Source organism: Thalia democratica, chromosome 1 (genome assembly GCF_965202585.1).
Source record: "Thalia democratica chromosome 1, ktThaDemo2.hap1.1, whole genome shotgun sequence".
In the NCBI taxonomy this organism is placed as follows: domain Eukaryota; kingdom Metazoa; phylum Chordata; class Thaliacea; order Salpida; family Salpidae; genus Thalia; species Thalia democratica.
The window spans coordinates 54,455,098-54,527,186 of record NC_139165.1 but is presented as its reverse complement, the minus strand read 5'-3'; the positions used below and the strand labels follow the sequence as shown (position 1 = coordinate 54,527,186).

The 72,089-nt window shown below is 26.4% G+C and overlaps 4 protein-coding genes across 6 annotated transcripts; 2 read left to right on the top strand and 2 right to left on the bottom strand.

The window, feature by feature from the left end:
• Window positions 1-3,818: 3,818 nt before the first annotated feature.
• On the bottom strand, window positions 3,819-9,523 carry LOC145837676 (acyltransferase PGAP2-like). Its single transcript, XM_082945132.1, has 2 exons — window positions 9,109-9,523; window positions 3,819-4,138 (listed from the first exon to the last, which is right to left on the bottom strand). Exons 1-2 carry the CDS (start codon window positions 9,521-9,523, stop codon window positions 3,819-3,821), a joined length of 735 nt encoding a protein of 244 aa, XP_082801258.1.
• An 18,904-nt stretch (window positions 9,524-28,427) lies between these two features.
• Window positions 28,428-31,206, top strand: LOC145843568 (zinc finger MYND domain-containing protein 19-like). The gene is made up of 5 exons (XM_082950951.1): window positions 28,428-28,514; window positions 29,102-29,268; window positions 29,600-29,725; window positions 29,834-30,035; window positions 30,141-31,206. Exons 1-5 carry the CDS (start codon window positions 28,464-28,466, stop codon window positions 30,291-30,293), a joined length of 699 nt encoding a protein of 232 aa, XP_082807077.1. The 5' UTR covers window positions 28,428-28,463; the 3' UTR covers window positions 30,294-31,206.
• A 4,373-nt stretch (window positions 31,207-35,579) lies between these two features.
• Window positions 35,580-46,960, top strand: LOC145829250 (RNA-binding motif, single-stranded-interacting protein 2-like). 2 transcript variants are annotated; one of them, XM_082937006.1, is made up of 13 exons: window positions 35,580-35,704; window positions 37,109-37,309; window positions 37,426-37,595; window positions 38,474-38,532; window positions 39,008-39,099; window positions 41,030-41,190; window positions 41,411-41,490; window positions 41,624-41,795; window positions 41,892-41,937; window positions 42,019-42,084; window positions 42,434-42,556; window positions 44,807-44,975; window positions 45,151-46,960. In XM_082937006.1, exons 1-12 carry the CDS (start codon window positions 35,678-35,680, stop codon window positions 44,960-44,962), a joined length of 1,353 nt encoding a protein of 450 aa, XP_082793132.1. In that variant the 5' UTR covers window positions 35,580-35,677; the 3' UTR covers window positions 44,963-44,975; window positions 45,151-46,960. The 2 variants fall into 2 exon arrangements, with proteins under 2 accessions (XP_082793132.1, XP_082793123.1); XM_082936997.1 differs by having other exon boundaries at window positions 39,008-39,114.
• An 8,637-nt stretch (window positions 46,961-55,597) lies between these two features.
• Window positions 55,598-61,779, bottom strand: LOC145829145 (TOM1-like protein 2). Of its 2 annotated transcripts, none has more exons than XM_082936875.1 (3): window positions 61,183-61,779; window positions 57,978-58,164; window positions 55,598-56,581 (listed from the first exon to the last, which is right to left on the bottom strand). In XM_082936875.1, exons 1-3 carry the CDS (start codon window positions 61,760-61,762, stop codon window positions 55,978-55,980), a joined length of 1,371 nt encoding a protein of 456 aa, XP_082793001.1. In that variant the 5' UTR covers window positions 61,763-61,779; the 3' UTR covers window positions 55,598-55,977. The 2 variants fall into 2 exon arrangements, with proteins under 2 accessions (XP_082793001.1, XP_082793009.1); XM_082936883.1 differs by having other exon boundaries at window positions 57,978-58,161.
• Window positions 61,780-72,089: the final 10,310 nt, after the last annotated feature.

The window sequence follows — 72,089 nt, the reverse complement described above, 5'->3', positions numbered from 1 at the left end:
AAGCTATCGCAACTAAAATATACAAAATATTAAAATTGTTAGATTACTTGTAAAAATATACAAAGTATTTCATTTCTTTTACCTATTGTTGTTAGATAGTGTATCCTTAATAATCTTAACAATATGTACAATCAATTTGATTTTAAACTTATTCAAAATATCATCTATAAAATTTTTTTGTAAATTTTAAAATAATTGTATCTTCTGTTTATAATATTGTAATTTTTGTGGTTTCTTTACTTTGTAAACATGTATTATAAATTTTGGTATACTTATTGACTAAATCAAACTTAGCATAAATTTTAAATGTACTTAAAATATAGATTAAAATTTTTGAATAAAAATTATTTATGAAAAGTATTTGTTTTGTAAATATTTTATTAAGTTTTTATATCAAAATTATGTACAAGAAACAAAAATTTTTTTTTTGTTTTTTTGTGTTTCTAGATTAAATAATGCATAAAGTTCTGACTTATTAGTATAAAGTAGGATTCAAAAACAAAATTATAGTGAAAATGAGACAGTCTGTAAAAAAAATTAAAAATAAAACATTAAGTCTCTTATAGTTTAGACAAGTTATTTTATCAATTAAATAAGTTACAACTTTATCTAAATATAAGAGATTTGATCTCTGCAACTTCATTACATCTTAAATATCATATGCCTTTACATTACATCAGGTAGAGTTTATGATGTCTTTCTTTGATCCTCTTTTTGTTTAGTTATTGTTATATGTTTTCTCGACAAAATTGTTGTTGCACAGTAGCTGGTTTACAAATTGTATTTATTAATTTAATATTTAATGTAAGTAAAAGACTTATTAGTACCTGGATTCTTACATAAAAAATAACTGAATAAATTAACGTCGGTTTTTTTTAGTATTGCTCGTATATAATATCTTTGTAGATTTACCTACGAAATTAGTGGAACACATAATTAAGCGAATTGCCTGAGAATTATAAAAAAATTATCAACAATAAAATAAAATTCGGCAAAGTAGTAGTCAGTTTAATATTTTAAACATATTAAAACAAATTATAAACATTAGAAATAAAAGAAACATAAAAACACATGTATAACTTTTTTCGTGTTTTTTGCAATAAGTTTAGAACTTAAGTAGTTAAATACAGTCACCTCTCACGAATCTACGCACGTTGTGTCCACAGCAAAAGTGCGTAACTAAACAAGAGGTAACAAGTATATCTACTATATTTGCTGTTTTTTATAATAGATTGGTTTGAATAATGAAAATTATCAATTTAAATGCACAGTTGTGTTCTACTAAAGCTGTAGCTGGTACAGAAGATCACTACGAAGAATTGAAGGCCGCATGCGAAAAATTTCAACGTTTGCTGTGCATAGCAAACGGTACAAAAGAATAATTCGAACAAAAAATCATCAAATGACAATTAATAATAAATAATATAAAAATCTAAAAATATTGTTTAGTTTAAAGATTTAAATATATTATTAACCAATGCATACAATAAATTTACAGTGATAATTTTTTCTAAATTACTGTTTTTGTTTTTTGAGAATCCTAAAATTCATAACTATACGAGAGTGCGTAACTATACGAGTGCGTAGACTCGCGAGAGGTGATTAATATTCAGTTTAATTCACATAGAGCTGCCCTTGATTGCAGCTCTAAAAACAAGCTTTTCAATAATTTTTTGTATAGGAAATTTGTATATGTTTAAAATGCAGCGGACACAGTTTAAGCTTGCAGCGCCATTTGACCGAATATTTGAAGATTGAATGTAAAATTTGAAAAAATAACAAATTTATCGTTAAGTTCAATGAAAAAAAGCAGAAAAAGTGAAATGAAGGGAATTTTTTTTTTTTTTTTGAATATGTGGGACTGCAGCTCCAGTGTGCCACCCCACGCGACACCCCTCAGGTGACTGTAACTCTTAACCTAATTCTTAAAGCACTTTTCCTAAAACTGAAGAAACAGAATGTTATTAAAAAATTAAAATATTGCTTGCTAAATATCAAAAATAGACTAACTCTCAGATTCGATAAACTTTGTAATAAAATAGTAAACCCAAAAAAAACAGAAAAGTAAAACTGATGCCTAATCAAAGGCTACGTGGAGTTAAAAGAGTGCAAAAAAATAACACATAGTGTCTAAGTGGGTGAAACACGATCCAAGTTTAGTTTAATGTTTGTACTTCAACTTATTTTTTATTACTTACTTAATATAACTTAAAAACAACTAAAAACTTATACAATCTTTTTATTGTATTGTAGGTACACTTTATTTAATTTTTATGCTGAACTTACAAACGTTGTTTTTTATTCTTACTAACTTACTGTTTTACGTAAAAAGTGGTAATAATCGGTAAATTTAATTAGTTTGTCACTAGTTATATCAGTTAGATAAGTTAGTAACGTATAAAAATGTTTCAATTTAAAAAACAGCTAAACTGATTTTTAATCTACAATAATCCTAAACTTATTAAGTAAATTGCTTTAAGAAAGGACTCGTATATAACTGCTTAGAACTATGGGGTAATCATCTCCAAAAATCTTGATAAAAGATCAGGATTAGGCTTTATAGTACTCTTTCTAAACACCTTACATAACATTAAAAAAAATGCTTATTGACTTAATATCTATAACTGATTTTTTAAACCTACTTTTTAAATTTCAATTTGTATGGTTTCTAAAACTTGTATATTTTCAGAAAAAAGTAGCTTTAAACATAAATGAAAATTTTGTTTTCGCTTTCTAAATTTTTTTATTGTCCTTATAAGTAGAATTTTTTTTTTAGCCATGCTATAGAAGCAAGGTAAATAAACTTTTTATCTTGAAAATAGTTCTCTGTTTCAAAATTACATGATGGTCTAAATTCATTGTATCTTGTTTTCAATAGTGACTGCTTTTAATTAAGATATATAACATCTGTAATTAGAATTGATAATGTTTTAATCGGGAGTGTTTAATATAGCTTACAAAAAACAGATATATATATTGTGTCAAACACATTCTTAATTACTATTTTTTTAAGTTTTTTTTTTGTTATAATAAAAATTTTTTTACAATAAACTTTGGTTTCAGTTTTTGTTTAAACTTATTACTTAAGTATTTAATTTAGAGCAGTGGCGACGCGTGGTATTTTTGTTATGTGGTAGAGAAAATTAACAAGTATTTAAAAAAATACTTTACAAGATTAATTTAATAAGATAAAACTACTACAACTACAACAAATTGTTTGTAACTAAAAGTTTTAAAAATTAATACTTTTATAATATTTTTTTTGTTGGAGCATCTTCTCCGCGCCTGGTTTAAATTGCACTTAAAAGTATTGTGCGTTAAAATATAAGTTCATGTCTTATTGTTCAAACTTTATGTCTTAAACTCTCTATTTACTTTATTTATAAGTCTACCTGTTTGTATTAAACTTGCTTTAAAAAGTTACTCCGTTACTTTATAAAAAACTTGTTTAAACTGTTTTTTTTATAATAAGAATCTTGTTTATCATTTGAAAAGTTAGTTTACCTACATTTTGAGAACAGTTGTCTGTGATATATTTTATTCTAGACAATAGTTAATAATTGTTTAGGTAAAATTTATCATAAAGTTTCTTCAATGAGTTGTACTTTTAACAAAAAAATTATGTATTTATGGTGTTTTATTCTACATAATAGTAAGTAAGAACTGTAAAATAAGATTTTTTTAGAATTACAGTTGTAAAAGGTATAACAAAAAATTAAATAAAGCTTAAACTTAAGAGCAATAAATCCTTTTTGACTGAAATAAAACAACTTTAAAATGAAATTTAATGACTTTTTGTAAACAACATAGTTTCATTCTTACTCTGTTTTTACACTTTCAGTTAACTCTAGCTGGTAACTTTTGAGTTCATCAACAGATAAAGCATGGAACCAAATATTTGTAACTATTACTATGTATTCACATAAGGAAAACATTGAGTACATATAGTTATCGCAATAAACTTTGTGACGATAGAAAAACAACAGTGCTGCAACTATAGAAATTATATTGATTTTTGCAATAATTTTCTTTAACTTTCTAATCTTCTTAACATTTTCATCTTGAACCTGTTCAGTGCTACACAACAAAAAGCTTGATACTATGTGTAAAGTCTGCCCAGTCAAAAACAATCCAAAACCTGCAAGTAGAAATGTTATATAATGTTAAAAACTCATATTTTTAACTTATAAACAGTTTTTTTTTTTACTAAGTCAACTATAAAAAGTTTAAATATGAAATAAAAGTAAAAACTTGAAGTAGTAATAAAAATTGTAAAGTAATAGGAAACTGATATGGATTCACAAATTAATCAAGTTGTTTTTAAAACTTTTTGTAAATTACTAGTTAAAAGTATTTATGACCTTCTATTAGCCTATTTTCCTTTTTATGGAGCTTTTATCTACTTTTGGTTCTGAAACTTTTCTCTAAAATAATTTCTGTAAGCTTTATTACTGTTTCTATGGCTATGATGTTCCAGCTTGTTAAATTACTCTACTTAAAACTTTTTAAAAGTAATAAAACAATGAAGATCTTTGTAGCCCAAAGCACAGCTCATAATTTTTTTTTTTAACTAGAATAAATATAGCATTTTAACTAATTTTAGTAAAAAAATGTGAAAAACATCAAGCTCAAAAATAATAATCAAAAAATAAAACAAAATTTACTTACGGTTTCATGTAAAGCATGCAAGAATAATAAAACTCAAAGGCAAAATTATAGCTTTAAAAATTAACATAAAATCACACCCTTCAACTGCACACTTTTAAAAATTTAGATATGGGATTGGGTCAGAAAAGCACGGGTGACACTTTAGCACAGAGTGACACTTTAGCACGGAGTGACACTTTAGCACGGTGTGACACTTTAGCACGGAGTGACACTTTAGCACAGAGTATCACTTTAGCACGGCGTCACTTTAGCACGGAGTGTCATTTTAGTACAAAATTTATTTTGAATTTTTTTTCTTTGCTTAAATCACATCAGGTGGGAACGGGTCAGAAAGTGTTACCTCAGAAAGTGTCACCTCAGAAGGAGGTGCTATAGTGTCACCCCGTGCTAAAGTGACACCTACCCTTAGATATACCGTTCAGCTGAAAAAAAAAGTTGGTTTCATGGAAAAAATGTGGAATGGCCAATTTCGTATATCAACTAAAAATTAAAATGTTAAAAGAAATAAAAAGTTTAATAAAACTAAGAAAAGTTAAAATTTTAACGAAACTTTCAACAAACTTACCATCAATGAAAAATTATTCAGAAGATAATATAAAAGTATCCAAATTATTTAACTAGTTATATATTTTAAGTAGGAACATGAAATCGGTTTTAAGTTTAAAAACCAATAAAAATTGCAAAACTATCAAAATTTTCATGCACACATCAAACTAAAACTATACAAAGTTTTAAGAAAAAATACTTTAATATACATCTGATAGACATAAAAAATTATAAACAAACTTTACGTTATTAAAACATTCTGTGTTTGTGATGTTTTAATTTAACGTTAAAAGTTTAGAAATATGGTTTTTTTTGATAATTTGTTAAAATTGTTTTTTCAAAACTGTGAGGATTTTTTTTGTTCAATAACATTTTTTTTTAACTGTTGTAAAATTCCTTTTTAGTTTTAAACTTAAGAACTTCGGTATATTTTAACTTAGAGCCTAACCTTAAATTTATATTTGTTTTTAAACATTAATTATTGAGTTTTATATCTGTAACTAAAGATATGTACGATTAAGACATTTTTTTTTAATATTAAAAAACTACCAGTCTCATACTTTACCCTATGCAAGGATAAACGATTTCTGGGCAAAAACGAGTGTGTTACATTATGTGTAATTCTAACTTTTATTAACCCAAAAAGTATTATTAAAAAAACTATCTTAAAAAGAAAGAATTTGGTAATAAGCTTAATATTTTAGCCTGTAGAAGACTCACAAGGCTAAAATCTCTACAATTAACCCCAAAAGTTTAGGAAAATCATGAATCTCAAGTCTCCAAGCAAGTGTTCACCGGTGCTACAACAACAATCCAACCATGTAATCACTGCCACCAGAGTGAACCCAAAATCAGTTGTTGATAAAGCACACTAAACTAGTATTGTAACAAATACAGTAACCTTTATAAACTATGTTATCAAAGATTGTTATACAACTAACAAAAATTTAGAAAAAAGCCTCTGATTCTTATGTAGATAAATAAGATTATAATTTAAACAAGTAAAACAATAATAAAAAAGTTTAAATTAGATTTTTAAAAATTAAAACAGTAAATACATATCTATACCAGGGGCGTAGCGTGGGGAGGGACACTGGCGCATGCGTGCCACCCAAAAAAAGAAAAATGTAAAAAAAAGAATGTAATATCTTTATCCTTCATAGTTTATTTTTTCTGCTTAATATGCCTTTTTTCAACTATGTTTATCTAGTATTCAAAAAGTTAAACGAAATTTTGAATACCAATTAGTGACAAGTTAGGAAAGTACATGTTATTACTCAATATACTGATTCGGTGCGTAATTGCAAATGCGCAACGATGTTGATGAAAAACTCCATAAGGGAAAATTTTATAAGTTCATTAACTTCATAAGAATTTAGACTCAAACAGTACGCAATTAATATAGCGCACCGCTGTAGTATAACCTTATGGCAGATTATTTTTCTACAAAAAAGTTTACAAAAATACGTCACGCTTAAAGAAAAATTAAACAATTTTACAAATTTTTTTTTATGCTACATTGTTAGTCTACTGCTAGTTTTCCGAACTTTATTTTTGTAAACATACAAGATAAGCGTGTCGGCCTATGAGAAATAAACTTTGTTTGTGATTTTTATTTTAAACAAATACAATCAAGTGAATTAAATTTAAAATGTATACTTTTAACTATTTTACAAAGTTGTAATAAACTGTAATAACAGTTATAAAGTTGGTCTATTTAACTTCTGTGTAACTTTATTAAAACTATGTTCAATGAGGTGTTGTTATAACTGTTGTATTGTATATAAAAGAGATTGATACTTTTTTGTAAATAAAACAGATACTTTCGTTTTATTGAATATATTAATTTTTAAACATATAAAGTTTACTATAAGTTATAAAAACAATTTTTATTTAGTAAGTTTACATTTTTGCAAGTATAAGTAATTCTAATGAAATTTATACTTTTAAATAATTGTTTAATTTTGTAATATATAAATATTTTTTAAAACAGTTAACGATCTTATTTTACTTAATAAATTTATTTCAATTATATTACTTATAAAAAGTTTTTTTATAGCCAGTTACAAAAGTTTTAATTTAGAGGTTTTTTGAGAAAAAAATTTGCGCACCCCCTGACCAAAGTACCACGCTACGCCACTGATCTATACATATTAATAAACCTACACCAGTTAGTTTTTCTTACCAACAAACCAAAAACAAGCTAAACATTAGTTATTACAAATGATGACAAAACCAATTAATGTAAACTAAAATTATCACATAGAAAAGTGTTAACTAATTAGAATTAGACTATTTACACAATTAAGCTATATCTAACATGCATCAAAAATCACAGTTTCAAAACGTTCTCAATTTACTGGATTTTTTTGTAAATGTATTTAAACTCTTCCTTTTTTAACTGTTTTTGAGATTTTCTGGAGTACTAGATCATAACTTAAGGTCCGAATACCCGAAGAAATTTAGGACAAGCCATGTTCAAATACTTTATGTTTGAATGTTTAGTGGTGTGTGTATAAACCTACTAACTAAAATAAAGCAAATATATTCAATCTTAACCGCTTTAAAAGTATTCAACAACAACTTACAAGACTGCAAATTAAGCAACTCATTAAACTTTAGAATACCAGTTTTTACACATAAGAAATTTTTTAGAGTCAGTACAGGTACGCGACAAACATATCTTACGATTCTTTTTTTGCATACTAACAGTTGGCTTCAAATGACTTGGACAAGACCTTAAAAAGTATGTAAGTGATGTGCGACTCGATAACCGAAAGGTTGTTCTTGCACCAAGTCTTAGGAAAAAATATTTTGAGCGTCTTTTTTTGTCTATATATAAAAATAGGCAGCACCACCCAAAGCAAGATATACAATACTGAATATGCGGATAAAACAAACTGTACTACACCATTTTTAAGTAATTTGTATCAAAATAATATCTGAATTTTGACACCATAAACAACTTCTCAAGAGCTTAGATTTAAGGCACTTTAAATGAGCCTTCTAATTCAGCTTGTCATCTAATACCACACCTAGATATTTAATTTTTACACTCTGCTAAATCACAAAACAATTTCCTTAACACTGTTTTTTACAGTTTTATTAAAAAAGTAAAAACTTGTCTTTGAATAATTAATAAATAATCTGTTTTTACTCAGTCATTCATCAACTTTCCTTAACTCCATATTTTAAATCACCTTTAAATAGACAGAATTACAATTTTTATAACTCAAAGTATCATCTGCAAATAAACTCAGTCTAATATATGTAGCTAATAATATGTCATTTGTATACAAGAAATAAAAACGAACGAGAACAAGAACCCTGAGGTATTCCAATATTCAAAGTTTTACGCTCAGAAACAACATTATTTATAGTAGTAGATTGGCTTATATCTTTTAAATAAGTTTTAAATTAGTATTAACAATGAGCAATTTATAATCTAACCTTTAAGTTTCAATAATAAAATTTTATTATTAACCATGTTAAAAGCCTTTGCCAGATCCAAAAACACTGAACAACTTTTTTTTTACCAGCCTCAACTATTTTCTCAAAAATTTGATTTACTGCTAACTCAGTTGTAATGTTATTTCTAAACCCATAAAGTTAACTACTAAATCTCTCACACACTAATAACTCAAAAACTTTGGAAAAGGGTGATAGAAGGTATATAGGTTTATAATTTTTCACAACAGTAAGCATAAGCTTTTTTTTTATTTTCTAAAAAATATTGTCGATAAATTTATTTTATTCTGATATATTTCTAGTTTTTGCTAAAAGATAAAAAAAGAACTGTTTAAAAAATATAAACCTATAAAGTTATGTTATTAAATTATGTATCAGAAAAAGTAAAAAAAAATATTTTACACTGTACAAATACAATTTTCTTACCTGCAGCATGCAAAGTCTGGCTATCTTTTGAGGTAATAATAGTCAGCCACAGCAAGCCACTAATTTCAACTACGTAAAAAAGAGTTGCAAAGTTGACGACAAAATTTTTTTTAGCAGTTAGCGCAGAATCAACAGGAGGAAGTTTACCGTGTTCACACCAGAAAGCAAACGATAGTAGGCACATAAGTGGAACGCTTATTGTGGTGTTTAAAAGCCATAAGTGAGAAGCTGGAGACATCCCAACAGATTTGCTGACTGAAACCAAAAAGTTTGCATTATTGCAATGTGTATTCGTAGCCTCATCCCAATTGAACAAAAGTGCCCAAGATACACTAAAAATAAGTGTAGTGGTAGTACAACAAACCAATATATTTCGCAAAACACTCATCCTGATTTTTAGGTAGCATTTGGCCATTGTTGAAAAAAATGTCTGAAAATAAAACCCACACATCAGAATATATTTATCATACTTATTTTAAAGTTATGGTTTTTCTTGATAAGCAACATTTAAGTTTTTTAAAATAAATAAAATGTGCTTTTTTAGTTTTCTCATTAATTGGGTCAAGTTGTAATTGTGGTTAAGAGTAATAATTATTTTACATACAGATAAAAAATAATAGATAGTTACTTATATATTGTATTACTCTATTTACATGATTTTAAATAATAATAAAGAAGATATTTCATTATAAAACTGATTTCTTGATATGAGCTTACAGAGAGTTATCAAAAATACTAACTTAATGATAAAAAAACACTTCACATTATTCTTTTAAACTTTGTAAATAAGTTGACTGATAAAAAATCTCGGTCTGAAAAAAATTAAGTACAATCAACTAATGCATCTTTTTAGTTATTTATAAGATACTGATAACTAAAACTCTTACAAGGAATTAGAATTTATTCCAATACATACTTGGATTATAATAACTACATAAAAACACTTCATAGTAACAATGTTTTCAGCATATTGGTCTATTTTTAAAATTTATTATGATGTTAGCGTTACGTTTACATAAATTAGACTGCTAGATATATTTAACATTAGTACAATAAAAAAAAAGTACAATAGTTATTTGTTTATTCAACTAAGACCTGTTTCTATGTGTTAAACAACTTGACACAGTTCAACGGAGTTCTGTACAAAGAATAAGTACTACAAGAAAAGAAGATAAAGCAGGTGAATATGTGTATTTACTAAAATATAAACTATAAATACTATAGATCAGCGAATTTTAACCTGGGATAAACTTACTCTGGGGTAAATTCCCTTGTTTTAGAGAGTTTGTTTTTTTTCGATCAAGTTAGTTCACAAATAAATATTTAAACAAGTGTTAAAGAGTAGGGATTTTAATGAAACTTGTAGTCTTACTATTTGTAGTCTTAATTTTAATAAAGCTTAGGCAGTACTAGCAAATAAGGACACGTTCAAAATCCACCCGACCAAAATCCACCCAGTCAAATTCGAGAACCGCTTACCGATCGAGGTGTAACGCCTCTGGCTATAAATTAAATTCAGCAAAAGAGTTTTCTCTAATTAGGGGTTTTTTGTATTAATTTGTTAACTTTCTAAATTGCCGCCTTAGATTTGAATTATTAGATTTGTAAAAGCTCAAGCTGAACTTCCTATGTGCTAAATTGTGAGTATTGTCATTAATCTCTTATTTTCTAGTTCTGTCTCTTAAATTGAAATTTCTAATAAAGTTAAATTGAAGTTAATTTTACTGTGGTTTGCATAAATTTGAATAACTAAACTCTGCTGTTGATAAAATTAAATTGAAGTTAATTGTACTTTTGGTTTGCATAAATTTGAATAAATAAACTCTGCTGTTGATAAAATTAAATTGAAGTTAATTGTACTTTTGATTTTGCATAAATTTAAATAACTAAACTTTGGTGTTAATAGATCATTATATTGAAATTATCTGTAATTTGGTTACATAAAATTGAATAAATAAGCTTTGTTGTGGATAATTAATTAAGAAGCAAGCTGCTTTTGGTGCTCTTAATAATCTCTGAAATTTACAAATCAAATTTAATTAATTTAAATATCTAAATATCTAAAATATCTAAATTTAATTAAACAACTAGTGAGCCACACCTAACTCTTGGTATAGCATAATGAGTAATAGATCCAAGCCCCCCAAAAAGGATAGTATGTTCTCTAAAGAGAACATACATCATACTTTAGACAAGGTCAACAACCCCGAAACTCGCTGTAGCCAACGCTACATTGACAGAGGGATTAACAAAAGGGGTGTTGACCCACACTCTTCGCGCCGTAGCCAACCTGGTCCATCAGACCAACCACAAGCAACGTGCGAAAGATATGGTGACCCGGACGTGATGGAGGAACAACCCCAGGCAGCAATGGGCATTTATCAACAACCTAGAGACCAGCCTAATCCAAGTGGTCTGCCAAGACAAAGCTACCCACCCCAACAAAATTCTACACCTAGCAACTATGGGCCTCCACCAAGGGTGACAGGACCACCTAGCAACAGCTCCATTCCTCCAGCAAGAACCTCTCCTTTGCCATTCCAACAACAATTCCAACCTAACAACTTAAACATGGACTATTCCCTCCAAAACAACAGGAGACCCCCTATTCAAGTGCCACCTCAAGAACTGAGTGCCGAGGAGATAGTACAGGGGATCAAAGATTTGAAGGAACAAATTCGACTGGCTAAACTTCAAGAGGAATTTCGAAGATTACAAGAAGAATTACATGAATTGAGAAGTCCAAATCCATCCACAAGGACAAATCACGACATCTCAACTCAGGGTAGACAGAATACATACATGGATCCTCAAATCCAGGTTACCCACCAGGTTTCACACACCTCAAAGGCTCAAGACCTACCAAGGAGCCAGGTGATATCTCCGCCTCATGCAAAAAACGAGCTCCCAAACTCTCCGCAGTGAGAGGGAGAGTGATTGGGGCTACACTATCTCACACCATAGCTGTCCAGTTTGTAAATAAAACCGCCCCTCGACAGCAACCCCCATCTCAACCGAGACCAACCAGAAATGCCTCAAACTGCACTATAAGTCATCCAGGAAATGAAGTGTCCACACCTTCAAACAAACCAAAGATGACTTTTCATATAATGCAAACAGCCTCACGTAGTGCAGCAGAAACACCTGATGAGAACCAAAGTTCTGAGCAACCGCAGCCAGCATCAACAGGGCCAGCGTCAACGGTCAGCGCCGCCAAAGCCAGCACCTCCACGACAAGCGCCAACGATCCGAGCTACCTTAGCCAGCACCACAACGGGCAGTCCCAACGGTCAGCGCAAACACAGCCAGCATCACCAGGGCCAGCGTCAACGGTCAGCGCCACCTTAGCCAGCACCTCCACGACAAGCGCCAACGATCCGAGCTACCTTAGCCAGCACCACAACGGGCAGTCCCAACGGTCAGCGCCACCTTAGCCAGCACCTCCACGACAAGCGCCAACGATCCGAGCTACCTTAGCCAGCACCACAACGGGCAGTCCCAACGGTCAGCGCAAAAACAGCCAGCATCACCAGGGCCAGCGTCAACGGTCAGCGCCACCTTAGCCAGCACCTCCACGACAAGCGCCAACGATCCGAGCTACCTTAGCCAGCACCACAACGGGCAGTCCCAACGGTCAGCGCAAACACAGCCAGCATCACTAGGACCAGCGTCAACGGTCAGCGCCACCGAAGCCAGCACCTCCACGACGAGCGCCAACGATCTGAGCCACCTTAGCCAGCACCACAATGGGCAGTCCCAACGGTCAGCGCAACCGCAGCCAGAACCACAACAAAAATCTCTCGACACTACCAATCACAATAAAGATAAAAGTGTAGAAAAATGGACTTTTCAACTGAATAAATTCCCTGCACCCAAACCGAAGAACCTCCCTCAGGGTCTACTATTTTTAGCGGATTCAAACACAAATGTTATCTTTTTGGTTGACAGCGGATCCGAAATTTCAATCCTGCCGAAGGAATTGACTAACGGTATAGACAAATATTTTCCTAAACAAAGTAGAACCATCCAAGGGTTTGGTAACAAAACAACCCACCCTATTGGTAGCGCGGATGTCGAACTTCAATTGGGGAATTTAGAACCCATCAACCACTCGTTCTGGTTTACTCAAGAATCACGCCACTTTGGCATTATTGGCATGGACCTGTTAAGAAAGAACGAACTAGCGATCCTGCCATCTACCTCTCAACTATGCAAGATGGGGTCAAACGAATCAGCTAGATTGTTCTCACCTGCTGAGTTGCCCACCCCTATAGTCGCTTCAGTCAACCACATCAATCTGGGTGGTAAGAATACGACTCCGTTAGAAGAAAAATGCAAAAGACTATTAATGGACTTCCCTGAAATTACCAGGAAGCCAACCTACCACGCAAAGCCAAAACACAACTACGAGCTCGAGATAATATTGGATAATTACAAGCCTGCCATGGTCAAAGCCAGGAGACCTGGTGTTTTTTTGTACAAGCATAGAAAGATATTTGGTACTTTTTAGATGAATACTACTTAAGGGCTTATTCAAATAAGCAACAGTTGATTTTCACTGATTATTTTGTACAACACCTAGAAGCTGCTTGCATTGTTTATATTACTGTTAAATGACTTAACTTTAAGAATTTTTTTAATTTTAAAATTAATGGGGTTTTTGATTTTATATTTATTTGTACAACCATTAAAAATTGGTATCTTATAGACATGTATTTTTTTTGTAATTATCTTAGCTAAAATAGGTACTGTGTGATGTTTTATATAAAAATCTAAAATGTTCTATATTGCATTGAGTTTTGGTTGTCTCCTGTTTAGCACTGGGAAAGCTTGCCAAGCAAATTGTAAAAATCATGGCTCAGTAACTTTCACTCATCTAGTTTGGTGGGGTAAGTCGAACTGCCACACCCCAGAGACCTCAGAATGAACCATTCTAATAAGAACAAGCTGCCACTACGTACAGCAGAATTGTAGTGACGATGTCGATTCGTCTGGAAATGCATACATGGCAGCACACCTTCGGATGCCATGGGGGCAATGCCAACCCGTCTGCTGATGATGTCAAGCAGACCCTCAAATCCGTTGGCGTTGATGACGATGGTGAACAACGCCAGGTCGCCAGCGATTAATTCGCGGAGAAGGACGTCAGTGGAGCCAAACTTCCCGCCAGAGTTCCGGGAGAACCGCTACAAGAAGAGCGGCCGCAGCTGGAGCAACCAGAGAAGAGGAGGAGAAGGCGAGTAAGAAGAGGCCGAGCCTCAACCTCCAGTGTAAGAGTAAGGAACCATCATCATGAACGGTAAACATTGACTTTTAAACAAACTTTTGACTCATGATTGTAATTAAGAATTTGTAAATTTATATTCAAAAAAAGTCTTTTCTTTACAATTTCTTTAGAATTTCTTTTTTATTTTGTTAAAAAAAGCATTTTTACCACACTTAAAAAGTGTCTTAAGCATTTACTACATTTAAATACTTATAGTTTTAATTTTACTTTAAAAATAGCTAGTAGAGTGTTTAAATCCAGATTTTGAATTAGCTCAAAAATGTTGTTATATGCAAGTACCTTTTAGCACATAAAGTTGATGATCATAAGTATCTCTTAAAATATTATTTCTGATTATTACATGTAAATTACAAAAAGAAAGTTATAAACTTATGTTGCATGCTTATATATCTCTAAGTTGAGTGCTCTAGTGTATAATGGTTTTAACCTTGACTATATTTAAAGTTTTTTTCAGTTTAACAAACGTTTAACACCTTAAAACTAATGTTTATCTAAAAAATTCAAGTTAAAATTCTAAAAATATTTAATAAGAGGGGAAAATGTAACGCCTCTGGCTATAAATTAAATTCAGCAAAAGAGTTTTCTCTAATTAGGGGTTTTTTGTATTAATTTGTTAACTTTCTAAATTGCCGCCTTAGATTTGAATTATTAGATTTGTAAAAGCTCAAGCTGAACTTCCTATGTGCTAAATTGTGAGTATTGTCATTAATCTCTTATTTTCTAGTTCTGTCTCTTAAATTGAAATTTCTAATAAAGTTAAATTGAAGTTAATTTTACTGTGGTTTGCATAAATTTGAATAACTAAACTCTGCTGTTGATAAAATTAAATTGAAGTTAATTGTACTTTTGGTTTGCATAAATTTGAATAAATAAACTCTGCTGTTGATAAAATTAAATTGAAGTTAATTGTACTTTTGATTTTGCATAAATTTAAATAACTAAACTTTGGTGTTAATAGATCATTATATTGAAATTATCTGTAATTTGGTTACATAAAATTGAATAAATAAGCTTTGTTGTGGATAATTAATTAAGAAGCAAGCTGCTTTTGGTGCTCTTAATAATCTCTGAAATTTACAAATCAAATTTAATTAATTTAAATATCTAAATATCTAAAATATCTAAATTTAATTAAACAACTAGTGAGCCACACCTAACTCTTGGTATAGCATAATGAGTAATAGATCCAAGCCCCCCAAAAAGGATAGTATGTTCTCTAAAGAGAACATACATCATACTTTAGACAAGGTCAACAACCCCGAAACTCGCTGTAGCCAGCGTAACATTGACAGAGGGATCAACAAAAGGGGTGTTGACCCACACTCTTCGCGCCGTAGCCAACCTGGTCCATCATACCAACCACAAGCAACGTGCGAAAGATAGAGGGTTAGGGGTAACAGTGATAGAAAAAATTAAATAAACAAAATGCAAAAAGTATATAAAATAAATTAATAAATAAAAAAATATTTAAAAAAATGGGTGGATTTTAATAGTTTACCTAGCAAATGTCAGTTCAAATGTTTCAAATTTTCTGAGTTTCTCAAAGAAATTTGAGATTTACTTTAATAGAGGTGAGCATATTTATCAGTGAGAGGGGAGTGTCATAGTCTGGGTGTATCAGTATTGCTGTAGTTAAAATTGTTAAAAAGATTAAAGACTGAGTGAGCTAGCCTTTTTTATGCAACGTAGAGGATGTTCTTGAAGCGATACAGGATGAATATATCAAATTAATAAACTCGTCGTTTGCAATATATGAGGTTCATTCTCGACTGGGCATTCAAGCTCTGAATATTTTGGTTCCATTTTCCTCAACTTACTTGTGCGGATGCGGCTTCTCTGCATTGATTACCATCAAACCTAAAGCACAAAACCGACTTGACGTTGAATCAGACATTAATTGGCCATTATCTACTACTTCCCCAGGACATTGATCAGTTGGTTACTAAAAAACAACGACAGCAGCCATATTAAATTTAACATAAGTTATTTGTTACTTTCGTTGAAGTTTGGTTCTTTCGTTTGTTAATATATAAACACTTCCTTGTATATAAGGGGTAAGTTGGTAATTACTTTCCATAAAAGGTAGTTTATGAAAAAAAGGTTAAGAACCGCTGCTGTAGATTAATAATCAATAGTAGATACAATAAATGATATAAAGTCCGACTGTTATAATTATGAAAAAAGAAAATTATAACAGTCGGATTATATAACATAAATTGTATCTAGTATTAATTATTAATCTATAGTATTTATGGCTCAATTTTAGTAAATTCACATACTTACCTACTTCGTCTTTTGTTCTTTCCTAGCAGTACTTATTATTTTTACAGAACTCCGTTGAACTGTTTAACTTGTTTAACATAGAAAAACATATGTTAGCTTAATAAAGAAAATGTAATGTGCAAGTTATTTTTTATGATATATTCTAGCGAACTTGCTTCACTAAGATCTGTATTAACAAACCATTAGCTTGTAACTTTAAATATTTGTACACATAGAAAAATTAAAGAAAGAATATAAGTTTTGAAAATTTGTTAGAAATAGTTACGTCATAAAAAATCAGACGCAAAACAACTCACTATATAGAATTAAATTTTGAATAAGTTATTCTTTACAGATTTTAAGATAGAAATAGTAGAGGAGAATCAATTAAAATGAAGATCTTTGTTTATTGTTTTTTTAAACATCAAAATGTATAGTATAGAATAAATACAATAAAATGTTTAACATTATAGAAAATTACTTAAAAATTTTATTTAAAAGTAAAAGATTACAAAAACCCACAACAAAAAAAACACGCTATCTGTACAGTTTTAAGTTATATACATCTCGTTGATTACAGACTTACCGCTTGAGAGTTCTAATAATCAGCGATAACTAAGAGATGTTAGGTCTCCTCGCTCTAGATAGAATTTTGAATTATAGACGTAGTTTTCAGCACAATTAGGATTGTTGAGGAGATGTTCGTAGTTAGATAATTATTTACCTTTGGGATTTTCGTCTCCCCTATAAATTAACTTTCTTTGGTTTTTTGTTTCATGCTACTTTTATCTGACATGGAAACGTTAAATGCACAAACTACGATGACAACTAAAATTTTATATTACGTTGCTTAATACATATGGAGGTGTAGCATCTTTAACTAGACTAAAATATCTTTTTCTAAACAGTTAGCCATGCAAATCTTAATGTATCTACTTGTAATGCATTTGAAAATCTTCAACTTTTGTTTGGTTGGACTAAAAGAATTCCAAAAAATGTAATTCGGATTGAAATATTCTTTTTCGTACACACAAGTAGAAAAGGTTTTGTCGTTATTTCTAATAGTGTTGAAGTGAACAAATAAATTTCTTCTTCGACGGTAAAAATTAAGCATTTATGCATCTTATTTAGCGCTTCAAAAAGCTTCTAATATTATTTTTAGATGTAAAAACAGCACAAAAATTATCAACATACCTATAATATGAAATGCCTTAATATAATTTTTCAAAGAAGTCTATTTTGATAGTAACTAACAAAAATGTTACTAAGAGTTATATCTAAAGGGCTACCAATCTCAACGTCATCAACTTGACGAAATATGAGATCATTAAAACTAAACTGCACATTCTTCGTAGCCATACATAAAATATAATTACATATAGATCTCGGAACAGCAAGCCGAATTAGGTCAGATTGTAGAAATGATCTAGGACAATTATTTAAGTTTTCATCAAGTGGTATGTTATTAAACAAGCTTTTCATGTTAAACTAAACCATGAAGTTGTTTAGTCGGGTAAGATTTAAGCTTTTAAATTAATCAACAAAAGTAAAATTTCGGGTACTGTGTGAATTGAGCATTATTCTAATAGTGGTTCTAAAATAAAAACTAAAAAGGTAGATAAATTCTATTGTGGTCATAGATAAAAAAAAAATTAAGTAAAATTTATTTCTTGCGTATATTTGAGAGACCATACAACTTTGAGCGCTGTGAACCAATAGGTCTATTAAGTTCGTATGCTTCTTTAAAATCAACTCCTCAGTTTTCTCTAAATACTATTCTCTATTTTACTGGTTTTTAAAGTTAACTAAAGTTTCAAGAATTTTAATTACAGTTTAAAATTACTATAGTTTTTTTTAATATAAACAGTTTTTAATTATGATGAGGTTTTTTTATCTGCTTACACAGTATCGTGGTTAACTTTTAATAGTTTTAGAGCTTCATTGTATTTTTTGTGCATTAATTTTTCTAAATGATTAATTTCAAGAGAAAAAAATATTCTGAAAAAGATCTTTTAGTTTAGACATAAATAGTTCAAGTTTAATTTTACTTAATGGCTAATTGTGCTGCAATTGAACAGAAAGAGCTAACAGAAAAGAATAACTAAAAAGATATTTTAAATGAACTCTCCTAAACAGTATGAACTTCAGAACTTTACACTTTATGTTTTGTATAAACTAATACACAAAAATAGTAAACGTTTGTTCAATAGCGTGTCAACAAAAGTTTAATTTTGTATATATTTAATAACTGTGTGTATTTATTTGTATATTACTGATAAAATACAACAATCATTCTAAAATAAAGGAAAAACTAAAAAGCTTTTTTGTAATTTACAATTTTAACGCTTTTTTTTTTAAGCAAACTTTTTACAGAATCTTATAGCTTAACTATTTAGCTTAAGTTTTTTTTTTTGAGTTAAGGTTCACTGGGTCGGTGCAAAAACTAATAAAAAAAAAGACATTTTGGCTTGTTTTTATTATTAATGACATGTCTCGAAAATACATAATACTACATTTTACTAATTTAATAATCTGTATTAAGTGAGCTTATTTAATTCGTGTTATTATTTTTTATACAAACTTAGTAATTTTTTGGATATTGCCTATTTTTATTTTTTCAGTGTTGATTTAAAATTAAGATACTTTTGCTGAGTAAAAAATGTTTTATCTAAAAATAATTAAATTAACTGAACAATTAATGTTTTGTTAACTTATTAAAATTTAAAAGTGCTTACTATAATATTTTTCTAGCATGCTACTATAACTAAAAAATATTTATAAACCATTTGTTGATCCTAATTTTTAATAGCTTTTTTTTTAAGATTAAAATATGCATTTTATATTTTTTAACATGTTCAACAAAAAATCTTAATTACTCAGTGAACTTAGACTCTTTTAGAATAAGACACGTTTTAACCCAGAAAAAAGACGTTAAATAAATACCAAAACCAAAAATAAAAAAGTGGACAGTATTTCAAAAAATATTAAGTGTAAATGAAATTTAGAACCCTATCAATAAAGTTAATAAAAACAAATAATTCAAAAATAAACTTCTATATGTATTTTCCAGTTTTTTAAATTAGATTTTAAGTAAACCTAAATGTGTTACTTGTTTATGTGTTCTAGTACTGACTTTATTAATCCTTACTTAAAAAAACACCTTCATTATTTAAGCAAAATAATTCAGCTATAAATTTCTGCATAGAATTTGCTTTGAGAACAAAAAAAAAAAATTGTTGTTAAGATAAGAAAAACATCTAATTTTTTCCGATATTTTAGAATGATTATCGAATAAAATAAAAATCAGAAAAATAAAGACTTTTAAATGGATGTTGTTGTAATTTAATATCACTTTAAATGCTTAAATCTTTTACTACTTACAAAAAATAGCTGTACAAAATTCATACAAGGATGAAAAAAAGATACCTTCAAACAATACAAATCTTAAACTTGGTAAGAGTGTTGTACAATTTTAGACTAGATTTTATAAAAACAACTATCAATTATGTGAAATTTTTTTACACTGTGGACTCAAAGTGAGCTAAACTGAAATGAATTAATAATTTAAAAATATCACTTGCAAATTTTTAAGTAAATAAAATTTTAATGTAGCCAAAGATTGTATTCGTTGTTTTTTTGAACTAAATAAACTCGATAAGAAGTTATAGCATGAAGTAGTTTTAATGTCTATTAAAATTAATCATCTCTAATACTTTGTTAAAAGTAACATTTTTGATTATTTTACTTTTCGAATAATTTAAACTGACCTTAAACGTTTAAAAAAAAACGGCCATTTTCAAAAAGTAAAACTTCATAAGTCGTTAACATATTTACCATAAAACTTTAAAACGTTGGTAAGTTTAAATTCATGTTTTTATTGTTTATTGAGCAATAAGAAAGCACTCAAAAAGTTTGGTCTATAGACCTGGTGTACGAAAAAATGTGTTATTTTCTATCGTTGTGTAAATGTGTTATTTAAAAATCTTTCGGATATTGAGTCGTATACCACTCTTTTATATCTAAAATTCTCTTTTATAATAATTTTAAAGAGTTTGCAATTTAGCTGAACTTTTTTACAAAGGCTAGTTTGTATGCAAGTTTTTTTTTAACCAATTTAGAATAAACAATTTGAAAAACACTTTGTTGCATTTATAATTTTATCTAATAATTATTAACCCGCTCAGTGCTGGATGTACAATACCTCCCATATCACCCACTCCCACCTGCACAATTCCCACCTAAATCAATTCCTGACTGATCAATTAAAAGTTAAAATAAAAACCGACCCAGGGTAAGGAATAAGGGTAACAGCAGTAATAGTAAAAAAAAAAGATGGGATTCGACTGGGTGGGAATTTGAAACATGCAAATAGTTTGAATATTTGCTGAATGAGCAAAAAAATAAGTTATTGTCGACTTTAGTTATTTAAACCTTTTTTTCGATTTATCTATTGTATGTTTGGGTAAGGTGGGTTAGGGGTAAATAACAAAAAAATATATAGTTGAATAATAATACTAGTGCAAAATACATATTTCATTCACTAACAGATTTCGGTAGGAAAACAAATTCTGACCTTGTCAAGTATAATAAAATAGTAAACCTTATTATACTTAACAAGGTCGAATTTTTTTACACGGAAACCTGGTAGTGAATAAAAGATTTAATTTTCATTAGTTTAGTTTATTGAACGAGAAAAACGCTTAACATATTTGGTTGTAGGACCTGACGGTTAATATTATCATTAAAATAAGCTCTTGACATTACAGTAAATTAAGCAATATTTTTTACTTAAGACAACCAACTATAAAAATATGTTTATAAAATCTGCTGACTCAGCAGATATTCAAACTAGTTTTAGGTTTTTAAAGCTACCACACTAAAACTAGTCCTGAGTCTAAGATATCACATTTTACTAAATAAAGTCAATTAGTAAGTTTAGTTTTAATAGAATAATCCAATTATTTTTTAACTTTTAAGTTATAGCTTGTGTATAAAAAATAGTGTCTATTAATTAAAAAAAAAATATTGTACTCAAATGCTTATTAGACTGATGGCATTATGCTGTCCATAAAATATGAACAGTCTTGATTCAACTTACATTATAATAAACCATGCAAAAATTAAGTACAATATCTATTAGGCATACTTTACTTTAAACATATATTTGTAACTACAAATAAGATATTAAAAGCTATCTAACATACTTTATCTAAAAAAACACTAAGTTTAAACATTTTATATTCAAATTTATCTCAAGAACAATCTTAGACCAACCCAGCTACAATTTAGTAGTTCATTATTTTTATTATTTATTTATCTTTTTCTGTTTTTTATATCTAAAATATAATAGTGTAGTTTCATCCTCATTGACATTGTGATAAACAAGTAAGTGCATTTAAAAAATTTGTTTTTGATAGAAGATAGAGATCCTGAACTAAGGTGTATAAACTTTATATTTTTTTAGTTATTTTAATTGTTTAATTTTATTTGTTAAAAAAATTTAGTTTTATGTCTAAGTAAAGTTTATTTCTGACTTGTAATACTTTTTTTTTATCAAATTTTTATAGTATTTGGTAAAATTTGTTATTTTAATTTTCTAAGTTAAGCTGTTCAGTAGTAGGAGTGAATTTATTTTTTGTAGTTTAAACAAATTCAATCAATTACTAGTGCTAGATTTTATTGACTAAAACTGAGTTGTTTACAAATTAATAAAACAGTTTTAAGCAAACACTACAAGCACATATACTAAAAATAAACAGTATTTAAAAATACATGTTTATACTAGTATTTTATTTGTAATGTTGTTACAAATTCTTCCCTCTTATTTTATTTTGAGTTATTTGTTGCATTTTTTGTGGTTGCTCTAGTAGAAAGGGCAACAAGACAAATGTGAATCTCAAAAAAAATCAAATTCTAGGGGAGGAGACGGTGTGAAGCCCATGGTAGACTATAGTTTCTATAGTCAAAATTGGCAGTAATGGGTTATAAAAGGGTGCTTACCATTTTTTAACTTAAATAGTTTTTTTTCAATGTATATAAAATTGATTTTTAAGTTTTTGTTTTTATATAAATATTTTTTCATTATTGTTTTAATGTTATCTCAAAGTATTAGTTACAAGCAAATGGCTCAATAACTCTATGGTCTTTCTCAACACCAATCCATTAACCCTAGTTGTGAGCATTCACATGTCTCTTTCGTTCTTAATAATGTCTATCTTTTTAATGTCTAAGTTGTTATCATTGTAATAGTTAAGAATTGAGTCATAAAACTACTAATCTTGTTACACAAACGAACAAACTTATAGTTTCCAAAATATGCAAACTTTTAAACCAAAAGTTAAGTTAAATATAATTTTGGATAACATTTAGGTAACAATGTTAATAGGCATCATTTACAAGTTACATTAATATTTTGATTTATGGTTTAAATTTTTTATACAAACAAAAATAATTATTATAATATTTTACATAGCAAATAGAACAACATCAAAACAGTTAATTTAAAAAAAAAGATAATAAAATGTGTATGGTCATTAGACCTAGTGTAAAGAAAGACTTTTTAGTCATCAAGCTACACACCACTCAATTACTTTAGGATTGTCACACACTCAGGACAGGATAAGACAGGCTTGTTTAAAATTTTTGAAAAACTTAAACCAATTTAGTATAGTTTGAACTATTTAAAAAAACTTGGCTGACACAAGTTTTTTTAATTTTTTTATGCAGAACTCAGGCTAGTTTGGATATTTTTCCTAAATCTTAAGTTAGTATTTTAAAATAAATTACTTTGTTATTTCTTATAAGCATGGTTTTTGTTAAGGCAATTTTTTATAAGTCATTTACATTCAGTATATAAGCTTGATTAAGAAAAAGTTTTTCAAAATTTAACTTATTTTTTACCATTAATAAAATACATATACCCTAGTTTTTTTTCAATTATACACGAGGCTGAAGTTTGATAGACATTTAAATATAAGATTTTTAACACATTCCAATTTTTTACTTACAGTCATTACCGGAATTTAAAACCGCTCGTACTTAATTTAAATCAATAAAACTCTAGAACCTTGTTCCATGTGCGTAGAACTACGTGATCAACTAAGTAATTCAACTTTTTACTATAATAAACAAAATAGTCACGGTACGCCGAAAAATATCAAATTTATTATTAAAAAAAAATTGAGTAGTTTAACATTGTATTGTTTGTTAATTTTTGAACAAATATTATCAATATAAACTCCAGGTAAGGATTTCCAAAATTAATTAATTTTGAATAGTTAGCAATTTTTTCATGTTTTAGCTTGAAATGCTAGGCTTGAGTAACTTTTAGTAACCAAGTTATAATTTTTTCAGGACTAACTAGTATTAATTCGGTGTAGAGTTATAATATATATAGAATTACAAATACTTAACTAAATTTAACATAAAATATCATACTTAAGAACCTTAGTAATTAATATATTGATTCAAAATTCTGAAATACCCGATCAATAAGCATCTAACCGGATCCAAATCTTTTTGAAATTAGCTTCCATTCGGATCTAGATCTTTGTCTATAAGTCTATAATTAGTATTTAGCCGGATACGGATCTAAAAAAAGGATCCAGCTAGCTGCAAAAGATCACTAACTTAAAATGATCCGGCCCGCTGAGGACTATATTTTTCTCGATCCGGCTCGTCAAATATTTACGTTGCCCACCCCTACTCTAATGTAACTACGAGCGGTTTTAAAGTGTGTTTACTAGGTTTTTCATTATTATTTCTGGTATTTTTCGGGGTACAGTAACTGTTTCATTTTTTATAGTAAAAAGTTGAATTACTTAGTTGATCACGTAGTTCTACGCACATGGAACAAGGTTCTGGAGTTTTATTGATTTAAATTAAGTACGAGCGGTTTTAAAGTGCGGTAATGACTGTAAGTAAAAAATTGGAATGTGTTAAAAATCTTATATTTAAATGTCTATCAAACTTCAGCCTCGTCAATTATACCATATATGTGCTAACTCAGACTAGTTTTTAGTCACTCAGGCTGGCATTTTTACTTCAAAGAGCAAGAACCATGTTTTACTATATAGGCTATATAAAAAATTTGGACCTGTTGGCATGAGGGTTCTAATAAAGGCTATGAAAACTCTCTGAGTTTAACATTGCAGAATCAAAACCCATTGCTGACATACAAACAAAAAAAAAAATTTTAAAAGTATAAATCTTAAATTAATAGCATCACTATATCTAAAATAAATAAAACAAAAGATAAGACAAAATTGAATAGCATTTAAGCATGTAAAAAATATTTAAAATTGATAGATATACTATAAAATTAAGTTTAGACATTTAAACTTGAAATTTTTCAGGATAAGTGAAAATTATTAAACAAATTATGTTACTTTTAATATAGTAAATTATAATTTTTTAGCAATCTGTGTACTTCTAAACCTAATTTAAAGAAATTTTATCAAAATATGCAACATAAATAGATACGAAACATCTAAATCTGGTATCATAATAATATTTCACTGATTAAGAAATTTTGTGTGGCTTGATGGAGTAGAGGTCTTAATGACAGCTTTGAAAGCTCTGAGTTTAAATTTGATTCTGAGTCAAAACCCATGGCCAGCACATAAACAAAATTAAATAAATTTTTATAAAATGTAAACTTACTACTTAGTCTGGACCAATGTCATCTAAACCCAGTTTTTGTAGTCAATAATGATTAGTCTCAAAGTATTTATAGAAGTTCTTAAAAAAATGCAAATTTATTATACCTTTGCCACTTGTTTATATTTAACTTTTTCCATTGTTTTTAGTAAAATTTCCCTCTCAACCTGTTACTTACTTTTTGTTTTTAATATTTAAGTCCATAGCTTACTATCCTGATAAACTGGTTTATTTACACATTTACTATAACGTCTTGGTAAGAATTTTTTTTTTTAAAGGTCTTATTAAATTATTATGTACTTAATCAAGATTTTCCAAATATTATCTTAAAGGCGTAGGGGGTGATCCAACTTTTTTTTCCTACAAAAATTTAGATTGGCCCCTATTTAAAAGCTTGAGGTATAAACTACAAGTTAGTTTTGATAGAATATAAAATTTTTAATTAATTTTTGAGATACCAATGTTTTGTAAAAATTTTCCAATACAAACGTATAGACTGCAATTTTCTTGGAAATTTAAATGTTTACTAAAGATCTATCTTATTTTTATTTTGATCTAGAGACCTCAAATTTTCAGGAAGTATTCCTTTTTTAGTTAATAAACTTTGAATGTTGCGATTTTATAGATATTATAAAATAAAGATTTTAGATACAAAAAACAAAAAAAAAGTTTTTTTTATATAAAATTAAAAACAAGCGTGAACTTGGCTTGAATAGCTTTTTTTGTAGTTGTTTTATAACCTTACTTTAAAACCAATTATTTTCAATGTCTTTAATGCTAATGTGGAACTTTTTTTTAGTTCTAAAGAACGTTCTTTTGCTTTGCTTTTCACAATAATTTCCATCAAATTTGGGTTTGACTTTTGTAGTGGAGCCCCTTTAAAATTTTTGAGTTTTTTATATTTTTTTACTTATTTTAGCTTATTCCAAAAATAAAAGTTAAATTTTTTTTTTTTTTAAACATACCTTAAAAACTTAGTTTAAAGATGTTATTAATTTTTTAATTTCTTTTTTTTTTATACCATAAGCCTAAATCAATTTTTCAGAAAAATTCTAATTTTGCACTATTTATGTTTTTTAGATATACAGCTCTTTATGCAAAAATAAAATATTTTTTTGATAATTTTATTTTTAACTGACTTGTATAGTTAAGTTTTATGATATTATTATGTTTTTCCCAATTAATTATTGGTTTTAAAGTATATGACCCATACAAGTTTTACCTAAAATCTTAGCACTTTTTTTAATCAATTTTGGAAAGTTTAGAAAAGGTTATATTATAAAAATGTTTTAAACTTTAGAAAAATGTTTTAAACTATTTGTGTGTGCAGCTTAATTTTTTAGCAAAGTTAAAACTAACTAAACATTAAAACCAAGTAAAATTAAGCCGCAAACACAAATAGTTTAATTTTTTTTTTAATAATAGTTTAAAGCAATTTTCTAATATAACCTTTTCAAAACTTCCCAAAATGCATAAATTAAGAAGTTCAGAGTATTTTTTCATACTCCATACTGTACAATAAACGCTATCTATAATTACTCTGTCATACTTATTATAAAAGTTTTCAAATTCTAAATTTCTGTTTAACATTGTAATAAACTTTAGCTTACTGAGCAGTATATGAGGTTTTATATCTCATTTACAAAACTGCTGAATAGTTTTATGTTTTTAAATAATTAATTAAATATATACATATATATAATTTATATTCTGTTTCTACAGATTTAACGTTTAAGGTATCTATTTCTAAAAGTGGAAATAGACTTTCAATTACTTTTTTTTTAGTTTCCTAGAAAACTGATAATGAAAATTTATTATACATAGGTTTGTATCAGAAACTTTTTACAAAAAGGACTATATTTCAACAATTTGTTAAACTTTTATTCAACTGATGATCTTGTTTGATTTGATTCAAGCAAGTGAAACATTGTTTTGTTAATAAAATTAAAATTTTTAATTGAAACTTTCATATTATATATAAACTTCCTTATACTTCATACTTCTTTAACTTATAAACTTCTTTTGTGTAATTTTTTTAATCCAAATCTCCCATGGCCTTAAATTATGTGTTTCAAAAAAAAAAGCGGATAAAATTGAAAATATATAAATTATGTTTGCTTTTTGCAGGGTTCCCACTTCCCTATAAATCCCTATAATTCACTATAAATTCTGAAAAATCCCTTTAAAAAATTGAAAAATATGTAAAAATCCCTATAAATTACGTTTTTTTGCTAGGCGATTAAAAGCCAAATCAGCAAAACTGTGTGGTGAAAAACACATAAAAGTTTATTATAATAATTTAATAATATTATTTAAATCAAAACCTTTGCAGTCTCAATACAAAAATGACTTTATGGCGCTACCTAGTTAATAAAAAAAAATTTTTTTTTTAATATTAATTTTAATAATTTTTTTTGAAATTTTTGTGGGAACCCTCTTTTTGTGCATAAAAATAAAAGATTGTTAATTCTAATGACAAATAAGAACTGTAGTTAGCAGGTCTAATTATTAGGTAAACAACATGACTGGGTTATTATTTTGAATTTATTGTTACTTTTTTTCAGTAAAAATTCTATTTGTTAAATATTTTTTGATAAAGTGCACTTAAGCTATCAAAGGTATTTAAAGTATATTGAGAAGACCTATTATAACAATAAAACTTAAATAAAAAACAACTTTGGAATCAACATTTTAACTCTAATCAAAATTTATTTTAAACATTATTTCTTGATTACTTTTTGTCTAAAATACTTAAATAAATAGTTATACTTCTGAAAAGTAAAAGTAATTTTATTTGTTGATTAACAAAACAACACATTTAAGTTTATCAGCCTAGTATAAAGGAGACTATATTTAATTATAAGTTTGACATTTTTTTTTGCTCCATATTTAGAATAACTTATCAGTTACAAAAAAAAGTTAAACAGAATGGCAGGTTATTAACAAGTATATATATTTTCGAAAGCCTTGCCTAAAAATACAACTACTAATCAAAAAAATATTTGATTTACTATAAGCTATAGTTTAGCTAAATGTTTTGTCTTTGTTCATTATTTTTTTCTATCGAGGCAATTTTAAAAACTTTTTATTGTGTAAAATATGTTACTTTTCTAGATAATTAGTTGATAGAATCTAACTTAAACTTCAAATGACACATATAAAACTTGGAATAATTAGACTTGGAATTTCTGCTGGGAAGGTATGTTTGAAATGAAATAAATACTATTATTTTCAGTAAATATTTTGCTAAGTAAGTTTGTAGAATATTTGTCACTAGTCTGCTTTTAAAAAATGAAAATTATATACTGTATTGTATGCTTAAGTTAATTTGCGAACCTTATTGTTTAATATTGTCTAACTACATCAACAGTTGTTAATCTAAAAAAGGTAATGCCCAGTTTTCAGCAAATTTTGTAATAATAAATAGTTAGTTATTACATTAGTGATTTTTGCTCACATGTGCACAACATAGTCCGTTCTTGAAGACCCTAGTCTTTATGTTGTATGCTATTAAAATTATACTGCTATTAAAATTATACTGCTATTAAAATTTTACTGCTATTAAAATTATACAAGAATTTCAATAGTCATTCTGCTCAATTTAGACAGTGTTTATAAAATTAGTTTTTAATTATAAGTATTTTTTAAAAGTTTTCCTGAATGTAGTTAAGTATCTTCATAATAAAATATATTTTCTTGCTTATACTAAACAAGAAAATAATATTTTGATTATATATTTAGGAATACTTCTTGATATTATAGTTACTTGGTATTTTTCATTTCTAGGTAAAGTACACTATAATAGATGAAAATGACATTAACATGGTGAAAAATTTATCTTTTGAGCCTCGTGTAGATATTGAACCAAATGGACAAGGGGCTAGAGTTCTTGCTTACGTTTATAATATATTAAAAGGAAAAAAAGCTGCAAAATGTTTACACAATGTCCTGTGGTTTGTTTTTTCTTTTTAATTTGATTTAAGTTATGTAGAAATATGAATTTAATCATAAAATTGTACTTGATATATACATTACATAAAACTTTAATTAAATTCTACAGATATCAATTTACAAACTACCTTTTTAGCTTAGTTTCGTAATTTTTATTTATCTTTAGTTTTAATTTGTTAGATTAGTTGTTACTAATGCATAATAAATCTTTTGATATATCTTCTTTTAATCTTTTACTACTGCAGCTATAGTAAATAGACCTTTGATATATTTTTAATTAATGTATCAAAACAATACAATACTAAGAAGTACTTGTAAAGAAATAATCTTTAGGGAAAAGTACAAAGGTAAAATACCAAAGGGCTACCAAGTTTATCACAAGAATGGGATAACTGTTGACAATCGATTAGAAAATTTAGGTCTTACCAAACATTTTAAGTACGAACGTACTGATACTAGGTAGTTTTAAGTGTTTTGTTTAAACTATGTGCTTATACTAATTTTCTTTTTTTCTATACGTTTTAAAGAAAACTGTCAAACTAGTGGCATATATAATTCTATTTTTAGTTCAAATTCTTCAAGTTTGTACATGACTGCAATGAATCAGCTTCCTCCTGATTTAGTTGAAGATCAGTATATTGAATCGGCATCAAAAACACCTACAGTTTTGGATAAAAATGGGCATTTATTGAAATATAATGTCGAGTGTACTCGTGGAAATGTTTTATATGAATGCAAATACGGACCATGCAGTAACTTAGAACAACACGTAAGTTAAATCTCATATCAAAATATGTGCCTTTTTATTGTGCTTAAGACAAAGTTTTATTAAATTGATTTATTTAAAAAGTGCATTAATTTTATTTAAATTTAGTCAGGTGAGTTTGCAGTTTGTGGGAGATGTAGGAATTCTAGATATTGTGGACATTCTTGTCAACAGAAAGACTGGCCGTTGCACAAAAAACATTGTATTGAGAAAAAAGATTGTGATAGTTGTGAAGATAATAATGATGAGCCACTCCGCTAATTATTTGTTTTCAACTTATTTTTTTTTAGACACGTTGCATGCAGTAAAGGTAGAAAAATGTATTTAAAAAAAAATTATAATTTGCTGTTCAGTATTTCATGCTGAACAAGCCTTGACAATTATAAACATTTTTATTTTAACTAAGTCTGAAATATTAATGTACATAAATTTTATGATGATAATTAGATTGAATTGAAATTTCTAATATTAGATTGTTCTTCTAACTAAATGTTTTAAATAGAGTTACTTGCAATTATTTTAAATGGCTTATTTTCAGGATGGTAACCTTAAGCTAGATTTTAAAACATTATGGGTTTATTAATTACAGATAAGTTAAGATTTAGAGTATTCAAATAAATTATAATTAATAATGTTGTACTTAAACCATTGCTATTTACTTTTGTAGAAAGATTTAAAAAAGTAAGTAAGAAATTTTCAAAAAGTTGTTTAAATGCAATTCTTTAACCTTAATGAACTACAAGGTTTGTGATATGATATTCTTGCATCTTTGATAGTTATAAACGAAATTGTTAATACTATAATAAGATATACTCGTAAAGTTGTTTTGGTAGAAAATTTGTGTATAGTCAATATATTTGTGTAGAGAATTTATAAATATTTTAGAAAATTTGTTTAACTTACTCAAATTTTATTTCTTTATTAGTTTCATACTTACCATTTAGTGCCACTGCTGTGTTTTTTTAATTTTCAAACTTTAGTTTAATATACTTAAATTGAGAATTGAAAATTAAATTAGCTGAACTTTCATTTGTTGAATTGACTTTTATTTAAAAAATGTATATATATGGATTATATATATAGACTTTTCGAATGTAGTTATGGTTTGAAATGAATATGAAACACAAGAGAATGTTCTGAAAATGACATTATAACTTTAATCTCATGATATGTCAATGCAATATTTCTTTTTAATGGTTTTTTCATATAAATTTTCTTTGTGTTTTTGTTGCCTTTTTTTATATAAACAGTTTAATTAATTTTCCTTTTATATATATATATATATGATTAAATGCTATACCTATATACTTTTTCCTATATAAACTTAATATAAATAGTATACTTTTAAAACTAACTATTTGTTTTGTATTTATTGTTTTCTATTTATTCTAGTATCTCATTTTAAGTTTACATTTTAAAATTCTTTCTGTTATCGTCATAATGAAGTAAGTTTGTAAATTGTACAGAATTTCTTTAAACTTTTCGATTACTCAATATTGATTCATTTTATTTGTTATTACTTTTTCTTTTATCAAGTTTTTAAATTTCAGAATGAATTTACGTTTTTTATCTTTATTTATTGATGAAGTTTTGTTTTCAACCCAATAAATTTACCTTCGTAATTGGTTGTATATTATTAACTGAATCATCACTTGTATTCTATAAAACGTGACATATATATATATATATATATTATTAAGAACAACTAATAGGTAAGTTTAGTCTTATTAGTTTTTTATATAACTTGCTAGACAACTTTCTGTATAGATTATTGTGTAGTGCATCATTTCTAAATTCACTTTTGTAATACTAAGTAGAATAAAACTTTGTTAAAAACTCTAAATTTTACTGACTTATACATATTTTTGTATAGACAGATATAATGATTTAAAAAACTTTTTATTACTTAATACTAGTTACACGGTCTTACTTAAGTTATTACTATGTGTTTTGGTTTTCTCCAAGTGTGTTCAGTATTTTTGATTGGTTCCATTTTATACTGTGCATAGAAAATTATGTTAATAATGAAATTTTCTAAATCTGTATTTACTATATATGATAATAATTACAGTATTGTTGATTCTGAGTTTTAGTATATGTAACATAATAAAGAAAAAAAAACTTGTTATGTACATTTTTTAGACTTAAAATAAAATCAACGGATCGACAACTTTTTTAAGTGATCAACTGAACTCACTTATTCAAAAGTTTCAAAACCATTGAATTAATGAATACATTATTAAAGTAAAAGTTATGTGTTATATTAAAGTTTTTATATATTTAAAATTAAGCATTTATTTGACATAAAAGCTTCATCTTGTCGCAATACCTAGTTGCTTACGGGTTAATACGTAGATAGTTATGGGTAAAGGGCAGAGTTACCAGCTTGCTAATCTTTTTATTCAAACTGAGTACTAAAGAATATTAAGCGTTTATTTGTTTCAAATTAATTCAGCTTAAGCGAGCTGCATAATTAAAAAATTGTTGTATAATAGTTATGAAAAAGCATTTAAAAGTAAAATTGTAATGAAATAATAATTTTATAAGTGAACTGTGATACTAACTGTGAACTAAAATAAATAAGCATATTTCAAAGTTTTTTTATTATAAACTTTTAAGTTAGTAATTGTGTTCAAGCTAGAAAGTATCGCAGGTTAGATATTTCTATTGGCGGACTGTACTTTGCTAACAACTACATCTGATGGTGTGTAGACTGTATAAAAGAAGCTTTCTCCGTTGGTTATGCGTTAAAAGCAAAAACTTTTAGAAAAAAATTAAATAAGATTAAATATTCAAAACTAATTCTATAACTTTCTAACATTCACCTACTTAAAGTTTGTAGTTTTGGCTCATTTGTTTAAGCGCTCTTAGTACATAAGATATCTCACAGTTATTCAAATATTTATAAAAGTATGTTGTAAAGTACAGTTTACTATAATTGGCGTCTTTAAGTGCATTTTAATTTAACAATTTTAAAATACCAGTACAACAGAAAATAAGATATCCAGTTTTTAACTTTTAGTGAAATGTTCTGTTATTATTGACAATGTGAAAGTGTTGCCTTACATTGTGAAGCTAACAAGTATAACGAAGTCTTTTATAACTAAGCAACTAAAAATGAAGTATTAACTAAGGTTAGTAATTAACTAGTCTTAATATTATTGTTTATTGAACAATAGAAAAATGCGCTCAAAAATTTTGGTCTAAGGACCAGGGTTAAAGGTACCTTTCGGTTATCGAGTCGTACACCACATATTCTACAGAAATATAATATAATAACAGAAAGACATATTCAATTATATGTAAATAATTTACTTAGTCAAACAGTCCCAGTTAGAATAATTTAGGTAAAAGTAAAATTTAAATAAATAATAAGTGTAATTTTATAACAAACTAGTACAGGCGTGAACAGTTATTTTACAGTTTGGTGAAAAAATTCAAATAAAACTACAGTTTGTCTAATGTTGTAAAAGAATGATTATGTCAAAGGTTTCGTAGTTAAAAATGAAACACTTGGAGTTGTAAAGTCATTCAATAATAGCATTTTTTTTAAACTTTTGATTGGTTAAATTAGAATGAAAAGTTTTCTTTTTTAAATGTGCTCCGTTCGTAATTATGTTTTTTTTTAAATAGATAATATATACTTTTTTACAAAACAACTTATATAATTACGTCATTTTTGAAGTGGTTCTTTAAAAAGTTAAAATTTAGTTTTATTTAATATTAAAAAGTTAACAAATAGATATGATTTTTTAGTAGACTATTTCAAAAGAAAAGCATAAACAATCGCTTAGTTATTACTTTTAATCCAGTTTTTTCAGGGTTTGTACAGGAAACCAGTCAAAACACGCCCCTGCTATGAATTAACAATTACTTAAGACCTGAAAAGTGAAATGTGAAACCTGAGTATAGTTGCTTTTGTATACATTTTGTAAATAAACTTTAGTATATACATATGTATTAAATTTTTCTATAACAATAACTTTATGCTCGTTCCAAGGAGAAGAATTACAATTTTATTGAACAACAAATTAAAAAAAGCATTTTTTCACTCAATTAATAAATTGCATTATTAGGGTCGTTAGTTATAATATATCTCAGTTAAATAGAATAAGGTATAAATTATAACTGAGGATCTCATTTGTTAATTGAGTGAAATATTGTTATATAAGTTTCTATCTTTATACGAAATAAGCATTGTTGCATATGTTTTAATTGCGTGAATAACTACATAAGTTGCACATCTAAACTTATTCATGTTAGACGAGAATAAAGGGTTAAAAAAAAGAGTATTTGATACTATAAAACAAAGCCTAAAAACCAATAATTTATAAATTTTGAACAATTCAAAGTTTGCAAAAAACTATAATATGATATAGATAAAAATATGTAGCAAATTTCAATAATAGAATCACTACTTATTAAAATTGCGAGCCAAAAAGTTTAACATAAAATTGATAAATTAAAACTATATAAATAGTATGTTTTAATTTTGTTAATATTTTTGCAAAGTTTTTGTTGTTTAATTTCGTTAACGTGCTGTTAATTTATTTTTCCGAAAAAAAAACACAATTTTTTTAAAAATTACTTCTAAACTAAACTTATATGGTTGTTTAAAAATGTAGTTGTTACTTTAACTTATATTTAATATGATGTAGATAGATGTTTAATTTGGTTTAATAATAACTTAGCAAAGTTAAAAAAAATTTTAAACTTTTTTTCAACACCTATTCAGCAATTATTAACTAAAGTTATTTCAGTACATCTATTGACACTTAAATTATTACAATAAAAAAAAAACTTTCTAATCAAAAAAAGGCATAAAACTGAGCTTTGAAAAATTTAGGTTTTTATTTGTTCTACTTTTTTATTTCATTTATTTATTATACTTTTAAGTTAACCTTGTTTTATTTGTTTAATGAGATTTTAAAATTTCTTATGTAAAACTCACCTCTCACTTGGTTGTAACTTGGATTTATGTAATTTCTTAAGCTGTAATTCATCTGTTTCACTTCGAATATTTATACATTAAAAAAATTTAAGATTTTTTTAAAACAAGCTAATGATAATAAAAAAACCTAAAATACAATATAATTAAACCAAAATACTAAAAAGTAAAACATTTATTTTTTTTAGTCGCCAAAAAACATCTTTCTTTCATAAAGCAATTATTTTTATATCATATTAACTATACTATGTAAGCAATTTAAAAAAAGTCATCATTTTAATAGCCGGGATTGTGTAAGTTAAGAACAAATATAAAATGTTCTATATTTACGTAATAAGACTACATGTCATAAAATAGATATCTTAAGATTTGCTAAACCTTAAATGATTTTTTTAAGGTTTAAGATATTAATATAAGTTTAAATAATATATTTCTAACAAGAATATTTTTTATTATTAAAGTAAACTTGTAATATAAAATTGTTAGAACTTTTGTAAAAAAATAGTAAACAGCCAAAAAAGTATACTATTAGCGCCACCTAGTAGATTTAATTCAACTAGATTTCACCTTGTTCAGCGAGAGAACTTCTTTTTTCTGCATACGTGTCCAATAAAGTACAGTATAACTTGTTTTAGTTTTATTTCATCAACTACTTGCAAGGAGAGATCATCAAAATAACTTTAAGTTTATAAGAAAAATGGGTCCATACACTGTTAAGAACAAGGTATGTTGTACTTAATTTAAGTATCGAGTTTATTTTTTACTATAAAACTACAAAGATTATTAAACAACTGTATTTAAATTAGCATTACTTAAAAAGTTTAAAAAATAGTTAATATACATTTGTATGCGTTGTTTAATACACAGTTTAACAAGTTAAAAATTAGTTTATTTATAGAAAAACAGCGGTGTTTTCTACAAATAGAAATTAAAGCACTGATAATAAAAAAATAATTGTTTTCTACAACTGTTCAACATAGAACTTAAAAATAGTACTTATAGTTAAATATTGAAATAATATTTACAATTTAGTTTTTTTTGATAAATAAAATTTACAATACTATTGACTAAAGCAAATAGTTAAAGCCATTTAAAATAAATTATTAGTTAGTTTTTAAACATTCTTTAATTCAATTTTAACTTGACTAAACTAGCTCTTAAATTTTACTTTCAGTAGTAAAGCTTTAAATCTGAACTTCTAACTTATAGCTTAAAAAGTCTTTTTTAGTAAAAAATATACTCAAAACTTTTAATTGAAACTTATTATACCGTAATTAACTTTGAGACATTTCTATTACTATCATAAACAGTCTTAATATACCTTATTAATAAGTTTTGATAAGTTGCTTATTTAGAAAAAAAAACATTTTATAATTTTTACATAAAACTATTCTTAAAAGTATTAAATGATATTCTTCTAAAACTGACTTTAACATATTTTTAAATTACTTTATTAAGTACAACGTTTGAATGAAAATATAGTTAAATTAAAAAAAACCTAAAGGTATTTTTAAGTAGTAAAAAACCTTATAAAACACATCCTTAATTATAATATCTAAAGTTATAGAATTTTAAAGATGCATGTAAAAATGTTATCACATAGAAATTCATATCATATTTACTAAAACACCAATAGTGTTATTAAAGATGGTTTTTATAAACCTTTTTAACTTATTAGTTTTATATTATTGAACCAAAAGTAATAAATTTAACAAATTATTGATTAATACTCAATAAAAAACATATATCAAAAGTATATAATATCTTGATTTTTAGTAAAACTTGTTTAATTGTAGCATATTATTATATATTTTAAAATTTCTATTAATGGCAAAAAGTAGTTCATAATAAAGAATAATAGACTTTAGGTTTTTTGAAAAACTTAATTCCTAGTTTTTATTTGATAAAATAAAACTATTTCACATTTTCTTAAGTGCTGCAAAGTGTTTTTGTTTGATATAAAAATCAAAATGTTAAAACTATCTGTTTGACTAATTCAATATTTACTTTAAACTATCTAGTTTTCATTAAAAATGATTTAAAGTATATCAAATACTTATAAGTATTGAAATTCTATTTTCATGCTTTGTCTAACTTATGTAAACTTTCAAAGTCAATTTTGATACAGACTGCATCTGAAACTAGCGAAAAAATGCAAAACGGTATCATTACAAACGGAACTCATCAGAATGGAGTGAGTGCATCTTTAAAAAATGAGGAGAACACTCAGCTAGTAAACGGAACTACTTCAAATGGGTTGAGTAATGACGTAGAGAACATTAAGAATACTGCAACTACAGAACAAAGCGAATCAATCAACGACAAAGAGGTATTTAAAATATATATTTTCATGTGTATTTATATTTTTAAGCTTAACCAAGCTTCTTAGTTAACTTTACATAAATATTCTATGTTTATCAATTGAATGTAAAAAAACTATTCTAGGTTAAACTAATCAACGAAAGTGTACAGCATCAACAGCAGCGCATCAACGGTGGTCAGCAGCGCAGGTTGAACAATCGTCAGAACCAGGAACTTCTGAGCAAAACCAACCTTTATATTCGTGGACTTGCGCAAGACTGCAATGACGATTTTCTTTTTCAACTATGCAAGGGGTAGATTTTAACGCTTTGTATATATCAAAGTTCTGTGGAATTTTTATTTTATTTTATGAGTTTTACAGTTTTCTAAAGCTAAAACTTGCTTCTTTTGTAAAAGAAGTATAATTAAAAAAAAAAAAATCTGTATCAAATATTTAATTATCTTAATAGTAAAAACTGAATTTAAATGTTAGATAAGTTTTTCTTAAAATTATATGACATTTAAATAGCTATGTTCTACATGGGTAGCGGTCCATAAAAAATTTAACGTACTTTTTCTTTTCTTCTATCATTAAAGGATCATTTTAAGTGTTACGTAGAGCAGAAACTAACAATTTCCTATGTTTTAAATGTCAAGCTAGAAATATCATTATATTAAAACTTTATACATAATCCGATAGAATATAATGAATATCTTTTCAAAGGTTTGTATATAATTTTAATAAAAACTTAAAAAGTTCACATTAAAAATACTTCCGTGTTCCAGGCTTTGTAAAATGTGAAATTAAAACTTTAGTTTTAATTTTAATACTGTTAAATGCTTTTACAAAAGTAGTTTAATGATACTTAGACAACTATGTTAAGTCAGCATCAAACTTTGAACAAAAATTAAGAATATACTTAAGTTACATTCAGTTTTAAAATTTATGTTTAGAACTTTAGAAAAAGGGTAAAATGATTTAAATTAGTTAATTATTTACTTACATGTATAATTATAGTGAATAACAAAATTAAAAAAAGGAGGCAAAAATAATTATTGCCAGTAAAGGAAATTTTGTGTAACTTATAAATATTAAAGTTTAAAAATATAAAAATACAGTTAATGAACGTAATTATTTATTACTACATGAGGCAGCTTATTTTCCTGTTTATCATAAAGTGTTAATTTTTAGATACGGAAAAATTACATCAACAAAAGCCATAATCGATCCTGCTACTTCACTCTGTAAAGGTTGTTTCAGTTTTTTTGAAAATATTCCTTGCGATTTCACAGTGCAACTGTTGACGTTTTTTGTAATTTTATTTGTAAAATATAATCACCTCATTCTCATTTACTTTTCTAAACAAGCACTCTGTTGAGGTTTTTTGTAAAAACTTTATTTGGCAAGCAAATGTTTACTTTTGATAGAGTTTTACAGAGAGTTTTGCGTTACTTTAACATAATATTAAAATAAATTTATTTATTTTCAAAAATAATTGCAATTATGTTTACTTTTTGTATAACTTTTCTTATAATACAAATTTATATTTAAGGGTTAATATGATTTTTAACACCTAAGTCACTTAAAATTTTTTTTGGAAAATCACTTTCGTTTTTGGTACAAAAAAAAAACTAAATAATTTTATACTATATAATAGTACTCGTTTGTTTTTTAGTTTCATAAGTATCTAATCTTTCACAAAATAATCTTTATAAAATTTTAAAGGTTACGGCTTTGTAGATTTTGAACAGCCCGATTCTGCTCAAAAAGCTGTTGAGATGTTGAAATCAGCTAACATCCAGGCCCAGATGGCGAAGGTAGGAAAGACCTATGTATGTTGTTCAAAATTTTACGATTTATAAGTGTAACATCAATACCGAAAAACATAATTCTAATACATTATACTTACATTAAAAAATGTACAAGTATTAGTTTATAAAAATAAAACGTCGGCTGATTAAAAAAGCCTAAGAAATGTTTTTTAAACTTGAGTGCATGAAAAATTTCTTACTACAGTTAGTCTAATTAGTAATGATAAACAAAAAAGTTCGAAGTCGAAAGTTTATACAGTTTTTGATATATTTTTTTGCTTGTTACTTTTTGATAGGACTCGATTTACAAACAATGACAATTTGTTTTTTTTTCAACTAGATTAGAATCTTAAAATTAGTTACCAAGACTTTTTATTTATTTTACGAACAAACTTACTTAAAAAAGTATAATTTTTCAATTTCAAAGTTTTGAATTTTCTGCTTAGCTTGTTTATTTTAAATCTTAAATTTAATTCTAACTGTTTTTTATTCTTAAGAATAAGCAGTTTATTTAATATTTCTTGTAAGATTAAGTATGGAGAAAAAAGGTGAAACTAAATAAAGGCGAACAAATTAAGGAAGTAGTAATTATTTATCAAAAATATTTGAAAAATTTTTAAGCAAAAATACAGTTTGTTTAACTGAAAGGATGTATTAATTTTTAAATTGTAGTTTTTCTTAATAAAGCTTTTAAAAATTAAATCAAACAGTTAGTATAAATGGAAAAGTAGACATAAAAAAATTAATTTTTTTGATCTTCTGTCTAATTTAAAAAAGTAGTTGTATATGATTTTCTATCATAAAAAAACAAATAAAATTGCTATTGCGTGTCCAGATTTGGCGTAAACAAGTTCAATAAGGGCAAATTGAAAAAAAAAGCATTGTAACTCAACAGCATTAAAGCTCCACGCGGCACATAAATAACAACGCGTAAAGTAGCGAACTGTAAAATTCTAAATAAAGTTAAAATGTTGTGGTCTTTTTTTACCTTTATATTTTGTTAAATTATCCAAGCTTTATTTGACAGCCCTTTGCTTATTTTTTGACGCTTAACAGGTAACATTTTATTAATATCATAAAAACAACTCACAAATTGTAAGTGGATTGAGCTAATGCAGCCTGTGTTGTTCTCAACACTGCAAAAGTTTGCTTTGTTTCACAGTCGTTCTCTATTTTTTAGATTTTATCGTATATAAAACAGCCAGCAACAATAACAGTTTTTAAAATTTGATTTTAAAGTTCCTTTTTTTCCTCTTTTTAAGTGCTTTTACAGTAGTGCATGTGTATAGAAATACAGTATGTATCGTTTAGTTTTTTTTCATAACAATGACAACAATTTAAATTGTAAAATATACACAAAAAGCAATAAAGTAAACAAGTTATAAAGCTTCCTATCATACCATTTTGTTTACTTTTTTTCTGCAGCAGAAATCGTGCTTTTTGTTCATGTAAAAAAGTACAGGATGTGTGATTTGCTACCTACATGCGTTTCCTTTATACTGTTATATTGCTAAAGATGCCGGATACAATAGCAGTGATTAAACATTTCAAGCTGCAAATTTGCATTTATTTTTCTTAAATGAATGAATTATAAAACTTTAAATTACATGCTAAGCTAATGCACAAAAACCTTTTTTAGTTTTAGCGCATATCTTTAAAAGATTTACAAAATGAACTTTTTTAATAAATGGCTGTAATTACAAAAATTAAAGAAAACTTTCAAGTATATTGATACTGAAAAGTTTGCACGTTAACCTTTACTTGTTTGGCTTAAAAATAAATGTATCAAATTATAGTTTTTTTATTATTAAATAACTATTAAGAATTTAAAACAGCACAATCAGCTTAAGTAAAAGTAAAGAGAATAAGGTCGAATTTAGGCATTCTAGTTATGTAACTACTTTACCGGTTGTAATAAGTAACAATTAACCAACAGCAACAAGAACAAGATCCAACGAATTTGTACTTCAGCAATTTGCCAAGGGACGCAACTGAGACCGAGCTTGAAAGTATTCTGAAGCCATATGGAGCAGTCGTTTCGACAAGAGTGCTACGTGAAAACTCTAGCGGTCTTTCTAGAGGAGTCGGTTTTGCAAGGTATTTTTTGTTTTTATAAAGTTAAGATTAAGTCAGATCAGTTTTTATTTTTGTATTTTTTATAATTTAGTAGATACTTTATAAATGGTCGTTCTTTATTAATAAGGTAATTTTCATTCCATTATAAATGATAAAAAGACTTTTTAAAACTCAAATAAAAGTGTTTATAATAATACACATGCTTTTAATCAGTACTTTTACAAAAACAATTTTAACACAGAATGGAATCAAAGGAAAAGTGTGAGCTCATCATAGCTCGTATTAATGGAAAGTTTATGAATGAACTATCTGGCTGTACTTGTAAGTGGCTTTTTCTCACTACTACAGAAGTATTTTATACATACTAGCAACCGTGTTACGCTTGACTTTCACTTAAAGTTGTTAAATTAAGCTTTAAAAAGCAGGAAAGTTTCTCTAATTAAAATTGTTGCAGTAAACAAATCACAATGCACGGAACCATTGATGATAAAGTTTGCTGATGGAAATGCAAACAAGAAAAAGAACCATCCGAGAATGATTGCCCGTGCATTTCCAAACGAACAGGGAATTTACCAATTTGAAGGTTATTCTTCTGGTGCTCGACACATGAGCTATCAACCACAAAGGTAAAGTTAAATCTTTAAAGTAATTAATAACCATTGAAGCTATTATTTATATGTTCTGAAGTCGAAAATGACATTTACTTTAAAAATAATTTTCAGAAACGGTCCTAATAGAGTGATGATGCCAATCACGAGCCCGCAGTTTGTTAGTTTTTTTTTTTTTTTTTCAATTTCTTTTCAAAAATATTTTAACGTTTTATCTTAATTTTCGCAAACATTGCCTCAGGTCAACGGGCCTCATTACATGATAATGAATCACCAGTACATGCTGCAACCTCAGCACGGCAGTCAGGTAATAAACTTGTCTAATTAAAACTAGTAATTTGACTTTAATGGTACTAATTATAGTTATTAAACAGTATTGACATAAACTTAATATAAAACTTAAGATAAAATTATTTATTTGTACAACATATTAATGTGTACTTTTTATATATTTTTAACATGATTTCGAAAAGTTTATTATTTTTTTTACTAACATAAGTGTATTAAACTATGTATATTAAGCTAACGTTAGCATTTATTATGACTTAAACTATTTACTGTTGAGTATTATCAACTAAGGAGGGTCTTGTTAATATTAAAAAAAAGTTATCTAAACAATTTTAATAACTTTATATTAATTTCAAATTTTCTCTTAGGGCTACCCGGCCCCACAGATGGATAATGGACACGTTGCTACAAATATTGTTCATCACGGACCGGCTGTTCCGGTTCAGCAGTTTGCACAGCTTCACATTGCTGGACCACCACCCCATGTTGCTGTAAGTTGTAAAACAATGTCTAATTTGTTGATACTAAAATTTATATACTTATTAATACTTTTTATTTTTAACAAAAAATAAGGGTATGCAACTTTTTGTGACGTTACTTATTTATAGCAAAATAATATATTATAAGCTTGTAGAATTTTATTTATAAAATGAACAAGTAATCTATAATGTTTTGTTATCTTGTTCAAATAAAAAGTAGACAAAAGGAAACAAATCTAAAAATGTCAAAGTAAGCCAAAAAAAGTCTGTTGTAACTAAATAATCAAATAAATTATAAACGTTTGCAGAGTTTAGTTTAAAGCATATCTCTACAAGCCTTTCTTAAACAAACTTTAATACTAATTTTAAGCAATCTTATTTTGCTCGTTCTAACTGCATTACTTAAACTAATAGCTTAATATTTCTACACAAAAAGATATTTGCACTTTGTTCTGGCTGCAACAAGGACTTTAATACGTAAAAAACAAAAGTATGCTCAAAAATGTAAGGTAAAAAGAGTTTCTATTGTTGCATGAAGCATTTCTTTTTGTGCACAAGAAACTTAATACAAAAAGTTTTTTGTTAGAGCTGTTTATTATATTTGATACTAAGTTCACAAAACACTATTCTAAAAATTTTTAAGAATTCTATTTTAATTATGATAGAAAAACTAACTAAAGGTAATGTGAATCAATTTGATACACGTGTGCAATTAGTCAAGTATGAACAGTTTAAAAATAGACACAAATGAGCTCAACTAGGATACACGAGAAACAAGCGTAAAAATGATAAAATCTCATCGTGTTACAACATTATTATTTAAGTTGTCGTACCACCACCAATTAATACGGCGGCAGCTATAGATTATACCTACAGTTAGTGAAAAACAAATAAAGCAGAGATCACATAAAACTTACAAGCCACGTTTCACTTGGCTCTGCTCAAAACTTGCCCAGGCAAAAAAGTGAAAAATAAGAGTGCCGTTTTCTCTCTTTGCCTTCTCTCTACAACGCTACTCTACTTTTTTAAAAGACTACATTATAACAGTCGCTGGCTATTTGCTGCGCAAAGTTAATTCAATTGTAATCGCATACAGCTGTTGCAAATTAATAATAATAACTTGTAAAGTTTTATTTTGAGCCTTAGCTGTATAGTGTTTGTACTAACTTGTATCGAAACAAAACTAAATTTTTGAAAAAAACAAAAACTTAAATATATGCTGACGCTTAATTTTATATTTTGGAAAAAGTAGTTTTTATATATAATTTAAAAGTGTAAAAAAAATGTTTATAAAAATTGTTAATAAACTATACCTAAAAGCATTTACAGGTTTTATAAACTAAAACACTAAAAATATTAATTAGAATGATTAAAAGTATACTATATTAAACTTAAGTTAATGTTTATGCTATTAAAAACAATTCGTAATTATAAACATATATAAATAAATGTGTTAAATCAAAACAATAAAGCTTTCAAATCAATTTTAAAAGTAATAAAGACCTATACACAACAAAAAATATAACTTTGTTATCATTTCAATTCTATAATATTTTTTTTGGCTTAATTATGCTTAATTGGATATTTTACTCGTTCCGTTATTTATATTCAAACCCTTTTAACTTACTTTAATTTAAAATATAAAAATATAAAATTAAAATTTTTCAAAAACTAAAAACTTGCTATTTTTTTATAAACCAAATGTTTTAAATCTTTAATAAATCAATTCTTAGCTTTTAAAAAGAAACCGTATTAACATTGGAAATCGAAAGTGAAATGTGAATAATTCAGGAAGATCATGTTGAGTTACAACTTACATCTTAAATTCATTTCTGATAAACACTGAGCCAAGTTTTACTGTTGCAAATCGAGTAAAGTCAGATAAGTGCTTAAGTTGTACTTTGCTAGCATCATTGCAGTGAGCAAAGTTCACGCAGCTTAATCAATCAAGCGTGCAACCAGATAATGCATTCAAAATACCCACCTAAAGTTATATTTATACATCGTTCTTCTTACAAACACTTTGGAGCGTGATTTCTTGAACTATTTTCTTTCATAATACAATTTAACACAATTAATTTCAAAGATTAAAGTAAGCTTCAACTTTAGACATGTATTCCTAAATTGTCGCCATTTTATTGTCATTAATTTCACACAAGTTAAATACACTAGGCACTCATTTTGTACAAATTTGCCTATTTTATTAGCTCTTAGATTAGATTTATCACAGTTACTATTTTAATAAATATAAATGTTATACAGTATCCGATTCCACCTCCACCTGCTGGTCACATGCAAGTTCCACCACCATTTCACATGCACCCACTTCAAATAACTCCAACCCAGGAGGACAAAAAAGGTGCTAATGTGCAACATACCAGCTCAACTCAGGCTCCGGTTGTCGCGGTTGCCCAATAGAAAACTTGTACAAGTAAGTTTTGTATTCTAATATAGAACATTTATAAACGACATAATATTAGACAAAAGCATATACTTAAAAACTTAAATTTTTAATAAATTTTGAAAAAAGTACCTGCATACTGTCAAGTAATTTTCATAACAACTACATTTTAGACAGCTTACAAATTACTACTATTTATTTTCAGATAGACGCAATTTTCTTTTAGTATCACATCGAGCAGGGTCTACCTGTTTTTTTAACGTTTTCGTTGCGTTCTACCGAAGACTCGACTACTTTTACATATGAAGACCCCATTTGCTAAATTGAACAAAAAGTCCTGTTTAAATTTAAAGATTAATTTTAAGTTTTTGTCTTTCAGTATTCTGTCTCTTTTTTGAAATCTATTGGATTCAAAAACCTGCTATTGTGGTGTTCAGTTGTGCTTATGAGTAAAAAAAGAACACGAGTCAAACTTATATTTTTAACCACTAATATGATGATTTTTCGCTCTTGATTTGAAACCTTAAACATTACCCTTATTTAATCCTTTTGGCCGATAACTACTTAATTCTTTTGAGGCCTTTTGTTTAATTTTTCTAAAGATATTTATGATAGATAGAGGCTAGTTAATTATATATACATAAAATTTAGACTTATTGTTATACATATTTATGATAAGTGTGTGATGTTGTAGACAAGTGTGCGTATATAGAAAAACAAGCTTACAGCAATAACATAACCGTATAAGCTAGCTATCATTAATTTATACAATACTATATATTTACGTAATATATTTAAGCATGTATGCATGAGTGTAATATTAATTAAACTTAAAGTATTCTGCATATTATAGTTAAACTTTTTAATACATTTATTTATCAAACTGTTTTAAACTTTCTGTATAGTTTCCTTCTTTTACTTAGAAAATTAGGTCCGAGTTTTCTTCATTTCGTGAAGCACTGATGACGTATCGAATGACGTCATTACGCAACTAATGTCTACGCAACACTGTCACTTTTTATCATTGTGTAAAACAAGTTTTTTTAGGCTTTAGCAAAATGTACTTTCTTTTCCGGCCAAAAAACTTTTTAGGAAATTATAAATGATACAAAATGGCCGAGTTTTTATTGAAACTCTTAACCCCCATACCATAGAACCCTGTCACCGCTCCAAAATTTTATTTTAATTTTTGCTTTTTTTGTTTGAATGGGTTTCTTATACACCCTGAAAATCTGTCCACTATCGATTACAGAAAGTTGTTATTTTTGTATGTTGTTAAACAATTTATGTTGTTTTGGTTTTTTATTTAAAGTTTCAAGAAAGTTTAAAATGTGTGCTAACTTTTTGTTGCTTTTATACCTACGAAAGTTTGGTTTAGTCATCTCTGTTGTAATTTAGTATATGCAAAGTTTTATTACAAATATGTTTTTTTGTAAGAGTAGACTTATCTTGGTTGAAAAACCAATCAAAAACAATAATGTGCAAAAATAACTTATTGTAAATTGAGTGGTAATTTAATTATCAACAGCATAAAACGCTTTTACAAAAAAACAGTATTTAAAAAATTCTAAATGCTTGACTTTTTTTTGTATATTTCATTTTGTGCATAGTTTAATAAAAAAGCAAAATTTTTATTATGTATAAAAATTTAGACGTGCCTATAAGATATATATATATGTGTTGCACTGTGGAAACACGTTTAATATATCATTAGAATTTCTACAAAATATGGCAATAAGTAGTTTGTTTTTGATTTTTTGTAATTATAAATCTTGAAAAATACATGTGTGTAGAATAGAATACTTTGTGTTGAATTTTAATTGTACGAACCCTAACGTTTAAAGTTCCTCCTTTATTGACAAAATATAGTTGTTATTTTTTTCGACTGTTTTTTATCATTTGACAGAGCTTATATTACGTTTAAAAATTTTCGGAACAAAGATACAAGCCCTAAGTGTAAATTTTTAGTTTTACGTGTGTTTACCTTTTTCTTGTTTTGTTTGAACAAATAAAGTATTTCAGTGGACAGAAAAAAATTGTATTTTTTTAGAATAATACACTTACATATTGTAAGACTATTTTAATAAAGAAATTTAGTTTAGATTAATAAACGTTTAAGTAAATTATCGTTTTCAGTTTTAAATTTCATAGTATTGAAATTAAAAAGATAATAAAATATATATAATTTTTGGAAACAAAAACACAAGCTGTGCAAAGTTTGAAAACGTTTTCTGAAAAAAAAAGAATTAAATGGTTGGATAGCTATTAAAGCAAATAAAATGCGTACAAATTTTTGTAGTATTTTAAAATCTTGTAAATCGAATGGTTATATAAAATAGCATGTAAAACAAATAAATTGTGTACTAATTCAAGCATTATTTTGAAATGATTTATATAGAATGGTATTATACACCTTTTTGAGCGCATTTTAAGGTTTCTAACTACTCTACTTGGTATACGATCACAACAGAAGGAGCTTATTTTAATAAAAGTTTCAAATGTTATAATGTAAATTGTAAACAATAAAAAAGTCTTATTTAAAATTTTACAATTTTTAAACACAGTAAACAATGTTAAAATTTTATTCAATTATAAACTTATAATTTAATAATCTTTAAGTTGAAATCACTGTAGTACAGTAGTCTCTGTGCAATTAGGTGTTTCAATAAAATAGTCTACAAACAAAAAGTTTTGAAAATAATATTCTTAAGCAGAATTTTTGAATACAGAAAACAAAGCGTATTACAACGGTAACTTGTTCTTTTAACCAGGGGCGTCACGTGGGGTGGCACACTGGAGCTGTCAACTTTGTTCAACTTAGTCAAAAAAAAAAACATTTTTTTTTGCTTTTTTTCAATGAATTTAATGGTAAATTTGTTAGTTTTTCGAGTTTTACAATCGATCTTCAAATATCTTCAAAGTTCTCAGCTGCAAGCTCAATCTGTGTCAGCTGGATTTTAAATATATTCAAATTTTATACAAAAAGTTGTTGAAAAGGTTAACTTTGGAGCTGCATGAACTGCAGCACTATGTGAATTAAAAAAATAGTTTTTGAACATTGAAAAATGTTCTTAATATAAACAAAATGAATACACTAAATGTTTACTCTCTGAGTTGAATGTAGCAAGATCAAAACCCAGTGGTCGACACATGTACAAAAAAAAAAACTATCAAAACCAAAAGTTATAACAAGTTCTTTAAAGGCATTATTGTTAAAAATTATAAAACTTAGTAGTTTTGTGAGTGTTTCATGGTTATACGACAATTCAAAAAAAAAATCTAAGAAACCATATCTCAAAGAGTAAAACATATTTTAATAACTGTAAATAGCTATTTAGGTCTGATTAATATCTTCAAGCCATTTTTTTATTTGCAAATTTATGATTATTTAAAAATAAATTAGAAATTATTAAAAATAACTATATTTCAAAACTTATTTTAATCATATCACAAAAAAATTTAAAAGTTTCCAAAAATAAAAAATGGCTTGTATATACTAATAAGATTTAAATACCTATTTATAAATTTTTGAAATATACATTACTTTTTAAGTTGCGGTCCTTTCAACAATTTTTAAGAATTTTAAATGTTGTGTTTTATTGACAATTATTTTAGCAATGGTTCATAAAAAAAATAACCATTTTTTCATTTATCATTATTTTTTTATTCCTGAATACATTAAAGTATTTAGAGAAAATAGAGGCTACCTATGTTATTTACAGGGTTGCCACTTTACCTGAAAACCTTGAAAAACCTGAAATTTGCCAATTCCAAAAAAAAAAACATTTCGAAAATGAAAAATACTCATCATAAATAAGGTTGGCATTAACTTAGTAGAAAAAATTTATGTTTAAATTTAAGGCTATGGTGAGATCTACAATTTTTACTATCTAAGGTAAGTGGTATAATTTTTTTTTTAAGTTATATTAGTAAGCCAAAAATTTCATTTTATGATTAAAAAAAAAATTAACTATTTAGATAAGGTCAGACAAAGTAATAGCCTCTTATTGGAGGGGATAACAAAACAAAAATAGTTATAAAACCTATTTCTTTTTCTATTATTTAAGCTAGCAACCTAAAAACTTCATAAAGTGTTCTAGCTTGATTTAAAACAAAATTTTCTCACATAATTTGAAAAAAAAACCTTATGACAAAAGTTATGAAAAGACTTAATTTTTCATCTTAAAAATTACTCTAAAATTAAAAAAATTTTATCTGTAAAATTTTTAAATCTCATATATTTTTTTGAAAAACTTGGTAAACAATTGCTAAAAAAAGAAGGAAAATATAGAATTTTAGTGAAATAGTCTTTTTTTTTGCTGTTAAACACCTTACATACAGAATCTGTTGTTGCCTTAGTTTTATTTCAAGTATTAAAATTCAGATCAAACAACTAAAATTTGTACTTATAAAGAACTTTGGCACTACTTCATGATTACTGTATGGGTTGACTTGAAATTTAAATTGATATTAAAGCATTAATAAAATAAGTTTTTACAGCTTGATCATATTTTGTAGACTTTTAACTAAACTTAGTTTTTTATTGATTAGATATTATACTTATAGGTTATTTTACAAATTTTAATTTTGTTATTTTGCAAATAGTCAACTATTACATAGATTTTACTTTTTGTGTTAATATGTAGTACATATACTAAAACTAATTCTGATTTAACTTAACTTTTTCATTTGTAGTAAAAGTTAGTTGTTTCAGATAAAAATTGTTGTTATTAGATAACTATTTAAAATATAAATTTAAGCGTTTGTTAATACAGATCCTAGCGAAACAAGTCACTGGAACATATAATGATAATGGAATATATAACCCGTTAACACACAGAAATATGTGTTAGTGTAATAAAGTTAGTGTAATAAAGTCTGACTAAACTTCTTTTTTTTAGTTTTTTTATAAGTTATTGAAAAGTTTAGATATTGAATAAGATTTAGATATCAAATAATTTAAATTTAACATTTTTTGTATATGTATTTTTTGTTATTAGATTTTATTACTTGTAGGTTGTTTAATAACTTTTATATTAAGTCTGAACAAAATTTACCTTTTATTTTGTTACTGATATAAAATGTTTAAGATGTTTAGATAGTTTTTTTTAACTAGATCTTAATAACCTTGTAAATTTTTTATAAAATTGTTTGCACAAAGTCTTTTATATTTAAAATGTTGTTTTTGATTACTAGTTAGTTAAGTGTTAATTTTGAGTTAGTAAATTTATAATTGTGCAAATACAGAAACTTTCATGGAACTTAAATTAAAAAGAAGGTAAAGTTATAAAGAAAAGGTAATGGTAATTAGAGGTATAAAGTATGTTAACTTTTTATATTTTATTTTAGATTTATTTAAACAAGTTTAAATACTTTTTCTCAAAAAAGTTGTCTATCTTTTCATATTAACTTTATGATTTAAATTTTTCTAACTAGGGGTTTTTTTAGTTTGACAATGTCAATCTGCTGCACCCCTTAGCAAAAAGACCACGCGACGCCACTTCTTTTAACTCTATTATGAAAGAGACCTTTTTTAACGTTTTACAATTTTTGACTTGTGTTTTTATTAAGGTAGTCGTATTTTAGATAAGATCAGAAACTTTTATAAAAGTGCATGTTATAGTTGTTGAAGCTATTTATACTAGTTTAAACTTATATTAAACACTAAAATCTGAGCAAAAAAATCTACTGGTTTTATTAAAGTTGCATTGTTTAAAAGTACTATTTAGTTTTTCTTTTTTTGATATTGTTCAATTAATTTATCTTATTTAATTTAACGACAAAAAAAAGAGCTGAAAATGTTTGGTCCTAATACCTGGTGCACGATAAAACCTTTCAGTTATCGAGTCGCACACCTTTTGGATACCTATTAATTCTTCAGGGTGTGTAAATATTTTGTTTATAATCTTTTTAAGTACTATTAGACCATTTGGATCTATTTTTTTTAGTTTTTACTTTCTTTAAAAACCACTTCAAACTGTAAATTTTAGTACCATACAAAATATAAAAGATAGTTACAAAATTCCAAAATGATATGTTATCTCTATGATAGTTGCAATAAAAAAACAAACAAATATGTTTAAAACAAATTACCTTCAATTAAATAAATTTACAAAAATAATAAACTAATTAAGTTATTTAGAGACAAAAAGAGTATACTGTTTTTAAAGTTAAGTTTTTATACTCATAACACTTTAATTTTATTTTTCAATAAAACTAAAAAAATAAACTTCGTCTGTACTGTACCATATTTTCTTTTGTATGTTTATAATGTTCATTTTTGTAACTTTAACTTTATTAGATATGTTCTTTATATAAACATCAAAACAGCTAAGAAAACTAATCTTTAAATTTCAGAATATAGTTGCTTAAACTTATAAGGCTAGAACTATTAAAAAAAAAATTTCAATACAATCTTAAATTATTCAATATCAACAAATTTAAGAGGGTATTTTAGGGGTAAGCAGCATCTCTAGTCGGCGAGACAGATGTGACAGCCTCAGTCGTATTAAGGAAAATGTTAGACATAGAGTTTGGTTGAAGTTGTATTCGTAAAGTTATACAAGCACTAGACTGCACGGTCTTCAACAACAGTTCACGCAACTTGGCTTCGTCCTCATTAGTACACATCAGGCAGACTAAGTCACTTTGTATCAGACAAACCAAACGAGTTTTTTTGAAGAAATTCTTTGCTAATATTGGTTTTTAGTAAGAAACAGAATGGTGGTTTATAAAAAAAAAGTTTTTTCTTCTAATTTTTTTAGTTACTATATATTTTAATTTATATTTATCATATGTAGTCTGCTATGTTTTAATGCTTGATCTTAATGTGTTGTACATTTTTCACTTTTAGATAATTATGAGAGCCTATGCTAAATAATTTCAAGTAATTTGTTTATAATAGTTTATTGAACAAAATAAACTGGTGCTCTAAAAGTTCAAAAATTTTATTTAACAAAAAATCATTTAATTTTATTAACACAAAAAGTCAAACTAGTTTATAGATTTCAGCCCAATGGTAATTCCTCATGAGTTAGTTAGACTAAACTTCTTCTTCTTAAATTGAAAGTTCTTTTTTTTATAGTTAAGTACAGTTTAAAAAAATGTTAATTTCTAATATTGTTGGATTTGGTGCTTTTTTTAGCAAATTTAATTAACAAGAAACTTTTGAGTGAAAATGCTACAATTTTTTATATATTTAATACTAAAAACCTAAAGAGCAAATATTTTATAAATCAATAATCAAAATCTTCTCAAAATTGGTCACTTAAAAACACCTCTTTCTTAGAAACATCATTATATTAGTTAAATATTTATGCCAAATTTAGAGTATGAAATTTCTGAAAGTTAAACTATAAGACTTAAAAAAAAAACATTGATAATATAGAAGAAAAGCTTTTTAACTATATAAAAAATCAGTATATCCTGTAAAGATAGTTTAGCAGTATAACTAAATTATCCATCGTGTTTTGTAGAGTTTGTTTTTGTGAATATTGTTAAGTCATTAGACAATGTTTACAACTGTTTTCCATAGACTCTACAAGAGCACATTATAACAAACTAGCACCACAACTTACTTCAATTTAATTAATATCATACATCTTAAGTGTTTTTGAGTTATTATTTCAATATCTAGTTTGTACTTAACATTTATTATTTGCCGGCTGTATTCTCTCTGCTGGGCCGTATGTTGTACCTACACCCCTAGTCTGTAGAAAAGTTAGTAGAACTGAAAAGTAATCAACGAAAATCTATTTAACAAACTTACACATTAGTTATTGCAGAGGTGGATAACGTACGGCCTGGGGAACGAATTCGGCCCGCCAACAGAAATCTTTTGCTCGCTATTTACTTTTTAGTTTTAAAATCTTATCTATATCACTAAAACTGAGGACTTTATTAACTTTTTGTTTTATATGCTATGAATTTTATTTTAGTGCAAATTGATATTAATAAGCCTGCGATCAGCCGAAATCAGCTAAGCGTATTATGCCTAAAAATAGTAACATACAAAAAATAAAATAATAAAGAGAACTAAAAACACAGTGATGCAACAAATAGTAACTAAAATAAATAAAAAACAAATCGTTTTAATTTTAATTTCTACGGTTTCTTAAAATGATGTTTTATTCTTTTTTGCGATCTTTTGTAGAAGATCGCCGTCATTGCTGACCTTTTTTTTCTCTTTGTCCAATGATGCGTTTGACGCAAAACTATAAAAAAAAACGCTGCCCGCTGAGATTAAATTTTTGTTGAGAAATATAAAACTACAAATATATATCTGGTGTTTTTTTGTTATTTTCTTATGCCATAAAATGATAGCTTCATATGGTAAATGAGCCAAAAGATAAAAAAGTAGTATAACTTTTCAAAAAAACGGTTATTATATTTAGTACTATTATATTTTTTGTAAAAATGATATGAACTATAAGTTGAATATAAATTGTAGTTAAAGTATTGTAAGTAATCTAATAATTTTGTTTTAATACTTAAGTTTACTTATGTTAAGTAGCAAATTATGTTAATGAAGTATTATTACTTATTCAAAAAAATTTTTTTTTACGTATAGTTTTCATAAAGTGTTGAATTTCTGAGAGCATTACAATAATTAAGGCATAAAGTTATTCATTTTAAATTACTTTTTTTGTGGACTTAAACAATTAATTAGTGAGCAAATCAAAACATTTTCATTCTTGAAGCTTTACGTATACAATCGTTAAAACTCAGTTTATGTAAACAAAAATAAAATTCAGACAAAGCATTTAAATCTTTAAGATAGGTACTTTTGAAATAATTGTTTTCTTAAATATTATTATTGTAAGTTTTTTTTTGTTGATTCGCTTTAGTGTTGTTCTAAATCTGCTAATTTTCAACAGTAAACATTAATGTTATTATAGCTAGCTCTTATTTAGTTATAAATTTAAACTAGACATTTGTTTATTGCGTTATTTTTAGTTTTGTTTCTAAAAATTAGATCGCGGGTCGTAGATTATTTCTTTGCAGGCCACAATTGACCCGCAGTTTGCATACCACTGGTATAGTTAGTAGTCATAGAATATGTTTGTAACCAGTCTTAGGCTAAAAAGGTTACATGACAATTCAAATTCTGACAATTTAGATTCGTGAAAAAATATTTAAAACCCTATATCTAAAAAAATTATATAAATTTCAAAAAAAATAAAAAAAGCACATGGAGATCTGATTAAAACCTACAAGCCACTTTTTCTTTTTTGCATAATCTTAAAATTTTTTTAAGATATTTTAAAATTACTGAAAATAACTATATTTTTCACTTTATTTAAGCCATATCACAAAAAATATTTAATGTTTTGCAAAGAGAAAAAACGGCTTGTAGATATTAATAGGACCTACATATGTATTTTTTATATTTGACAAATATGCATTACTTTTTTAGTTGTGGCCCTTTAAATTTTTTTATAAGAACTTTAACAGTCGTGCACCCGGCTAAAAACTTTGTTAATGATATACTTCCATGAGGCTTATTTATGACACATAATTATCATTAAACACAAAACTTGCATGTATATACGTTATAAGCATACATATTAACAGTTGCTTAAATGACATAAGTGTAACATAATTGTTTACTATAATACTAAAAAAAACTTTTTTTATTTATTACGAAAACATAAGTGCTTATACAACAGATTACTGAAATAAAAAATTATTCCATGTTTCAACTGTTTCACGCTGGTACGATGGTCACAGAAATATAAATTAATAAGTGACAAATGATATTTACTATATACAGTACTAATTTAGTAACTAAGTAGATTGAGTTAAAACTAAAGATTGATTTGAGTTTTAATAAAAGTAATTATGTTTCTTTGTTAGCCCATATAACTGACGAACTTTTCTTCGCTAGGATTGTATGACTTGAGATAATAGTCTTCAAACTAGCTTTTTTTAAACTACAAAAAATTTATTTAATTTTGGTCTTAGTTAAACTACTTTAGCTATTTTTTGATTATCTAGTGCCTTAAAAATATGTATCGTTTTACAAAAATAAACTTACAGTTCAATTTATTATATAATCTACATAAAATAAAATTGTGTACTTTACAATCAAAAAGATTTAATATACGTAATAAAAACTTGCATCGATTATTTTAAAGCAGTAGAACAACTTTAAATTTAGTGATAAATCACTGAAGTATATTTAATTTAAATAGAATAAAAGCGTCTCAACTAATCTCGTAAAAACAAATAATTTATAAGGTAAGTAGTTATACTTTTTTTTACGATGAAATATCTAAATTTTTATCTGCAATGAAAGCTGAGCACTATAAAATACAGAAATAAATAATAGTGAAAATGATAAAAAAAGCTGAAACTTTAATCTCTAAATTTTCAAAGGTAGTTTATGAAATCTTAACTGTTAAAAATTTGAAATTATGTGCAAATTTTTAACAGACATTTATTTTATGGGTAAGTAAAATATTTTACTAATAAACCATTACTTAACTTTAAAAATAGTTTGGTGAGTTTAATATTTATAGCACAAATAGTATACAGTAATAAAATTTCAAACTCAAATAAAACTAAAAGCATTATCAAGTTAAACATTAACTGTAAATTACATCGGTTGTTTAAGAAATCTTAATGAAAACTAATTTTATTATGCAGCAGTAAGAACTTATACATATATATATACATAAACTTACGTTGTTTTAGCAACTTATTGAAAAAGTAGGATTCAAAAAAGTGTATAACTATATTATATCAAATACTACTTACACAGATAAAGTTTTCAAATTAAACGAACTATCTAAAACTTATAATTTAAAACATAATAATAAAAATTTAAAAGACGCCTTTTTAATTGATAAAGTTTCTAACGAAAATTCGAAAAACTATTTTTAAAATCAGTTGTAATTTTGTGATAGAAAGAAAAAGTATAAAAGAAAAAAAGTCAATTACGCAGTGTTTATAATTTAAAAAAAATCAAGAACATATGTTTACAAACTTAAAAAATAAACTGAAACAGTATTTGAGAGGGCAAAAATAGCTTTCAGAGCAAGGATTGGCTGCTAGGGTCAGCGGTGGGAACTTTGCTGTTGTTACCAGCATCAGCTTGATTCGGCTGACTAGTGGTCGCCCTCTGCGACAAAAAATTGCTGAAGTCGTCCACTTCCGCTTGCTGACCACCAAACTGCTGGTCGCTGTTCAGCCAACTTTCTATTTCCTTCACTTCGTCCAATTCGCTCTGGTTTCCTGAAAAGTTCTTCACTCTTTCTTCGATATCAGCAGCTGGCTCGGGCTGCAAACTTAGCTTGGAAAAATCACCGAGCGCCAGTTCATTGTTGCTGGCTGGCTGTTCGGGGACAGAGTTGTCAATTCCGAGGTCAATAAGGTCGTTGGTGACCGCTGGTGCTGGGGTGAAATTTTCGGAATCATTATAGCTTGGGGGAGGTTCAGTAGCAACAACAGGCAGTGTCGTGGTGTTGATCGGTGCTTCTGCTGCCTGCTGAGGGTTTTGCGGATTCGAGTAGCGCTCGAAGCGGTCGTAACGCATAAAAACGTTGTTCAACTCATCGTTGATGCGCAACAGCTCAACTACAACATCGTCGTTTTGCACTTGGCCGATCAACTCAACTATTCTCTGCTGCATAGACCTGCAATTACACAAATTAAGTAACTAATCGAATAGAGCTTTTTTCTTTTAATGTACAAAAAAAAAGTAAGCATGCTTATAACTTTTTGAAGTTAATTTTATTTATTAAAAATTAACTAGTACTCAACTTAGAAAAGTTATTTTAAGTTATTGAACTTAGGCCTTTTTTTTCTCTTAAACTATCAAAAAATAAATTCTAACAACTTAAGCTGTACTTGTTCTTTTGTAATGTACTTACTAATTAGAAAAATGGAAAAAATTATCTTGACTAGTTCGAAATAGTTTTACATTTAAATTGAACTCGTTTTAATTAGTAAACATGTTTAAAAAATACAGTTATCACCTACATCTTTTAAGCAAGATAATTAAAGCTATTTTAAATATAATAACAATAAAATAAACAGTTTCTTTCTTTATTACACTAAGACATGTTTCTGTGTCTTAACAGGTTAAAACACTTCAACGGAGCTCTGTTAAAAATAAATACTACTTACTAGGTAATTATGTAACAACTATTTAATAAATACTATGTAAAATCTAAATAGTGTTTTTTACAGAGCTCCGTTGATATGTGATAACCCGTTACCACACAGAAACATGTGTTAGTGTAATAAAGAAGGAATACTGTTTGTTTGTTGTTATTATATATTCAAGTGAACTTGTTTCGCTCGGATCTTTTTAAGGCCATATGGGGTCCAACACATTTAAAATAATTTTGGCATTTATTTGAAAGCTTTAAGTATAAACTACAAGCTAGCTTTTATAGAATTCAAAAGTATCAATTAACTTTTGAGATATTTTATCTTTTGTAAAAAATTTTCCGATACAAACGTATGGACCGAAAACTTTTTGGGGTCAATTTTCTCGGAAACTTAATCACTAAAAATATATCTCCTCCTTCATTTTTCAAGCAATCTTATTCAAATTTTCAGGAAATATTCCTTACATTATAAGGAAAAAACGTTTCCTATGAATTTTAAATTATTAAAAATAACATTTTTACCACAAAAACTAAAAAAAAAGCCTTTTTTTAAGGTATTTTTACTCAATTTTTTTTGAAATTTAAAGTAATCTATTTTAGTTATTGTATAAAGATTAGACTCTCAAAGTTTGAAGAAGATCGCTTGATAATTGTAGGAGGATACAGATTTTAAACAAAATAGTCTTTTTTGCTGTTTTAGTTTTCCTTCCCTATAAGGAAGCTATTATGTGGCTCAACTTTGACCAGTCATATCTCAAAAATTAATTTGAGTTTTTTTAAATTGTAAAAAGCAACTTAGTTTTTTTAAAGCTTAGTAAAAACTCTACAAAATAAGATCAACTTGTGAAAAACATGGCTTACCCCCCATTATGTGTACTCTCACTTTTTTTAAATTCAAAACAAACATAAAAAATACCTGCAGGTTCTGTTTAACTCTCCCATAAGTTGGATATCTTGTTGATCTCCTCCGACAGGGTCAATGTGAGTCAACATATCACTAAAAACTTTTACATTTCCTTCAACAACGGACAAGTCTTTTTGTAATTTAAGCAACTGTTTCTGGTTTACTTGTATTGGTTGGCCAGGGGGAATAATTTTACCTACTAAAAATAATTTAGCTTAAATTTATATACAAATAAAAAAGTAAAGCTAAAAAAAATGTTCATTAAGAACTTTTTATTAAAAAAGTAAACTACTTTGCTGTTTTGTAAACTTAAAAAGATTATTACAGCCGAACATCAGCTATACAGAAAAAAACAACTTGTGTCAGTAAAAAAGTAGCTATCACTAAAATGGTCTATAGAACTTATGTAAAATTTTTACCAATATTATATACATACATTAAGTTTTTAGCCTAAGTACTAATCTAGTGGTACATTAAATTAAAGTAGCAGAGACATACTTGGAAATATAAGAAATTTTAAAATGGATTATAAGGTTTAAAGCTAGTAGAATAGTAATTGATAGTAGAAATATTTTTGCGAGTTATAAATAAATTAAATGCTAAAGCTTAATTTAAAATGTTACTTTGAAATGATTTTTTTAATATGAATCAGAATGCACAATGAAAATTAAAGTTAATATCAAATTCTGATAAAAATAGAAATTAACTATAAATAAATTATATAATTAAAACTTTATCAAAGTCAATTAAATTCGATGATTAGCTTTCAAAATAAAATACTGACCATATTAGTGATTTAATAAACAAACTTTTAGGTACTTGCTGAGTTATTTGTAGAGCATAGTTTAAAGTATCCAATTACTTTTCTTTAATAAAAAAGTATAACAAATCTTAAATAAGCTTGAGAATCAAACTATAAAACTTTTACATTTTCATTTTGAACTTTCTGACTTACATGTAATATCAATGTGCCTACTTCTTTAAAAATAATATTAGAGATGAGCATTTAATAAAAAAAAAAGCAACATCTTGATCCTTAAAGAACTTTTAGTCATATTCTCAAAAAATATCTTATTTAAACTAAATTTTCATCATCTATTTACAGCAAAAATTTAGATGAACTTTAAAACTTTAGTCTAGATTCGAAATTGATTTTAAGTTTATCTAAAACTAATAAACAAATATATCTGAAAACTCTTCAACGTGAGGATTTAAAAGCATTTTAGAAATATTTTTTTATAAACTAGCATACAGCTGATATTTAGTACATTTCTAAAAAATAAAATAAGCTTGTTGCCCATTGAAAAAATTTTTAGTGAAGACTTTACAACACTATTTTTATATAAATAATAGAGTTTTTAAAATCATTTAAGTAACTAGTGCATATTAAGGTTTGAAAATGGTCTTTAAAAAAAATCCTAAGAATACTACATGGTTGTCCTTCACCCAGCAAAAAACGATCCTGAATGATCAAAACTAGTCTTAGTCACTATGATGTATGCTGAGTATATTAAAATACCATTAAAATAATTTAAACGTTCAAAGTAATTTTCTATTACCCTAAAGTTTATATATACTTATGTTTTATTTAAACATGACAAAGAGTGTGACTGTAAACATTTTCTTGCATATTTTATATTCAATATCACTGAAAAACATAATTTTGTAAAAGTCAGGGTTGTCATTCTTTTATGCAAAAAGGTCAGTCTAAGTGACCAAAACTAGCCTCAGTTAATTATAAAATGAAAAAAAGTAAGAATTAAAGACTGATTTTTTTTTAGTTAATCCAGCTTAAGTAATGGATAAAGTAATAAAAGAAACAAGAAAATAGAAAGTCTATACAAAAATAATTAAAGACAAAAATAATGAATTCATAAAAATTTGCTAGATATTTAGGAACAAACTTTAAATTAGACAGAGTTTTTCAAACAATTTGAAAAAAAAAAGCCTGAGCTTTCTTGAGTTTTTTTGAAATTTAAAACTAGCCTGAAAAGTGTAAAATAAACATAATTAAACTATAATAATTTTGAATACTAATGCCAGTTTTTTATTTTTATATTTAGGCTATTCTAATTCTATTAAAAATTGTTAAACTAATTTTAGTGTATAAAAACCAATTACATTATCCTGAGTCAGCATGGACCTCAAATTTTTTTAAACAAGCCTAAAAGACCTGACTGTGTGGTTACACTGATACCCTAACAAAAATTTTGCTTGAATTAGAAAGTTGTCTTTGATTACTTTTTACAATAGTTAATATAGTATAAAAATTATAATACTTAACAAAGAACAGTAATAAAAGTGGTTCTAAATTGCAAATAAATACAATAAAATAAACACATAAAATATTTATGAAACTTGTATACTTTAAAATAATAAACATTATTCAATTATTAAACTAACATTAATTAACTTGTATTATCAATAAAATAGAACTTTTATTTAAACATAACTTCAAAAAATTAATTCAAATAGTTTTTTTAGTTTTTTAAACATCTAAAACAATAATTAAGGGCATAGGGGGGGGTAAACACCCTTTTTTGGTTTTTGATCTTATTTTATATAGTTTTTACTAAGCTACAAGATGCTTTTTACAGATTTAAAAATTTCAAAATAATTTTTAAGATATAGCCAGTCAAAGTCGGAGGCAACAACAGGTTCCTTATGGGAGGCGCAAACTAAAACTGCAAATAACTAGAAATCACTAAAAATCTATCTCCTCCTACGTTTTTTGAGATAACTACCTCAAATTTTCAGGAAATGTTCCTTGATATATTTAGAAAATTCTGTCGGAACAGAATTTAAAAAAATTAAAAAATAAAAAATTTATAATAAAAAAAATAAAAAAAAACTGTTTTTTTTGTTTATTTTTTATATAAAATTTTTATTTTTTAATTTCTTTAAATTCTGTTCCGACAGAATTTTCTAAAAATATCAAGGAACATTTCCTGAAAATTTGAGGTAGTTATCTCAAAAAACGTAGGAGAAGATAGATTTTTAGTGAAATAGTCTATTTTTGCTGTTTTAGTTTGCGCCTCCCATAAGGAACCTGTTGTTGCCTCCGACTTTGACTGGCTATATCTCAAAAATTATTTTGAAATTTTTAAATCTGTAAAAAGCATCTTGTAGCTTAGTAAAAACTATATAAAATAAGATCAAAAACCAAAAAAGGGTGTTTACCCCCCCCTATGCCCTTAATACTAAAAGTATATCAGACCTTGTTGAGCTGGGCGAACCAGTGAAGAGCTGCCACTTGAACTTGAGTAGGAATTCTGTTCATTGCTAGAAAGAGAAACATTTAGTTTGTTTGTTTTTGGAAACTCATATCTGTGATCTAATAAATCATTGTAAATAGCTATGACATCACTCATTTCTACATTGCTATGCTTATAGGTTTCTGCCAACATTTTAATTATGCCTAACACTATTTGTTTTATATTGGATGGATATTGAGATTTAGACGATAGCAAAGTCAATAATACATCGCCAGCAAAATCCCTTCTTCCTACTAGAAGATGAAAATTAACTCCCAGATGTTTTACACAAAAATCTAGCAATGACACTGATAACTCTACTTGGCTAAAATTTTTGTTTCCATTCAGTCTTTTCCTAAAGGCTTTAATAGCATCCTTAGCACCATCTGAATAGGAATCAATAGTTCTGCAAACTCTTGTAAATTGGTTAGTCTTTTCTTCTTTATTGTTCCAATTTAAATCGGATAAATTAGTTGCTTGCTCTATTTCTTGTCCAGCAGCAGTTGAAAAATGACGGCCAAACATTGATTGAACCTTGTTCATATTATGTTATACAAGTTAAAAACTGAAAAAGAATAAACTTACATGGTCATTATAAACTGCTTAACAATAAAGTCAATTGAATATACAACTAAGGACAAAAACTTATTTTTTCATTTTTTTTGCTACTTACAACTAAAACATTGTGCATGAGTGACAAAAAAAACCTGAGTCACATCAAGCTAGCTGAAGTTGATCTGAGTTTAAGAATTTAAAAAATGTTGATGGAACCAAAAACTGAAGAAGTTACTGTTAATGAAGTTTAAAAATAGAAAATTCCAAAACAATAACAAAAGACCATAAGAGGGGTTATAACAACTTTATTTAATTTTAGAGTTTTCACTATTCTATAACTTGTTTTTTACAGACTTTTATTGTCCAAACTACTTTTAGAGATATAGCCAGTTAAAGTTGCAATTTTTAGTAGGTTTTTTATGGGAGGAAAAAACTAAAACTGTCTACAAATAAAAGTATATCTCTTTCTTTGAGATAATAATTATCTCAAAGGAGGAGATAGACTTTTATTATCATATCATATATATATATATATTACTTATTATTATAATTACCTCAAACTTTCAAAAAATATTCCTTGCAATAATTAGAAAAATCTATAGAAACAAGCTTAAAATAATCATAAAGGAAAAATTTTCTGACCAAAACTTAAAAAAAAAAAATTTTTATTTAAAAAAATTATTTTTGTTAAGAAACCTTATATACTCTTCAAGTTTAACCAGCTATACCTAAAAAACATTTTTGATTATCAAAAGTATGTTAAAAGCAATTTGTAAATAACTATACTAAATAAAACAAATTAGTAAAAAAGTGATTTACCCCCTATGGCCTAAAAATATAACTTACTAAAAATAAATAAAGTGAAACTAAAAGGCTGAGATTTAAGAAAAACATCAAAACTAGTGTGAGTTTTGCAAAAGAAAAAATTTAACTAACCTGACTTGGTCTAAATATTTCAAAAGTTTCAAACTAGCCTGAGTTGTATTGAGTAACCTGAATGTTTGGCAACCCTGTTTTAAACTTCCTAATCCATATTAAAGTGTTACAACTTCTCTTCATTTTTTAGATTTTTAGGAATTCTTTAGATAATTACAACAATGCAATGAAAACACTGCAAGTTCCAGGATAACAAAAATCAAAAGTCATAAATTGAATGAAATCATACTTTACTTTTCTAGCCTAAAGCTAAATTAACTTTTGATTGTGTATACAATTAGGTATGATGATTAGAAAAAAAGAGTATCTAAAAATAAAATTAAGCCTTTTAAAAGCATTACCAAAGCTTTTGATATTTTACTGTACTATATTGATTTACTAGAATGCAACTCCTATTTTAATAAAATTGTATTTATAGAAATTTTTTTATTGCATATTATAGATACTTTTATAAAATTTTACAGAAATTTTTAAAAAGCATACTTTATTTTAAAAAGCAAATTTAAAACCTATGATAAAGAATATTAACTGATTGCTATTAAAAGTAAGTTAAAGATGAGTATGAACAGTACTGTGGTTCTCTCTAACTCTCTCTCAGTGGTTCTCTCTAACTCTAAAAAACATGTGCATATTACACAATTTAAAAAGGAAGTTTAGTACACACCATAATGCTAAGTAAATGTATTTCTTATAAATATAATAGTTCTGAATGTTTATTTTACTGAGAAAAATAAAATTTTAAAATATACCATGAAAAATTACTGATAATGAAATGAGATAAATGAAATGAGATGAAATGAGATAGATGAAATGAGATGATATTATGTCTAAAAAATCAGGACCTGCTAGTAGAAAAAAAAAAGTTTAAAAAGTTTCCTTGAAAATTTCCTAGAATTTATTTTATAAAATTTTAGTGACTATTACTAAAGGGGCTGGGAGCATTTTTTAGCTTGAACTCTCTGTGTAAATATAAACTTACACAGAGTTCTATTTATTTTTAATAATTATTTTAAATTTAAGACAATTATATTATTAATAAATATTTTCAAATAAGCTAATAACTCTATTGCTAGTAAACAATAAGGCTTGTTTAAAGATAATTTCAATACATTTTTGCGTCTAAAAAGCTTTTCTGCCTCTAGTATAATTAAATCTATGGTGGCCTATTATTATAAAATCAAACTAATTTAAGCATGGTTGCCACTCAAAAAGCTGAGAAGAATTTCCTGACTTTTCCTGACTTTTTCCTGACTTTTTACCAAAGTTTTCCTGACTTTTCTAAATCAAACTCTTAAACTAGACTTATTCTAAAATACATAATCTAACACTTAAAACTATATAAAACTTCCAATCTAACTTTAATACAGGTTCTAAACAATAGTTTTTTGCTGAATTCTATAATCAAACTTCCAGTACATCACTTAAACCATCTGTGTATGATTGATGTTTGTAATAAACAGCTCTATTAGCAAAATTCTTGTATTTTTACCTTATAAACACAGCTTGTCTGAAAAACAAAACAATTTTTTAGCAAATCCTAGCATAAATGTATCTAGATAAACAAACGACATATAAGGAACTTTTACAATTAAAACCTTGAATTAATAACAAACTTTCACAACTAAAATCTTAAAACAATAACAAGTTTTTACAGTTGAAACCTTAAAACAATAAAGAACACAATTTTTTAGAATTTCCTAGTATAAATGTATCTAAATGAACGAAACGACATATAAGGAACTTTTACAATTAAAACCTTAAATTAATAAGGAACTTTCATTCAGAAAAATCTTTTTCAGAAAGCCAAGAATTCTTGAAATATGTAAACTTTGGCATAATTAAAATATAAAAAAACAATTAAATGCTGATCTGAAAAAAATAACAATGGTTAGTCTGAGTTTAAAAACCCAATACATAAAGTGTTAGTTTTCTGTACAAATAAATCTAATCTGACACCTTAATACAAAAAATAAATTTACTCTCTATCAGTAATAAGCTATTTATTTAACTAAAAAAGTAAACTTTAGTCAGATTTAGCATATAAGTTGTAAAATAAATCTAGTGATAAAAATTTAGCGTTTAAGTTAAAAATATCTAGTAATAAAAAGTATTTACTTAAAACATGTTTTACTTATATAAATTGTTCACTTAGTTCAATAAAATACACCCAATATTTAATATAAAATCGTTAAATAAAGAATAAAAAAGAATATACTTAAGTGACTGTAAAAAAAGACATAAAAAAGTAAACTATATATCTGTTGTATAAAATATTTCCTCTTATCATTTAGTATAAAGTTTGTAACAAATAAATATACTCTTATATACTTTAAAAACTTGAGTTACTCTCCAAAAAATACAAATAATAAGTAAATTTAATCTTGGCATATTATACCTCTCTTATAACTTATTTAAAAAATTTAAACAAATTTGAAAAAATTATAAAGAGGTAAAGTATACACATTAACTTGTTACATCAAATACTAAACTAACTGCTTAGTTATAAAGAACTCAATTGTTTACTTGAACAAAAAACTCTTTGATTCTAAAATTATGCTAGATAAACTTTTGTGTATATATCACAGTTTCACTATGGAAGTGTCCTTGCTACAGATCATAAATACTAAAAAGCTTACAAAATCTGCTTGTTCAAGTAGGGTACTTGTTCAATATGTTAATAGAAAATTTTTGCAGTATTATAAAGGATATTTTACTAATTTATACCAGCTGAAGGCATTGGAAATAAAACTAAATATTTTTGTAAATTTTTAGGAAAATTTTGAAATTTTTTTCTGACTTTAAGGACTTTTAATTAACTTTTACCACTTAAAGGCTTTGGAAAACAAGGAATTTCGTAAATTTAAACTGAAAAAATCTGACTTTTTTATTTTATTTTATCAAATTTCCTGACTTTTCCTGACTTTTTTCAAAACCCCCCATTTTTTCCTGACTTTTCCTGACTTTTGTAATTTTTTCAAATTTTTCCTGACTTTTCCTGATTTCCTGACTTTTCCTGACCGAGTGGCAACCCTGTTTAAGCGACAAGAGCAGGGTCCCCTTTTCACACAACAGGGTCCTGGACTCGACCAAAATTGCAGTCAGTGTCCTTTCTGTTTCTCATGAGATGTTTCCTTGTGGATATGGCCTTCCTGATAAAATGATAGAGATCCTATTAAGACTTATGTTTTTTACAAGTTGATCTTATTTCAAAGAGCTTTTTCTAAGCTTGTAGATGCTTTTTATTGTTTTAAAAAATTCAAATTATTTTTTGAGATATGACTATTCAAAGTTGGGCCGCATAAAAGGTTCCCTATGGAATGGAAAACTAAAACAGCAAAAAAAGACTATTTTATTTAAAATCTATCTCCTACATTTTTCAGGCAATCTTCTTCAAACTTTCAGTCTTATATTATTTATACAAAAAAAAAAAAAGTTACTTTGAAAAAAAACACTTTTTTTTAATTTTTATGATAACATTTTTATTTTATTAATTCTAAAGTAACTTTTTTTCCTATTAATATAAGGAACATTTCCTGAAAATTTGAAGAAGATTGCTTGAAAAATGAAGGAGGAGAAAGATTTTTAGTGAATTTTTTAATTTCTGAGAAAATTGACCCCAAAAAATTTGCAATTCATATGTTTGCGTCGGAAACTTTTTACAAAAAATAAAATATCTCAAACGTTAAATGATATTTTTGAATTCTATTATAAAAAACAGGCTTTTAGTTTGTATTTAAAGCTTTCATGTAAAAGCCAAAGTTAATTTTTGTAAAAAAAATGTTGGACCCTGGATGGCTTTATCCAGAAATTTTTAATTCAATCTTGTGTGTCAGTTGTATTAAGCTGCCCACGCAACCTTTACCTCACTTAACGAGATCTCAATATTATTGAATCTTACATAAAGAGTAGTTAATTAATTTATGTTAATTTGTAAATTTATCTTATAGCTCAGATGGAAAAAAGTAAGATTTATTTTAAATGAAGTGAGATAATTTTATGGCTTAAAGTAGAAATAATTTTTTCTAAAACAAAAATGATAAAAAAAAAGTCAGAACCATTATTCAGGCAACAATCTATTTGTTTACATCAAAAAATTAAGAATTTATCATAGAATAGTGTTTAAAATGTTCGGATATTTAATTTTTTTTATTTAAATTTCATGATTATCCAACTGTTTTGATAAAATTCAATGATTTTCCTTTTTCTTTTTCATTTATATGATTTTTTTTGATAATGTGTCCACCACTAGGTTTCAATCTCACAGCATTCAACTCAAGTTTTAAAGCTGTCATTAGAACCCCTACACGGTCCCTCACAAGATTTTTAAAGGTATCTGTGGTATGCAACTCGATAAGCAAAAGGTTTTTTGTGCACCAGGTCCTAGGACCAAATGTTCTGAGAGTATAACTTGTTGTTCAATAAACTATACACCATCAGGACATTTTATATAATATTCCAGGACTCCATTACCTATGACCACCCTGTTGTAAGTAAGTTCACCTATATCAGGTGTTACTTCATCAGGCCCTTAAAAAAATGTTATATGATCCAGCATACAGTAAAGGAAACAAACAACCTACAATTTATTTGAACTCAAAATAAATCATTTATAGTTGAAAAAAAAGTTAATACTGAAGTTTTTATCATAAATGAACAATAATTAAAACCACAAACAGCTGATATAAATCCAAATTTTTGACATATTGAGTTGTTTTATTGAATATCAAATTTACTTGGTAAGGTTTTGTATATTGATTAAAGGAATTATTTATATAAAATTAGGGGAGGACTCTTTCATAATAGGGGAATTTAAATTAAAATATATTCAAAACAATTCTGCTTTATCATCATTTACTTACATTGATGTAAACTAAATAAAGATTAATTTAACTCACAATGAAACAGTTATTGCAGTAGTCGACAGGCATTTGATGGTCGCAGCCCGAATTTCGAAAATTATAATAATTTGGGTCACAGTCGTAGTTTCAGTCTTTACTTTCCATAATATACCTAAAATATGTAGTGTAAATTCTCCGTATATTTAACCTAAACTAAAACCATTTATTTTTACTCTTCCAATCCAACCTCAGAATATCTTGTGTAAATTTAAACACTTTTTTTAGCGGGTCTAATTTGCATATTCTCGGGTTGCAGTATGTACCTATCATGGACCGCATGTGACCCGTGGGCCGCAGTTTTCCGAACCCTGATTTATTTAAAACTACTCCGGCAAAGCAAAAGTTTATGCCTATCACGTGCTTTTTATTCTGAATATAAATTTTAGTTATTAAGACCCTTATTCACATAAAAGTAGATATTTAAAGCATTATTTTAACCAATAGTATTGTTTATTGAACGAAAAAAACGCTCAAATATTTGGTCCAAGGACCTGGTGTACGATAAACCTTTCGGTTATTGAGTCATACACCAGGATACAGTTTAAAGTCATGTCCAGGACAAATAAATAAAATAGATCCAATAAAAATTCTATCTGAGAATTCATTTTAATAACGAAGTAATTTTGTTTTTAAATGTAAGCGTGTTTTTTTAATCAGTTTTTTAAGTTTTAATATTTATAAGTCATTTCATTTTCTTTAAATTTATTTTAGTACTTTCGTAGTAAGGCTCATCAGAAATAGTTTCTAACTGAATTTGAATGAATACAAATTGAAATAAAATCATACTGAAGTTTAAAGTTTAAGAATATAAAATGACGTAATAATCAAATGTTAAAAATTAAATAAGTGCTTATGCTAAAAAAATTTGGTATACTAATGAAACTCCTTAGAATTAAAACAGTCTAAATAAACAAGCGATAAAAATAAAAATAAAAACTATACTTAAAAATAACATTTTAATAAGAAACTATTTACTCTAAAATTACTAATATAAGGATTTAAAAAGTCTAGTTTGATAAACGAACTTTTTCTGCTTACATAAACTGGGCCTTAAAGATTAAAAACATAAAGCTTCCAGAATATGCAATTGAAAAGAGTTCTCCGCTCTCACTAAGACTGAAAAATTGTCCTTTTTATAACTTTTAACACACTCAGGATTGTCCAACAAATGTTGCCCAATCGCCGAGAAGTATTTATTCGTTGGTTTCTCAGAACGGCCATCAAACCACTTTTTCAAAACTTACAATTTTTCAAATTAAATTAAATTTAAAAAGTATACTTTTAACTATTTTACAAAGTTGTAATAAATTGTAATAACAGTTATAAAGTTGGTCTACTTTAACTTCTGTGTAACTTTATTTAAGTTATGTGCAATGAGGTGCTGTTATCAATGTTGTACTGTATATTAAAGAGATTGATATTTTTTTCGTAAATAAAACAGATACTTTTGTTTTATTGAATATATTCATTTTTAAAGATATAAAGTTTACTGTAAATAGTAAAAACAATTTTTATTTAGTAAGTTTACATTTGTGCAAGTATAAGTAATTCTAATGAAATTTATACTATTTTAATTGTGTAATTTAGTAATATATAAGTATATGACAGTTACTTCGAACTTATTTTACTTAATGAATTTATTTTAAATATATTTCTTATAAAAATACCTTTTTATAGCTAGTTACAAAAGTATAATTTAGGGGATTTTTTGAGAAAAAAAAATTAAGCACCCCCGACCAATATACCACACTACGCCACTGCATCAAACTAATAAATATAACTGTTTTTTTAAAGTATTTTTGTTTTTTCTGGTTAAAGTTATTAGAAGTTATATGAGTTTAAATGCGGCCAATTGGTTAATTTTCTGAAAATAAACTTACCCAAAATACTTTTCAATTTTACATCAAATTAAAGCGTGCAGCAACTATTCAAAAATCCTCTAGTTATTCATTTATGTCTTTTCTTTTTAGATTTTTAACTGACTAGGATTACTTGCTTTTCAAAAATAACGAAAGTTATTTAAAAACAAAATTAATTATAATATTCTAGACATATTTTAACTGTTTTTTTTTTAATTTAGGGGTGTTTTCAAAGAAGCTCCTGAAGATCATAAAGCTCATGAGTCTTAAAGTAAACATTTTAAATTCTAATGTTTTATGTTTATGCTTAAGTACGTGTAATTAGGTAGCTAATATAAATTTATATACAACTCTGTTGTTTGAAGCAAAAATAAATTTAATGGTTTTTTAAGAGCTGTTTTGAAAACTTTTTACTTTTTATTTCTTAAAAAAGTAATTATAACAATTAGTTTAAAAATTCTAAAATTTTTATTTTTCAAACAACTTGTCTTATTTTTCTAAAGAGACTAAATCATAATTTGAAAAAACTTTAAAAAGAGTAGTAGTAAAAAAATATTTAACGCAACTTTGTAGTTGTTGCAAATCATTTTATGACAAAATTTGTGAAGACTCTTAGTAATTTTGGAACTTAAAAATTGCAAAATCTGGTATTATTTGAACTTACATATTACATGGAGAGCTCTAAAGAGTAAAATTTTCAAAGTTTGCTTGAATAATTATATAATTTGTTACTCAAATGTTTTAAGCATATTAGTTTACGAAAACAAAAGTTTTAGACAACGTGTTAATAAATTTATTTAAAGTTGCTTTTAAAGTTGTTTTAAAAGAGTTTAAAATACTTAAACGCACTGAAGTATCAATTTTAGAATGTCCTAGACGAGTTTAAAACGCATTTAGGTGAAAACAAAAATTCCTAAAATAGCCGAAATAATCAAAATGTTCAAAATATTAGAACAAAAAAAAACATAAGTGTAAAGAAAATAAGAATAAGATTATAGAAACTGTTGTTGTAACTAAATTGCTTACTAAATTAAGTATTAACAAAAAAAAATGGTTAGAACCATCAAAAAAATCAGTCTCAGTCTTATATGCTAAACCATGGAAGAAACTTTGTTCCAACACCACAATGGTCAGAAGAAAAAAAAAAAAAAAGAGTTTAAGTATCCCATTTTAATTTCTAAATTAAGTATTAGTTGCTCCAAAAATATATTTATATTTACTTGCGCAACAAGTTACGTAGAGTTTAGATTAGAGCTTTAAAGTTACAAATTTAACTTTTATTCTTAATCAGTAAAATTTTTTTTTAACTCAGTGTTCATATTTTAATAAATATTTACATAAATTTCGAAACAAAGTAATATATGAATAAACATAATTGAAAAAGTGTTCAAATAAAAGTGGTACAACAACTTTAGTCAAAGTAAAGTAATAGTACAAAATATGGGTACTTCAGGTAAAAGTCAATACTTATATATTTATTTTTCATTTTTATTTAAATAAATAGAAGTGTGTAGTTGTATTTTTAAACAAAAACGTCGGTGAAAGTCTACACAGCCTAACCTGGACTTTCGTATGTTATGAGACGAGCTCAAATTAATAAAAAGATTTTATAGTACCACTTCGATTATCAAACCATAAGCTTGTGGTCTGATGATTCAAGTGGTTTGACCAAACCTTTCTGTTAACTCATTTATTAAAGCCATAACTTTTAGATTTAAATTAGCCTAAGTGTCATATAATAACAAAGTTTAAACTTTACTTTTAATAGTTGAAAGTAAATTGTAAAAGTTGTGCATTTGCAATGCATACTAATAAAGTTTGATTTGAAATGTATTTTTATTATACTTTTACTAAGTATTACCAATTTTTTTATTAAAACAAAATAAAAAAATATTTACACTTAGTCTGTTATAGGTTTAAACATAAATTTCAACAAACTTTATAATAATTTTAATTTAATAAAATTTTATACAACTAAGTTATACCGTAAAGTTTCATTAAAAACAAAAATTAGCACTTTACATACAAACTTAATTTTTTTACAGTTTTTTCATATTTGAAAAAATATTAAACTTTGGACTTAAGCTAATCTTCCAATTCAATACTAAAAAAATGCGTATTAGTTTAATTTGCTTTTAAACTAAGTATATATTTAGTATTTTATTGGTTGCGTATAGTGTTGTTACTTTTGATTTTTTCTCTGTTTTCTATGTTGGTTTATATTCATTTTACTTTCTTACAGACTTGTAAAACTAGTTACACTTTTGTTATTTCTTAGGTTTTAATCTACATTAGTTTAACTTTTCGTTGTCTTTGTGATCGCTTTGTATTTAAAATCATAGCGTGCCAAATACTTTCAGTCATAGTTACTTAACTTTAAAGTTTAAAAAAGTATCAGAAAACTACTGTTTACTAGAATTTAATCAAAAGCTAATTGAAGTTGAATTTTATTTAGTCAAAAGTTTTTTTATTGTTTTTTTGATTAAATTAAGTATCAAGAAAATTAACTTTAATTTTTAGCAAATTTTTAGTAAACATATTGAAAAATGTTTAGATATTCTAATAATTATCTTTTATATTAAAAGTATAAGAGTTATATTAACGCTATAATTCAGAAAAAAT

Coding starts and splice junctions, on each gene's coding strand:
- LOC145837676 (XM_082945132.1), bottom strand. CDS start 9,523: ATGGCCAAATGCTACCTAAAAATCAGGATGAGTGTTTTGCGAAATATA. Junction 4,139..9,108: donor CCAGACTTTGCATGCTGCAG/GTAAGAAAATTG, acceptor TTCTACTTGCAG/GTTTTGGATTGTTTTTGACT.
- LOC145843568 (XM_082950951.1), top strand. CDS start 28,464: ATGACACATATAAAACTTGGAATAATTAGACTTGGAATTTCTGCTGGG. Junction 28,515..29,101: donor TTGGAATTTCTGCTGGGAAG/GTATGTTTGAAA, acceptor TTTCATTTCTAG/GTAAAGTACACTATAATAGA. Junction 30,036..30,140: donor GCAGTAACTTAGAACAACAC/GTAAGTTAAATC, acceptor ATTTAAATTTAG/TCAGGTGAGTTTGCAGTTTG.
- LOC145829250 (XM_082936997.1), top strand. CDS start 35,678: ATGGGTCCATACACTGTTAAGAACAAG. Junction 35,705..37,108: donor CATACACTGTTAAGAACAAG/GTATGTTGTACT, acceptor ATTTTGATACAG/ACTGCATCTGAAACTAGCGA. Junction 37,310..37,425: donor AATCAATCAACGACAAAGAG/GTATTTAAAATA, acceptor AAACTATTCTAG/GTTAAACTAATCAACGAAAG.
- LOC145829145 (XM_082936875.1), bottom strand. CDS start 61,762: ATGAACAAGGTTCAATCAATGTTTGGCCGTCATTTTTCAACTGCTGCT. Junction 58,165..61,182: donor GGTTCGCCCAGCTCAACAAG/GTCTGATATACT, acceptor AATTATTTTTAG/TAGGTAAAATTATTCCCCCT. Junction 56,582..57,977: donor GAGTTAAACAGAACCTGCAG/GTATTTTTTATG, acceptor GTGTAATTGCAG/GTCTATGCAGCAGAGAATAG.